This window comes from Pseudophryne corroboree, chromosome 2 (genome assembly GCF_028390025.1).
Source record: "Pseudophryne corroboree isolate aPseCor3 chromosome 2, aPseCor3.hap2, whole genome shotgun sequence".
NCBI lineage: Eukaryota > Metazoa > Chordata > Amphibia > Anura > Myobatrachidae > Pseudophryne > Pseudophryne corroboree.
Window position 1 is genome coordinate 363,185,491 of NC_086445.1, and position 72,089 is coordinate 363,257,579.

Below are 72,089 nucleotides of genomic sequence, written 5' to 3' on the forward strand. Positions count from 1 at the left end.
TGCTGTTGTTGCTGCTGGGAGTCGATCATCATCCCAGAGGGGAAGTCGGAAGACCACTTGTACTACTTCCAGTAAGCAATTGACTGTCCAACAGTCCTTTGTGAGGAAGATTAAATATGACAGCAGTCATCCTGTTGCAAAGCAGATAACTGAGGCCTTGACAGCTATGTTGGTGTTAGACGTGCGTCCGGTATCCGCCATTAGTTCAGTGGGACTTAGAGAATTGATGGAGGTAGTGTGTCCCCGGTACCAAATCCCATCTAGGTTCCACTTCACTAGGCAGGCGATACCGAGAATGTACAGAGACGTCAGAAAAAGTGTCCTCAGTATCCTAAAAATGCAGTTGTACCCAATGTCCACTTAACCATGGACATGTGGACAAGTGGAACAGGGCAGACTAGGGACTATATGACTGTGACAGCCCACTGGGTAGATGTAATGCCTCCCGCAGCAACAACAGCAGCGGCACCAGTAGCAGCATCTCGCATACACCAACTCATTCTTAGGCAGGCTACGCTATGTATCACCACTTTCCGTAAGAGGCACACCGCTGACCACCTCTTACTGAAACTGAGGGACATCATCGCACAGTGGCTTACCCCAATTAGACTCTCCTGGGGATTTGGGATATTGGACAATGTCACCAATATTGTTCGTGCATTACATCTGGGCAAATTCCAGCACATACAGATGGGTCCATGTTTATCTTGACCTTTAAAAGGATTAACTGAGACTGGGCAGTCGGACTTAATCCCCAGCTGTATTGTTCTCTTTATTGTATTGCAGCTGAGAACAATAGATGAAGGGTTTATGTTAATAAACGATGTTGTCCCTAGGCAGAGCCGGCCATAGGCATAGGCAAACTAGGCAATTGCCTAGGGCATTTGATATGCCTAGGGGCATCAGCAGCTCCTGTTGATTAAAATGATATGCGGTATGCCTATATTCTGTGTGTAGCATTTCATATGCAGATACAGCCGCAGTCTCACAGCATATAGGCATGCTGCATATCATTTTAATCAGCAGAAGCTGTTTGTGCATCTTAGCCACATAACAATGCAAATAAGATGCATTTTCATAAAAAAAGGTGCCTGACGTTAGCATTGAGGCAAGATTTATGAGGACACATCTGCATCCAAACAGAGACAGAGGTCACAGTGTTAGTGGCAGTGTGAGTGCTGCGGGCATGTGAGTGGGTTGGTTGTGCAGTAGTGTTCGGAATATGTGTAAGGAGCATTGTGTGTGTCATGTAAAAATGCATTAATAATGTGCAACATATGTGTAAGGGGCACTATGTGTGTCGTTATGTGTATAAGGGCATTAATAATGTGCGGCATATGTGTAACAGGGTACTACTGTATGTGTGTCGTGTATAGGGGCACTAAAAATGTGCAGCAAATGTGTAGGGGGCACTATGTGTGTCATTATGTGTATAAGGGCATTAATAATGTGCGGCATATGTGTAAGGGACATTATGTGTAAAAGGGCATTAATAAAGGTTGTTATAATACTGTGTGGAATTATGTGTATAAATGCATTACTAATGTGTGGCATTGTGTATAAGGTACTCTACTATGTGGTGTTGCGTATAGAAAGGGCACTACTGTGTCATCTAATGTGAATAAAGAGCAATAGGGTGTGGTATAATGTGAATAAGGAGCAATTCAGTGTGATGTAATGTGAATAAGGGGCTCTACTGTGAGGAGTAACGTTTATAAGGTAAAGTGATACTACTGTGGGATGTAATATGAATTATGGATACTATTGCATGATCAAATGTGAATAAAGCTGCAGTACTGTGTGGCGTAATTGGAATTGGGGTTACTATTGTGTGACCATGCCCCTTGCCAGCAAAAACACACCCCTTTTTGGGCTGTGCGCCAAGTGTGCGAACTGTTCCTATTTAAAATATAGGGGGTACAAACACCAAAATAAGGACTGCTATGGGTGAGGGGTGATGGTGCTGGGAGAGAGGTGCAAGGTCAGAGGTGGAACCAACGGTGGTGCTAGGGGGCACCAGCCAAAATCTTGCCTAGGGCATCATATTGGTTAGGGCCGGCTCTGTCCCTAGGCGCAGCAAACTAGCCAAGATAACTGTGGACCCATCTGTACAAGAAATTTGGTGGTGCAGATTTTTTAAAAAAATGACAGGGGTAGTATGCAGGAGATGCTGTCAGTGGCCCGAAAAATTGCGGGACACTTTCGACATTCAGCCACCGCGTGCCGAAGACTGGAACGCCAGCAAACACTCCTGAACCCGCCCTGCCATCACATGAAGCAAGAGGTGGTAACAAGGTGGAATTCAACACTATATGCTTCAGTGGATGGAGGAGCAGCAAAAGGCCATTCAAGCCTATACATCCACCTATGACATAGGCAAAGGAGGGAGAATGCACCTGACTCAGAAGCAGTGGAGAATGATTTCTGTCTTGTGCAAGGTTCTCCAACCCTTCGAACTTGCCACACGTGAAGTCATTTAAGACACTGCCAGCCTGAGTCAGGTCATTCCCCTCATCAGGATTTTGCAGAAGCAGTTGGAGAAATTGAAGGAGGAGGAGCTAAGATGGAGTGATACCGCTAAGTATGTGGGACTTGTGGATGGAGCCCTTCTTCGCTTTGCCAGGATTCAAGGGTGGTCAATCTGTTGAAATCAAACCACTACATTTTGGCCACATGTGCTTGATCCTAGGTTTAAAGCCTACGTTATATCTCTCTTTCTGGCAGACACAAGTCTGCAGAGGTGCAAAGACCTGCTGGTGAGAAAATTGTCAACTCAAGCGGAACGTGACCTGTCAACAGCTCTTCCTTCATTTTCTCCCGCAACCGGGGCTGCGAGGATAAGGATAAGATTTCTTAGCCCACCTGCTGGCGGTGATGCAAGGCAGTCAGGAGCGAGTGCTGACATCTGGTCCGAACTGTAGTACCTGCCAATGATTACTGACATGTCTACTGTCACTGCATAGGATTCTGTCACCATTGAAAGAACGGTGGAGGATTATATGAGTGACAGCATCCAAGTAGGCATGTCAAACAGTCTGTATGTTTACTGGCAGGAAAAAGAGGCAATTTTGATGCCCTTGCACAAACTGGCTTTATTTTACCTAAGTTGCCCCCCTCCAGTGTTTAGTGCAACCAGTAACCTTGTCAGCGATCGGCGTATGAGGTTACTTCCACAAAATGTGGAGAAGATGATGTTCATCAAAATGAGTTATAAATTCCTCCAGGAAGACCTTGACCAGCAATTGCCTCCAGAAAGTACACAGGGACCTGTGATGGTGGATTCCAGTGGGGACGAATTAATACTCAGTGAGGAGGAGGATGTACACAGTGAAAGCGGTGAGGATTAGGCGGATGAGGATGAGGTCGACATCTTGCCAGTTTGTGCAAGGAGAGATTGATTGCTTCTTTTTTGGTGGGGGCCCAAACAAACCAGTCATTTCAGCCACAGTCGTGTGGCAGACCCTGTCACTGAAATGATTGGTTTGTTAAAGTGTGCATGTCCTGTTTATACAACATAAGGGTGGGTGGGAGGACAATTCCATCTTGCACCTCTTTTTCTTCTTTGCATTATGTGCTGTTTGGGGACTAGTTTTTTAAAGTGCCATCCTGTCTGACACTGCCGTACAACTCCATGGGTACTGCCGTATAAGTCCAGGGGTACTGCTGTATAAGTCCAGTCCAGTGGTGCTGTCTTGTGCTGCATTATTCCAGTGGTGGTATCTTGTGCTGCCATAAGTTCGGTGGTGGTGTCCTGTGCTGTATATTATTTACTCCAAATAAAAGGGTTACATACATTACTTATATTATTATCCAAATAATTTTTACAGGTTTTGCCCTGTGTGGTGTAGGGGTACGCTCACCTGTGCTGCATATTATTGTAATAGTTCCAAATAAAAGGGTAATTATTATCCAAATTAATTTTACAGGCTTTGCTGTGTGTGTGTGTGTGTGTGTGTGTGTGTGTGTGTGTGTGTGTGTGTGTGTGTGTTTAGGGGTACGCTCTCCTGTGCCACCAATATTGTGCGTGTATTACATTTGGGCAAATTCCATAATGTCCCATGTTTTTTGTGCCGCTCACTTGTGTCGCTTAGCTTAGTCATACAGCTACCTCATTGCACCTCTTTTTCTTCTTTGCATGGTGTGCTCTTTGGGGCCTAATTTTTTAAAGTTCCATCCTGTCTGCAACTGCAGTGCCTCTCCTAGATGGGCCTGGTGTTTGTGCCGCTCACTTGTGTTGTTTAGTTTAGCCATCCAGCTACCTCATTGCACCTCTTTTTCTTCTTTGCATCATGTGCTGTTTGGGGCCTATTTTTAAAATCTGCCATCCTGTCTGACACTGCGGTGCTACTTCTAGATGGGCCAGGTGTTTGTGCCACTCACTTGTGTCGCTTGGCTTAGTCATACAGCCACCTCGGTGCAACCTTTTGGCCTAAAAACAATATTGTGAGGTGTTCAGAATAGACTGGAAATGAGTGGAAATGAATGTTATTGAGGTCAATAATACCGTAGGATCAAAATTACCCCCAAATTCTGTGATTTTAGCTGTTTTTGTGTTTTTAAAAAAAAAAATCATCCAGATCCAAAACCAAAACTCGAAAGGGTGTTTTTGGCAAAACCAATCCGGATCCAAAACATGAGCATGGAACCAGAATCAATACCAAAACACGAAAAGTGGCCGCCGCACATCTCTACTTTTCACTATTTGGTTAATTTTCTGTATTTCAATTGGGACATTGCCACATACCAATAATCCCCCACTGACTATTTGGCAAGTAAATTGAAGCATTATTTGCTGCTAGATGTTCCTATGACTACCGTCAAAGTCGAAAACCATTGCAATACACACATCACCTACAAACTACACACAGATGGCCTCCGTGCGTGTACTTGTTCTGCTGTGCGTGCGCATATTCGCAATTTGCGTATGGTCGCTCCCGCGGTCCTGCGCATTAGTGTGTGGTATGGGTATTTATGGTAGAGTTTGTGAACGCATGGAAAAGCCATCAAAACACATTACATATTTAATCCAAATAGTGCACAATGTACACATAGTCTCCCTGCATCACACCAGCAATTTACAACAGTTTAAATGGCATCAGAACAAAGGGATTCACCTTTACAGGATAGGAGGGGACAGAACAAGGTTATAAGGTGGTGTTTGGTATCCAGCTGTACGGTATTTTAAGGGTAATATTCCGGTGTTGGATTGCAGAAGATAGCACGCTCCTGCGAATAGTTATGCGCAGGAGCAGAATATAGATATAAACTGTATTTACTGTACATTTGGTATGCGGCAGGAACCCAGAGGAGACCACCCACAAGTGCATCTGGAACAGACATCGCCCACCTATTCAAACCAACCTATGACCTCTCCTGTACTGTAAATGACCATTCCTGTGTCCAATGGACAAAGAGATTACAGTATCCATTGTGTTAAGTTTTGGAAGATTGTATAAAAGAGCCAGCTGCATGCCTGGTCACACACAGACTCTAAAGGTCATGTACCCTGATGACTGAGGACCAGACTGGGAAGCGCAGGCGAAATCAAACAAGTATGTACCATTGACTGTAGCCATTATTCTATTGTATTGTATTGTTTATATTGTTACCCCCTGCAAGTAAAGAACCGTTGGTGGGTTAGACCCCAACCTAGTTTTGAATTACAATTGGTGTCGTGTTCCATTTCCTTGCTAAAGTTTAAAATGTATTTACAGCCACTCGGGCTGCTGCATTGTGCTAACAGCTTATAGGCCTGTGTACGCAAACTGTGTAGTCCATACGCCCATTCGGCGTACATACGCAGAGTGCATACACTGTGCGACCTTGTGTACGTAAGGTTTGTAAATAATATAAAGGTGAAAGGTTAATTACTAGGGCCGCAGCGGCTCAATAGTAAAATGTATCAAGTGTGTTTAAGGTATATGCTTTTTAGTCCTGTAAGTAAACCAGCATTTACACTACTAATGCAGGATTGTTTGCTACTACGTAGGTGTGCCTATGACTACTAATGCAGCATTGTTTGCTAAACTGGAATAGCAGCCTACACTGTTATTGAGCCAAATTTAAATCAATGTCTTCTGAAAGTTACAGAGAAATTCAACAGTTTCTACTCAGCAAATATGTTGTGTAAATTGCCTCTCTACTTGCTCTCCGAGTCCTACGTGCACCGACGCAAGCCTGGTAATGGAGGATTTGAAGTATTATTGCCTGAGGCAGCATTATTTATTTTGCACATGGGCCCTCATTCCGAGTTGATCGCTAAGAGTCATCGCATCGCAAATGTCCGAAATGTAAGTATCTGCGCATGCGCAAATGCGTGATTACGCATGCGCGAAGACATACGTACGACAACTGTGCAAAATTACTTTGGACAAAAAAAGCCGTAACTGCCAAACGAAAACAAGGAGTGGCGTGGGCGTGGCGGAGGCGAGACTTCGCAATGCTCCGACATGGGCGTGAAAGTGGGCGTACTGTGTGGGAGTATGCAACTTGCAATGGGCGTGTTTTTCGCACATAAACTTTGTCGCTGTTAAAACTAACATAGGAAACCGTAGCAACATTCACGCAGCAGCAGAGTAGGTCTGCAGTTACTCTACATTTGCGAAGTACTGGTACAAGTGTGTATGCAGTAATTAGCAGTTAATTGGAGAGCACATTCATCTGATGTTCAATTACTTGTTAATTACTGAGCCCATGAAAGTTACCAACCAGCAATTGACTGAACACACATTACATGTTTATTCTACTCACATATTAATCTCACACACTGTTAAATAAGGTTGTTATTTGTGTTTAACTTGGTGTGTAAGCATTGTGCAGAAATGTTTGAATGTGTGTTAGACTACTAAATACAAACAAGTTACATTTTTATTTAAAGTTAGATAATTCTGCAACATTCTGATCAATTAACCAGCACCCACATAATGCCGCATACACTGATTTATTTTTCAAAGTCACAATAATATAGGTTTTTAACATCTGTCAATGTTTTCAATGATGTCATGTTGTCCAAAGATATTTTATCAAGTTGTCGTGTCTGTTTTATTAATATGGACATTAAAGTGTGGTGCAAAACATACCTTTTTTTTTTTTTTTTTAAAAATTTGAAGGAGAATTAGCAGATTGGTCACCAAGTGTCTATATGTTGACATAATATTTTTGTAAGTAAGATTTTGCTAATGCATTACCTTCAAGAAATTGCACACATTTTGAAATTATATTTTTTATTTCAGAAATAATATGATCCAACATTTAAACATGGCTCCACATGAGTCTCACAGGCAGAGATAGACCAAGCACCAAGCAGATGGCACTGACAAAAATTATATTGCAGAACTCAGTACTCTGCAAATTTCTGCTTCTGACAAAAGTATCTTATAAATTCAACATATTTCACACCCTGCCACACAAAAATGTGACACAAACTGAGAAATAATTAGTATCCACCACACAAACACAACAATACACAGCACACTAGTGAGAGGAAGATGGCTCTGTTGTTTTTTAAAAGAAACTCACAGGCTACAATTCCTCCAAACAGAAAAAAAGACATTTCACTAAGAGGGAGTGATCCATTCTGGCCACACAAGCCAAGTCCAAAATAACATAGAGGCAACTACAAAAACATGGGTGCTGCCCATCTGGAGAGACATCACTTTCTTCTTTTTGGCCCCGCCTGAGGCTGATCTTCTTTGCTTGGTCTGCGGAGTGACCTTCGTTGGGCCTGCCCAGTGTCCTGTTCTTCCTGGGCAGGGGCAGGGGAGGGAGCCGATGTGGTTGGCTCTCTGCCACTGTGGGCAAGGGAGACAGCGATGGCCTGGAGCCCTTGCAAGATGTTAGTTGCAAGGCTTTGGTTTGAGGAGGCCAGTTGTTCTTGGGCCTGCCTGATCTCTGCCAGACTTTGGCAGAGTTGAGCAACACCTTGCTCAACACAGGTTCGGATCTCAGTGAGCCGGACAGTTATCTGGCTTACCTCCCGGATGACCCCGTCTTGAAATGTGTTTAGGCTCTCACCATACCTAGCAATTTCAAGCAGGATCTCCGGGATAGCAGAGGGTTGGGTGGGGGGGCCAGTAGGAACCTGCATAGGTGGGTTTTGTTGGCCCACACTGGCAGACCCACTAGGTCCCTCCACCTCAGCCTCAACCACATAACCGGCCTGTGACTCAAACTGTTCACCCCCCTGTGCTGTGTTTTGTGGCAAGCAAATAGAAGAATGTGTGGGGGAAAAGTTGGAGTCAAAATTAGTTTAAGATTATTAATACAGTTCAAATTTCAGACAAATACATGTGTAAACTTACCTTCCAAGTCATGTCCCGTCACAATCTCAGGCAGGTCCGTGTCCATATGAGACACCCCTTGGCCCTCCTCATAACTCACACAGGCCATCGCCATCTCCTCCAAGTCAGTATACTCCACAGCGACAGGTGGTCCCCCCCCTGTTGCCCTTGAGGCATTCCACTCCGCAGCCCTCTTTGCCTTCAGGCGGGATTTGAAGTCGGCCCACCTACATAAATATTGTGAAAGAGGGAAAAAGTTGAGTCTTCTTATTGTTCAAAGTAAATATCTAGCACACATGTTCTGCTTGTGTTTGCTAGACATAACATGACATGTAACTACATTTTTTAGGCAACTTAGCACAGAAAAAGGATTGTCAAGATGCACTTACCGTCGTCTCACTTCCTGTGATGTTCTGACGACAGAGCCAACTTCATTCACAGATTTTGTGATGTCTCTCCAGATGCGTTCTTTGGAAGCAGCCCCCATGTTTTTGGGGCCCCTATGTATTTTGGACATGGCCTGCGTGACCAAGACACGCAACTCCCTCTTAGTGAATGCAGGCTGTCTTTTTTTCCGTCTGGAGGTAGCCTGTGAGGTTTCTTCAGGTTGGTCATCTCCATCTTCCTCCTCACTAGCAGCTTCTGTCTGCTGTGTTTGTGTGGCTAAAGTCAATTCTCCCTCAGTTTGCTCACTATGTGTGTGTGGCAGGGTATCCACACTCAATTCTTGAGGTTCAGAAGCAGAAATTTGCAGAGTACTAGGTCCTGCATTAACCTCCGCAGAGGCGTATTCTAACAAGCGCCTTTGACACTCTATCCGTTGTTTCTGCAATGCCATCTGCTGCTCTGCAATGCGGTCTATCTCTGCTGCGATTTGCTCACGAGAAGCCATGTTTGTGATGACGTGTGTACGCCGAGGTGTGTGCGCTTATATACCTACGTGCGACTCGTTAATTCACACAGGTGTACACTGTTATTCTGTTGAATGATTGCACTGCTTATTTAAGGGCCTACTGTGCATGCTGTAAGTGTTGGTAGTTTGGCGTTTGAGTTGTTGGCTTGTGCGGGAAGGTGATAGTGGAATTGGCAGAGTGAGTAATTGTCAAGCATACCTTTGTCCTTTTCTTTGCGTTTTGAATATAGGCAGTCATTTTTTCTGTGTATTTTCGTTTGTGAGTATTCTGTTTTTTGTAAAAATTTTTTGTGTTTGCAAGTTTTTGTAATACATTTTAATGTTTTAATTTTTATAACACATATATATTTTGCAAGTCCATTTGTGAAAATATTCCCGTGCTTCTTTGTTTTGACTGTCATTAGTGTTCTCTTCTAGGAATCTACTTTTTGGTGAGAAAAACCAATTTTGTCTTTATTTTTGGGTGTGGTCCACAAAAACAAGACTTTATTTCTTTAGGAGCAGGTAAGTGTCGTTGGCCTGTGTTGGAGTTTGTTTGTTGGAAGTGTCTGTATGCTGTTTTTGACTGTCATTTGTGTTCTCTTGTAGGTTTTGTTTTTTTGGTGAGAAAAACCAATTTTGTCTTTATTTTTGGGTGTGGTCCACAAAAACAAGACTTTATTTCTTTAGGAGCAGGTAAGTGTCGTTGGCCTGTGTTGGAGTTTGTTTGTTGGAAGTGTCTGTATGCTGTTTTTGACTGTCATTTGTGTTCTCTTGTAGGTTTTGTTTTTTTGGTGAGAAAAACCAATTTTGACTTTATTTTTGGGTGTGGTCCACAAAAACAAGACTTTATTTCTTTAGGAGCAGGTAAGTGTCGTTGGCCTGTGTTGGAGTTTGTTTGTTGGAAGTGTCTGTATGCTGTTTTTGACTGTCATTTGTGTTCTCTTGTAGGTTTTGTTTTTTTGGTGAGAAAAACCAATTTTGTCTTTATTTTTGGGTGTGGTCCACAAAAACAAGACTTTATTTCTTTAGGAGCAGGTAAGTGTCGTTGGCCTGTGTTGGTGCTTGTTTTTTTTTTTTTTTTTTAATAATTTTTTGTGTAAAGTTTGCTAAACAAAGTGTTTGGGGTTTCCAGGATTGATCTGCAAAGTAGTTTTGGTCTTTCCTGGACTAGGTACTAAATTTCTTATTTTTTTTTTTATTTTTTTTTTCAAAAGATTTTTTGCATTAATATATGTTTTTTATATCCAAATATTAAATTTAGTTTTATTTGCTTTTTATTTTTGCATTTTTGACATGAATTCAACACAGAAAAAATGTACGCTCCTGCAGTAAGTTGACACCACAATTGTAAAAACAGTTATTGTGTAAAATTTTGGAAAACTTTGTTTTTTTTTTAATTGACATTTCTTAACATTCTCTCCAAAAAGTGTGTGATGTCAATACATATTGCGGCAGAAGCCCTACCTCCCCAACCCACGCCAGCACTCCCACCCCAACCGCCAGCCCCACAACCACAGCCGGCTCCTCATCAACCAAGGCAACGGAGGCGTGCTAGGCCACCAATTTTCAGAACCCGTGTCATACTTTTTGGGATGCCAGATGATGTGGTGGTGCGTAGATACCGGCTGCCACCACATCTAATCCTAGACACTCTCTCCATAATAGAGAGTGATCTGGAGTCTGAAATTCGGTATCCTACAGCAATACCACCATTGACACAATTCCTTGCAGTGTTACATTTTTTGGCCACAGGATCATTCCAGCATGTTGTTGGAGACCTGGTTGGCATGTCGCAGGGCCAGTTCAGTAAGGTCCTGCGACGTGTCTGCCAGGCTTTCATCAAGCGTGTTAAGCAATTTATTGCTATGCCTTTGGATGTTGGTGCCCTAGATGTGGTGAAGCGGCAATTTGCGGAAGGTGGTAGTCGCTTCCCACATGTTATTGGGGTTGTGGATGGCACACATGTTGCTATTCAGCCACCAAGACATAATGAAGAAATTTATAGAAACAGGAAACTGTTTCATTCTCTGAATGTAATGGTTGTTTGTGGGCCATCCCTCCAGATCCTTTCCCTGAACGCAAAGTTTACAGGAAGTTCCCATGATGCGTATGTCATTAGACAATCAGGGATATGGCAGAGATTAAGATCAAGTCAACGACCAGACATGTGGTTATTGGGTGAGTTGTTGCTCAAATTTTTTAGTTAAAAAGTAACAACAATATATGAAATTTGAGATCTAAAATGTGGCTCTTATTCCAACAGGAGACCGTGGATATCCTTGCACCCCCTGGCTCATGACTCCTTACCGTAATCCCAGGCCAGGACCACAGATGGCATTTAACTCCGCGCTTACTGCCACTAGGCAGCTGGTGGAGCGCACAATTGGTGTCCTGAAAGGGCGCTTTCGTGTGCTCCACCGCACGGGTGGCGACATCATGTATTCGCCGGAGATGGCAAGTAAAATAGTGGTCCTGTGCGCAATACTCCATAATATCGCGGTAAGGAGTAGTGTTGAGCTTCCTCAGGCAGAGGAATTGCCTGATGAGGAGCCAGGGGTTGTGCCACGCTTCGGTGGGGGGAGTGTGACACGGAGGGGGAGCCAAGTGAGGGCAAGAATCGTAGCAGAACATTTCAGGTATAGTGTTTTTCCCATTTATATTTGCACAAATAATACAACCCAGTATGCTTATGTATTTTTAAACATGATTGCATTTAGTATGTTCTTGTAAAGTGATTTGGGAATGCTGTTGTTGTGTTTGAATGGTTTTTTCTTTTTAAACATAAAAAACAAAAACACGTTAAGCTGACAATGTTTATGTAATAATTTAAATACTGTAATGTTAATAAATAGTGTCCTTATTTATTTTATATCCTCAAATCCTGATTATGTAAACAAACACACAAACAAATGATACTCAATGTTTGACACTTTGTGACTGTCCAGCTGAATGATCACACGACCTGTGGTGAGTACACAGATATGTTTAGTAATTTTCAGTAAAGTCTGTCTCTGTGTGTTTTATCTAATTGTTTCTAACAAACATTTTCGCTTCTGCTAATGCGAATTTCCGCTCGTGCAAAATAACACTCTGCTCTTCACAGCATTGCAAAGATCAATAAAGTTATTAGAAATGACATATTTTTGGCCAATCACATGCTACCAGACACTATAAATATATGCCCAAATAAGGAAAACGCCATTGCCATGATGCGTGCAGCACCGTTCTCCAGGCGGGAGCTCCGCGTGCTGGTGGCGGTGATGGACCGCCGCGTAGGCCGCGTTGGGCGCTTCATCCCCAATCGGGTGAAGCGCGAGGCCTACGCGGAGGTCCGCCGCCTGCTGCGGACTCGCGTCCGCAGCAGGCGGACAATCATCCAGCTGGAGAGGCGCTGGAGTGATCTCCGCAGGCGGACTCCAGATCTGTTGGCGGAGATCCGCCAGCAAATCCGTGCTCTCCATACACGAAGTAAGTTACATTACATACGATTTTTAGCTTAAAATGTGCTAATGTTTGCTTGTTTTTCTTTGTTTCCGACGCATTGTTGAAAACCATTGTGCAAAACCATGTGCACTGCAGGGGAAGCATATGTAACATGTGCAGAGTGTGTAAGATTGTGGTGGTGTGTGTTAAAGCATTTTTTAAATTTGCAGTGTTAAAATAAAACAGGCTGGATTTTCCATGGCCATAATTTCTAAACACACCCAAATCTAACTCTCTCTGCACATGTTATATATGCAACCCCTGCAGAGCACATGCTTTTGGCCAAATGCTAAATAAATTCCTGCTGTAATCCCCTTGGAATTACCAAGATTTTACAGTAAGTGGTAGGCTAATTGCATCCTTCAGTGTATTTTTTTGGAAATTAGGACAGTGTGTGTGGTTAGGGAAAACAGTACTGACTGTAGTAAAGTGACACGAAACAAGTGCATGTTTTCAAGAAATAAGAAGCAGCCTGGAAACTGGTCCAAAATACTGGATCAGTGCTGGCTATATAATAAGGTGCCTTGAATACTAATCTGGTGATGGTGCCTAGACCAATCACTATGACTCAATGGACTAGATTAAGGAATGAGCTTCAAAGTTCACGTTTGGAAACATTTTATTTGCCGTGGCCAACATGAAGAGGATCTTAACATGTTTGAGTTTCAAAATAAAATATATTAAAAAAAAAATATGTAACAGAACATTGATATGAACAAATGAATACTATGTAATTTTGCATAATTTAACAATGTTTACAATATTTACATTCTAGGACAACAACAACGGCACAACTCCCCACCCCCTTCCCCTTCCCACTCACCCTCCCCTTCTCACTCCCCCTCCCCTTCTCATTCCCCCTCCCCTTCTCACTCCCCCTCCCCTTCACAGTCCCCCTCCCCTTCTCACTCCCCCTCCCCTTCACAGTCCCCCTCAGCTTCCCAGTCCCCATCATCTTCCCAGTCCACCTCATCTTCCAAGGCCCCCTCATCTTCCCTGGCCCACTCCACTTTCCATTCCCCTTCTCACCACACCTCTCCATCTCTTTCTGGGACCCCTTCTCCTCCTTCCCATACCCCTTCTCCTTCATCTTCGTCATCCCCATCTGAACCCCCCTCACCCTCTATTGCCTTACATTTCTCTCCACCCCCCTCGCCCTCGCAATCAGACCCCCCCTCTGAAATTGTTGCTCCAATCCAGCCTCCTTCCCCAATCCCTCCTCCTTCCCCAATCCCTCCTCCTTCCCCAATCCATCCTCCTTCCCCAATCCCTCCTCCTTCCCCAATCCCTCCTCCTTTCACCATCCCTCAGCCGGCTTCACCGATCATGCCAAGCTCACCACCCAGTGAATGGGCACAGGAAGCCCCTGACGAACATTCCGGGAGTCAGGATGTTGCCGTGGAAAGTAAGTTTTGTTTTGGTGTCGAAATGATTACCCACTTACACTTACAATGCCAAAACATGCAGGGTTGTACTGTTTGAATTCTTGTCCCCAGGACAAAATTTGGATATTTTCATCATGGTGTACATGTTGCCTTTACATATTTGTGAGTGTCATTATATGTACAGTGTGTATGTGTGCAATATTTTGTGTGTCCACTCTAGGTTGACACTCATTAGGTAGCCAGGGTTGGCAGGACAACAGGGTTTATATGTGTTAGTTTTGAAGGCCAACAGTTAGACCTGAGTGGAGTTTAGTATGTTGTTGTCGATTTACACTTGGGCCTGTGTAGTCAGAAAATTTTAACTTACAAAACACATGCTTCACTTTGTTATGTAGACTAATGACACACTGATTTGTGGTGGGAAAGTTACATTCACAAAATGAAAAAACATTCAAATAAACCCTGTTTGCACTTATTTAGTAAGGGCAGCTTTCAGGGAGTGTGGGAATGCTATGATATGGTGGCCTTCGGAAGATATTGATATGCAGTGTGAGGAGGCAGGACCAAACCCCTTTTAAATAATGCCACAAATAAAGGATGTGAATGAATGGCAACATGGTGTAACAGTGTTGAAGATGGAACATAGGGGTTAAAATCCAAGATGTTTGCATGCCGGACAAATTTTAGCAGTTGGGCCAAACCATGTGCACTGCAGGGGAGGCAGATATAACATGTGCAGAGAGAGTTAGATGTGATTGGGTAATTTTGATTCTGTGCAGGGTAAATACTGGCTGCTTTATTTTTAATGTGCTAATTAGATAGAAGATTGAACACATCCCACCCAAATCTAACTCTCTCTGCACATGTTATATCTGCCTCCCCTGCAGTGCAAATGGTTTGGAGCAACTACTTAAATTTTTAAAGCTGCAATCAACTTGGAATTACCACCATAACTTTAACATGGGATGTTGCCCAGAACAAACAATACAATTAATCTTGACTATTGGGGAACAACTTCTACAAGTTATTAAATTTATTTAGCCTTGTTTGCTATGGCCAACGCTACATCTTACAATGAAATCACATAGGAGCAAATGTAGGCCATGCTCTTTACAATTGGAATAAGTCACACAAAAAAACTGAGCATGCTGGCTTTTTTTAAGGCTAATGATTGAACCCTAAAACAGTCATGATGTATCAACTTTGCCATTAAGCAGGCCTGTCCAAACTGCGCAACTGCAACTGTAGAAAAACTACACATCCCAGCATGCCCTTACACAGGTTTTTCATTCCCTGGCACCAAAACTGAGTCAACGACTGCTGGTATATGTAGTTTCACACAAGCAGGAGGAATGCAGTTTGGACCTGCATGCATTAAAGTGTGCTTTGTGCCTTGCTAGGCTAATAAGCAATGTGAGTAAGTTAGTAATGTTTGTTATCTCTTAATTACAGATGTTGCCGTTGGAGATCCAACATCCTTGCAGGATATAGTTTGCAGTATGAGGCGCCATCTCCAGGCCTTGGTGGGGCTTTTGGACGCCATGCAAAAATTTTGTTAATTTTATGATTATAATTAAAAATATTATAAAAAATGATAATATCAGTATTCCACTTTTAAAAAAAAATAAACTAATAAATTTAAAAACTTCAGCGGCTCTTTATTATTTAGTCATGCAATAAAGGAACAGCAGATTGCAGAACAAACATTTCTTACCTTAAACATTTCAAACATCTAACGTAAGTTATTTTAAATCAACAACTAAAACATGTTATTGGCTTTTTAAACATGCATACACCTTCATTCACATACAAAAACTCTACTTTAATAAATTCTACAAACACATTAGACCAAGCACATTGCAAACATCTATATTTATATTAAACATGTAAATAAAAGGAGGTTATTTTATGGCTACAAAGTGTTTTTCTGGGATTTCAACAAATACTTAATTGATCATGACCATTTCAATTAATTCACTAATTGGATTTGTTATTGAGGAGGGCTTGTGGACTTTGATTTGGAAGGTGTTAGTCCACTTAATAGTATAAAAACAAATTGTGGTGCGTTTTTCAGCAAAAGTGATCACTTTAACTGAAAAATGTGTAAATATACTACAACTTAGTATTTGTACGAAGAAGTATGTGTTTATGCGATGGGTTCGCATTGCTGCGAGGATTTCGCATTGTTGCGATGTCATTTGCCGTACGCCCACTTTGTGTAATAATGCGTGCGAATGTGCTAAAATACGTTGGGGGCGGATGTTCGCAAATTTACTACATTAACGCAACTTTACTAATAGGCTGTGCGAACGAAAAACTTAGCGAACAACTCGGAATGAGGGCCCTTGTTTTGTCTCTGTATTACAGAACTTATTCACCCGCCATTTTATTGTTTGCCATTTATTGTATTATCTATACTTACTGATATTTAAATTGTGTGTTTTCGTTGCCAAACTCTCTGGTAAGACAAATTGCTTTTATTCCTGCTCGAATCACAGGGCACAGCAATGAAAGCACTTCTTGTAAGTAACATGATATTCATTTGTATTGTTCATAGAACTGTGAAACATAGAGCTCATAATGAAACTGCTTATGAGATGACATTTGCACTGATAACAATTTATTCAATTTATTTAAGTCTGGTAGGGTTACTAATGGCAACAGCCATGTTAAAGTATTTTGATTGAGATATTGTATTGTTAGCCATATTTGGCTTGTTCAACTACTACTGTATTGCATTGTGTATGTTGCTATAAACTTTTACCTTATGCGGTCTATAGATCTGTCTAGTTAGATAGTCACTAGGTCGACACCGTAAGGTCGATATGTATTAGCTTGACATGGTCAAAAGGTCAACGTGGTCATTAGGTCGACCTATGAAAGGTCGACGGTGCTTATGGTTGACAAGTTCAAAAGGTCCACATGCCTATAGTCAAAACACATATGGTTGACATGAGTTTTCTTTTATCCTTTCACTTTTTAAAAAACTTTTTCCGACTTTGCTGTCCACGTGGACAACAATTGGAAATAGTAACCTCACTTGCCATGCAAGGGGATGCACTAATTGGGGGTCCACGTTGTTAGAGTGAAAATGACACACACAAAAAATGCAAAAATGTTGTGTCAAGCTTTTCTTGTGCTAACCATTTTCCCTGTTGGCCTTTTCTAGTGCAGACCCTTTTTACCTGTCGACCTTATTCAGTGCTGATCTAATGACCATGTAGACCTTTTCACTGTCGATCATATAGGGCTAGATGTAATAGGGTGCAATTTTTTGGTGCAATTTTTTAGGTGTCTAATAAAAATCGCACCAAATCGCACATTTTTCTAACTTGTGATTTTTTTACTAAAAATCGCAAATGTAATAGGGTGCAAATTTTAAGGTTAAAATGGAATTCACATATGATTATTGGTGATTTTTAGTAAAGGAAACATGCGATTTTTAGTAATAAAAACATGCGGTTTTTGGTCATGTTTTTATTACCAGGTCAGAAGCATGCACAGATCAGTGAGAACTGTATGGAACAGTAAACAAACTGTTTAAAATAAAATAAAAAAACGACGGGCAGGTCCCCCCCAAAAGCATAACCAGCCCCGGGCTCTTGGACTGGTCCTGGTTCCAAAAATACGGGGGACAAAAGAAGTAGGGATCCCCCATATTTTTGAAACCAGCACCGAGCTCCACTAGCCAGGGAGATGACGCTGCAGCCGGGGGACACTTTTATATAGGTCCCTGCGGACAAAGCATCACAAACCCCCCAACTAGTCATTCCTTGCCAGGGTTCCCTGGGGGAGTGGGGACCCCTTAAATCAAGGTCCCCCTTCCGGGCACCCAAGGGCCAGGGATGAAGCCCGGAGCTGTCCCCCCATCCCTGAGCAGTGGATGAGGGGCTGATAGCCTTGAAAGTGATAAAAATAATATTGTATTTTGCTGTAGAACTACAAGTCCCATCAAGCCTCCCCCGCATGCTAGTACTTGGAGAACCACAAGTACCAGCATGCGGGGAAATAATGGGCCCGCTGGTACCTGTAGTTCTACAACAAAATAAATACAGGTTGAGTATCCCTTATCCAAAATGCTTGGGACCAGAGGTATTTTGGATATCAGATTTTTCCGTATTTTGGAATAATTGCATGCCATAATGAGATATCATGATGATGGGACCTAAATCTAAGCACAGAATGCATTTATGTTCCATATACACCTTCTAGACATAGCCTGAAGGTAATTTTAGCCAATATTTTTTATAACTTTGTGCATTAAACAAAGTGTGTGTACATTCACACAATTCATTTATGTTTCATATACACCTTATACACACGGCCTGAAGGTCATTTAATACAATATTTTAACAAAGTTTTTGTACATTGAGCCATCGAAAAACAAATGTTTCATTATCTCACTCTCACTCAAAAAAGTCTGTATTTCGGAATATTCCGTATTTCAGAATATTTGGATATGGGATACTCAACCTGTATTACAATAAACACACAGACACCGTGACAGTAAAACTTTAATAAATCATACTTGCACACTCACACTCACATACATACACACACTTACACATACTTACCTACATCAAACGTAGCCATTCACGTCCACTTGTCCCGTAACATCCACGATCGCTGTAAAGAAAAATAAAATACTTACCTACCCCTTGTGTCTAGTCCTCTTCTTTCCAATAGGCATTCGAGGGGTTAACAAAAAAAATAAATGAGAAACCCGAACCCTCAAACTAAAGGGGGTCCATGTTTACACATGGATCCCCTTTTACGCGAATGCTGACCCCCCCCGCCCCCCCCGTGACTACTGTCACTTCAGGAGCCACAAGCCAATCAGGGAGCGCCACATCATAGCGCTCTCCTGATTGGCAGACGGGTCCTGGTTTGTCAGTCCAGCGGAGGCCATAGTGTATAATGAAGGAGCGCAACCTCCATTATACTCTATGGTGGGAATCCTGCGGTCTGCGGTAGACCGCAGGGTTAATTGAGGTCACTGAGTGTTCTGGTTTAATAAAACTGATGTCACTTCACCCATTAATCTTGTCATTGCATTGGGGAACAAGGGAAGTCTCCTATTTCTCTGCCATGGAAAGGAAGTCCTGAGTAAGGTATGACCTACACTGTCAAACGATGGCACCACTAATGGTCTCACATGAATGATAGATATTACATGGAAATGTTGAACACATTATAAGTGATACAGATGAAAGTCTGGTGCTGTACCTGTATTACAGTGCCAAAAAGATCATCTGTAAAAATGTACATTTGGAGAAGGCCCTAATTAACCTCTAGGTAGGTCAACCATTCTGGTGCTTTCAATTGTTCTACTCTTTGATGACTATGGGCCTGATTCTTATTTGGAAGTAAAAAAAAAAAAAAAAAAAAAAAAAAAAAGCAATTACTGTAACTGTACACCTGTGCAAAATGTTTAGTGGATCGTGCATGCATAGGTCAATACAAGAAACACACATACTTTCCAGTATACTTTTCATACTTTCCAAATTAGCTGCATACATGTTTGTGACTGAAAGATGACAAATTTGTCTTCTATAGCTCTGCAGAGCACATGACTGGGGTATCAGAGGCTCTACTACCAGGCTGAAGGAACTTAGGGGGTAATTCCAAGTTGATCGCAGCAGGAAATTTTTTAGCAGTTGGGCAAAACCATGTGCACTGCAGGAGAGGCAGATATAACATTTGCAGAGAGAGTTAGATTTGGGTGTGGTGAGTTCAATCTGCAATCTAAATTGCAGTGTAAAAATAAAGCAGCCAGTATTTACCCTGCACAGAAACAAAATAACCCACCCAAATCTAACTCTCTCTGCACATGTTATATCTGCCTCCCCTGCAGTGCACATGGTTTTGCCCAACTGCTAAAAAATTTCCTGCTGCGATCAACTCAGAATTACCCCCTTAGGGCCTAATTCTGAGTTGATCGCAGCAGCAAATTTGTTAGCAGTTGTGCAAAACCATGTGCACTGCAGGGGGGACAGATATAACATGTGCAGAGAGAGTTAGATTTGGGTGGGGTGTATTTAAACTGAAATCTAAAATACATGTAAAAATAAAGCAGCCAGTATTTACCCTGCACAGAAACGAAATAACCCACCCAAATCTAACTCTCTCTGCAAATGTTATATCTGCCCCCCCCCCCCTGCAGTGCACATGTTTTTGCCCAATTGCTAACAAACTAGCTGCTGCGATCAACTCAGAATTACCCCCTTAGGGCAAAAGAAACTGAACAGGCCCAGCAGGCAATGTTTTTTAATCGGGTGTTTGAACGTGAACTCATTTTCTGATGGTAAGGTCATGCAGATGTTTCCGCTCAACCGCACGAACATATTTCATCTGTCTGACCAAGTCAAACTAGACCAATACCCTGAAACATCACGCTCACACACTATCTCAGTCCTGCATAAGCTTCTGAGTGTGTTGCACTTTCTGGCTAATGGGAATTTTCAGTATTTTACTGGTAGAGTGCTAGTGATATCTCATTCCACTGCCACCCTTTACCTCAGCCAGGTTCTGACAGCATTTAAGCCTCTGATTGACACCTGTATCTGCTTCCCTAGCCATGAGTTACAGTGGCATACAGTCAGGGTAATTTTTTATAGTGTTGCAGGCATGCCTAATGTCATGGCTGCTATTGACTGCACATACATTGGGCAAATCCATCAAAGAGTCTAAGCTGAATATTCAGTGTCCCCTAAATATGCCACAGATTGTTGCCTTATGATAAAGCAGTGACATAAATGACAACTTAATAATGACTGGTGCAAAGTATACACATCTTGTTGTATCTGCGCTTAAATAACTTTCCATGTCTATGTATTTTACAGATTTTTAATCATGCTGCTGTATATGGCATTGGTACGTCCGCACCTGGAATATTGTGTTCAGTTTTGGGCACCATTGCATAAAAAAGACATCAGTGAACTCGAAAGTGTTCAAAGGCGAGCTACTAAACTGATTAAAGGCCTAGAAGGACTGGACTATAAGGAAAGACTTACTAGGCTGAATATGTATACACTAGAAAAGAGGCTCCTTAGAGGAGATATTATTAATATCTTCAAATATGTAAAGGGACATCACAAAGAGTTATCAGAGGAATTATTTATTAAAAGAACACAGTTTAGGACACGTGGGCACTCGCTGCGACTCTAGGAGAGAAAGTTCAGAACGCAATGGAGGAAAGGGTTCTTCACTGTTAGGGCAATCAGGATGTGGAATTCCCTGCCAGAGAAGGTGGTAATGGCGGACTCTGTAATTGGATTTAAAAAAGGAATGGATACATTTCTGAATGAAAAAGATATCCAAGGTTATAATACTTAAAATATCAACGTGGTTAATCCTGGGGTAAAATGAGTTATAGTAGCTAACTAGTCATAAAACATTATTTAGCAAGTATGTAGAATCATCACAACTTAAAACAGGTTGAACACGATGGGGAATTTGCCTCTATTCAACCTCAAATACTATGTTACTATGTTACTATGTAATATATTAAGGAATTTAAAGCCATTCACAATTCCCTACAGTAGATAGGTTGAACATAGATCTATCTATCGATCTGTCTGTCTGTCTGTCTACAAAACAGCAGAATTTCTTATACTGTTACATCTATAGAAGCTTGCAGCTATGGCAGATTGATCTTGTTAAACATACTGTACATAGTTACTCCTGGGAACCTAAGATGAATTTGATAATGAGGCTAGCCAGAATACGACTTGTATATTGTGGGTATATCAGTATGCGTTGAACCTGGGCAAAGAAAAAGAAATAATTACACCACATATTGGTCTAGCTAATGAAGGTGCCAAGCAGTGAGGACTGAGTCAATGACCTCCCTTGGGCCACTGAAGTGATTTGCTTCAGCCTTGTTCATGGATTTAGATGTATGTAGAGGTCCATAGAGAATGCAGCATGCACCTATTAATGCAATTACTATATAAGACAGAACAGTTTTTCCAGCTGTCTCAACTTGGCTCTTTGTTATGTTCCCTTTCCTTGTGTTTTCAGCCTCTAAGCTTAAAAAAATGTATATATTTTTTGCTTTATGTTGTCAAATGACAGTGCAGCACAATGTTTCCCTGTCAACATTAATATTTTCTTATGAGTAATTTATACTCCTAAATGAGCAATATTAATGTTTAGTTATTTGATTGGACCAAATATATATAATCATGCCTCTCAAAGTTTTTCAAATTACCCTCCACATCCAGAGTACTGTACTCTCAAAGTGCTGAAGAAGTTTTGAGTGATACTTTTATTGTAAATCAGATCATTGTTTTGTGACTTGTAATGACATTTTAGAGTAATGTACAGTATATTTATTTATGTGTATGTGTATGTTTGTATGTATGTACTGTATGTATGTACATGTGATAGTGAACATAGGGGTCTATGAGGGTAATTCAGAGTTGATCGCAGCAGCAAATTTGTTAGCATGTGCATTGCAAGTGTGGCAGATATAACATGTGCAGAGAGAGTTAGATTTGAGTGGGTTATATTGTTTCTGTGCAGGGTAAATACTGGCTGCTTTATTTTTACACTGCAATTTAGATTTCAGTTTGAACACACCCCACCCAAATCTAACTCTCTCTGGACATGTTATATCTACCCCCCCTCCTTCTGCAGTGCACATGGGGGGGGGGGCATTCCGAGTTGATCGGACGCCTATGGGGGAATGTATTTCTGCATAGCAGGGCTGCGAATGCTTGTGCAGCCCTGCTATGCAAAAAAAGTTTTGTGTAAAAGAAGACCAGGGTATGAGGTACTTACTCTGTGCGATCGATCCAGCGTTGCAAGTCCCGGAATTGACGTCAGACATCCGCCCTCCAAATGCCTGCGTTGGACTCACCACTCCCCGAAAACGGTGAGTTGACGCCCGGTTCCGCCTTCCTCTTGTCAATCTTCTTGCAGTCGCCACTGCGACCGCTTTTTTCATTTGCGGCGTCGCTGGCCGGCGACGGCCGTCGCCAGGCAACAACGCGCCTACGCAATGCGGCCGCAGTGCATGCGCAGTTATGACCTGATCGCATGGCTGCGAGGAAGTGCAGCGTGCGATCGGGTCAGAATGACCCCCATGGTTTTTCCCAACTGCTAACAAATTTGCTGCTGCGATCAACTCTGAATTAAGCCCTATGTACCCACTAATCAGCTCCTAACTGCCATCTTACAGGCTGTGTTTGACAAATGAGAAGGAGCTGATTGGCTCATACTTTATCTCAGTCAACTTTATCTCTCTTCAGGCGGTATATTCAATTAGTGTCGAAAGCTGCCATCTGTCGAAAGGACTGCAGTTTTCTACTTTTTAAGGTCGAATTGTGATTCGACCTATTCAGTCCCAAGCATTTTTATTTGACAAGTCGTTAAATTCGACTTGTCGAATAGTACGTGAATCGGCGGTATAGCTGCCAATTCACGTAGTTTTGATGGAAACGGGGCCAAATTCGAAAGGATTTGGCCCCGTTTCTGACCATCTCAGTCCGACATAAAAAAATGTTGGACTGAGATGTGGGACCCAGAGGAGGAGAGGGGGGGGGGGAGCCGCAGGGATACGGGGGATAGCCGCAGGGCATACAGGGGAGAGAAGCGCTTGCTGGAGCCGGGTGGACACTGCCGTGAGGTCGGGCGGCTGTGAGACAACCTCCTGCAGCGCTACTGTAGCGCTGATCTCCTCCGTCTGCCCGCGGCTCTCCCCGCTGGCCCCCCCCCCCTCTCTCCTCCTCTGGGTCCCTCATCTCAATTCGACTTTTTAAAAGTCGAATTGAGATGAGATTGAATAGGGGTTGTCGGATCCATTCCGACAAATGCATGTCGGAATCAATCCAACCCTAATTGAATATACCCCCAAGGCTTAGTACTGTATATAGGCCCTCATTCCGAGTCGTTCGCTCGGTATTTTTCTTCGCATCGCAATGAAAATCCGCTTAGTACGCATGCGCAATATTCGCACTGCGACTGCGCCAAGTAATTTAACAATGAAGATAGTATTTTTACTCACGGCTTTTTCATCGCTCCGGCGATCGTAATGTGATTGACAGGAAATGGGTGTTACTGGGCGGAAACACGGCGTTTTATGGGCGTGTGGCTGAAAACGCTACCGTTTCCGGAAAAAACGCAGGAGTGGCCGGAGAAACGGGGGAGTGGTTGGGCGAACGCTGGGTGTGTTTGTGACGTCAAACCAGGAACGACAAGCACTGAACTGATCGCACAGGCAGAGTAAGTGTGGAGCTACTCTAAAACTGCTAAGTAGTTTGTGATCGCAATATTGCGAATACATCGGTCGCAATTTTAAGATGCTAAGATACACTCCCAGTAGGCGGCGGCTTAGCGTGTGTAACTCTGCTAAATTCGCCTTGCGACCGATCAACTCGGAATGAGGGCCATAGACCCATAGATTGTAAGTTCCCACTGGGCCAGGAACTGATGTGTATGGCTGAAATATGCTCTGCAAAGTGCTGTGGAAGATGTGTGTGCTATTTAATAAAATAAGACTAGAAACTGACAATTAGTGTAATATTTGAAGCTGCACTGTGAGGAACAGTTGTTAAAAAAAATTTTATTAAAGAAAACTGTTTTACTACATTACTGCAACTTCAATGCACATGTGCTTATTTGTCAGCTACTAATAGGGAATTGTAAAATGCAACTTAAAATCCTTAAAAATGTGTTCCTCTCTGCAATGACAGTGACACCGTCACCAAATACACACACATGTGCTCATACACTTGCAAATATACAGAGAGCGAGTACTATGCCAATTCAAATAGCATATTTTGCATGATTTGTCTGTGCAAAAACAAAAAGGGCTAGAGTTTGCACAAGATACTGTACTTCTTCTAGACTAACGTCAGCTAAGATGGTCTGAGTAGAGTATAGGAGGTCTAAGTAAATAATTGTAGTTACCAACTGTAAAATTTATAGCCATTATGGAGAAGTAAGACGTTGGTGATGCTCCCACCAAGACTCAGATATAGAATATCTCAAAAGTAGAGAAGAGAAGACTTGTTGTTGGGGCACTCTTAATTGATATTTAATAACGGTTAAGTTTGAACTTATTTCAATATTACAAACATACAAAAAAGTTCCCCAGCAGAATCTTCTTTTCTCTACCCTTAAGATAGTTTGTACTGTGCTGGCTCAGAAAGTAAACACATACATATGTGTGATTGCAGATTCACATGGTATTTTGCATGTAACAAAAAATTGCTGCTGGAGAGGATGGAAATGTGTGTTGTCACGAATGTAAAGATCAATAAGATCAGTGCGCTAATGTAAATGTGGCTCATGCACACCAGCAATAATGCACATACTGTACTGTATACAGTATATGCCTGTTAAGAGGTGTTACATGATAATGACTTGTTGTAAACTACATGTACTGTAGGTTCATTGCCTGCTCTAATGAAAATTTAGATGCTTGAAGAAAAATAAAGGGGGTGTTAACCATATCATAGGGCATATTTGTTAAAGCTATTTTGCGGGACATTCCTTGAGAACAGATGTTTTCGGGGCATTCACGCAAAAGTGAAGTATTCCCTAAATGTAAAAAGGGGAGACTATAGCAGATACTGTATTTCTGATACAGTATCTGCCACAATTTGTTCATTACAGACTGCAAAAGTAGTACCCCCCTATGGATGCTGCAATGGAAGTAGGATTTACCAAGCTCCAGAATACCAAGCTTTGGCTCCATATCTCGCTTCCCCACTGACACGTGCACCAGCCGACAGCTGTGCAAGCCCAAAATGCATGGTAATCCCTGTGCTTTTAGGCATTCGCCGTGACAGAGGTTTTTCAGAAGCTCTGTCCTGGTAACCCAACCTTAGCAAATTTCAGCGGCCTCCACATATTTTGCCTAACTATACATGAAGGTGCATAAGAAAATTTTAGATGTCTGAGATACTGTAATTGGCTAATATGTGTGCAGCCGAGCATAATGGCCATTCACATAACAAGTACTGCCATACATTCCATAGGGAGCAGAGGAAACTTCTGATTCCAGGGTACCTTAAGTGGCTGATATGTGCGGAAAGCACGGTGGCATTTGCCCAGTAATAAAATTCCCTCCAGTATGCTCTCAAAAGCAAGTTACGTGTATTGCCTACAGTATCTAGGTTTATAATTTTTATTACAAATGTATATTTATTAAATTGTTTGCCTTACCCCACATTTGCTCTATACTGCATCTTTTGTTTGGGAAAACACATGTAATTTAATAGAATTCCCATATTTGCAATATACCAGATTTATGATTTCTACAAATTCCAATAGGATCATTGGATATAGTTTGAAAACAGAAGTGATTAAAGGTTATTAGTTACAATTCAGTATTTTTTATGAAAAAAAAATACAATGTTAATGAAACTGATATAATATATTTTTATTAGTAAGGAAATTAGCCTTGTAATTGCAATTAATTTTCTTTACTTTTTCACTATTATAAAGCCGTTTTGATATGGATAAACAATTTTCAGAATATGTCACCTCAGGGAAATTAAGTGAAATTCCTTTTTATGCACTTTAATACACTTGCAATTATTGGTTTGCTGAGGTTCTGTAATGATGCATTTTTCTTCTCAAAGATTATTTAACTTCAACATTTTATGGTTTTATTTCAACTATTTATTTATAAAATAATATTTTATGTTTTAGTTACCGGTAACTATTTTGTGCATCTTGTGTATTTAATATTAAAAATAAGTTTTGGCTGCAATCATTTTGAAAACAAATTTTAATTCACTGTGAAATTTAGCTAAAAACAATATAGCAACTTGTAATTAACAATTTGTAAGAACAAAATAGTGTTGTTACTGTGAAAGGGAAGGGGGCTGCTTTGGTCTTAAAATTGCCACACATATATGTATCCATGGCATCTACTGACAGCTAAAAGAAAAATGGAAAATTAAGCATTTTGGTGGTCAAGAAGAAATAAATCATCTGAACATTGTAAATTTGCAGCCGCAATGGAAAACATTTTTAAACAGTATTTTGAAATAAGTATTAGACAATCCAAATACCATATCTAATTAACTAAGAGTTAATGGAATAATATGTATTTTTTTGTTTACAAAAACAATCTTTACTGAAACAAATATTATGATATTGAAAAGATAAAAAAAATAAAGTTTTAGTATAAACCAGTGGATTCCAAACTTTTTTGTATTACGGCGCCCTAGAATATCAGAATTTTTTTCACAGATCCGCTAGGTTAAACGTTTTTTTATAGTGAAATTCGGAAATAAAATATTAAATTAAGTAAATTGTTTTTATATTTCATCCTTAGGTTCAGTTATGTGGTAAGGGACATGATTTGTTTCTGTTTGTCCACATATTTTATGATTCGAAGCCACATGCATTGGTGTTCCCTATTGTATTGACCATAAATATTTTTAATTGGTCCTGGGCCACCAACACAAGGCACCCCTGCAAGTGCCCAAGGCACCCCAGGATGCCACGGCACCCAGTTTGAGAACCACTGGTATAAACCACTAAGATTATATGAATGCATCAACAAAATAATTAATTACAATTACTGCAGAAATTCAAAAATATCTCAAAATAAATTGTGTTTTAAGTCATAAAAATTACCAAACCAATTACTGTATATCATTAAAGTTTTCAAGTGAGAGAAATTTTAAGACATCTAATATTTAAAAGATCAAAAACAATTGTATATAAATATTTCAAAAGTATAAAACATTAAGTATATTGTCATTATATTCTCATTATGTTGCAATGTCATCTCAACAGGAACTTTTTTCCTGTAGTGTCTGCTTCCAACTCATCCTTTCCCCTCGCATGTTGTTACGACAATTGTTTGTTATATACTGTATGTTGCCTATTATGTCTTATGTACAGTAATGTGTCTTGAATGTCCTATACTTTTTCTTTAGGTCCTCTTTATTTTGTAATATGCTTTACTTTTCCATTGAATTGTGCTGTAGATTTTGTAGTTCCTTATGCATAAAAACAACAAAATAATAATAATAATAATAATAATCATAATCATCATTATTTTTAATGTAGTATGTGCTATGCTTATTACTTTGTAGAAACCCCTCAAAAGTCTTTAAATGTACTACATACATTCTAATCTCTATTTTACAAGTACTGATTTTACACTTTCCTTAGATTCACCTTTTTTCACTTTTCACTCAATTCCTAATGAACTTTAGGGGGCTGCTTTTCTTCATTTTATATAACCATTCCTGCAATATTGCATTAATAGTTTTCCACATTTTAAATTTTGGATTACTGCATAATTAGTACATAATTACTGTAGGTATTTGAATGGAGAGCACAAGGAAAAGAGCACTAATAAATCAAGGGTTATTATATTTTCCCAGTGTTGATGGATCTATTGAATAAAAATTGGAATTGTGTCCCTTTTGGTTATCTGCTTGCTATAAAAACTCTAAGTTCAGCAGTTGGATTTGTTTGTACACTCCCTATGAGGTCCCAATTTTTATTTCATATATTTGTTCACTTTGTGCATCTCGTTTCATAACCAGCTACTGTACTTTTGGAGACATAGGGGTATATGCAATTGCGGTCGAATTCGCGGCAATTTTCGCCGTTTTTTAATTCAACTCAATTCGACAGGTGAATCCCAGAAGGTGGCTTCCGGAATTCACCATATTCAATGAAAAACGGATTCGCCAGAGTCGCGGGCGAAAATCGGCCGATTTGGCGGATTTTGCCGCGATTTTAAAAAACGGTAAAAAAACGTGAAAAACCCGAAAAAAAAATGGCGTGGGGTCCCCCCTCCAAAGCATAACCAGCCTCGGGCTCATCGAGCTGGTCCTGGTTCTAAAAATGCAGGGGAAAAATTGGCCAGGGATCCCCCGTATTTTTAAAACCAGCACCGGGCTCTGCGCCTGGTGCTGGTGCCAAAAATACGGGGGACAAAAAGAGTAGGGGTCCCCCGTATTTTTAACACCAGCATCGGGCTCCACTAGCTGGACAGATAATGCCACAGCCGGGGGTCACTTTTATGCCGTGCCCTGCGGCCGTGGCATTAAATATCCAACTAGTCACCCCTGGCCGGGGTACCCTGGGGGAGTGGGGACCCCTTCAATCAAGGGGTCCCCCCCCCAGCCACCCAAGGGCCAGGGGTGAAGCCCGAGGCTGTCCCCCCCCATCCAATGGGCTGCGGATGGGGGGGCTGATAGCCTTTTGTGATAATAAAAAGATATTGTTTTTTCCAGCAGTACTACAAGTCCCAGCAAGCCTCCCCCGCAAGCTGGTACTTGGAGAACCACAAGTACCAGCATGCGGGAGAAAAACGGGTCCGCTGGTACCTGTAGTACTACTGGGAAAAAAATACCCAAATAAAAACAGGACACACACACCTTGATAGTAAAACTTTATTACACACTACCGACACACACATACTTACCTATGTTGACACGCCGACTGCCACGGTCTCCGACGATCCGAGGGTACCTGTGAAAAAATTATACTCACCTTCCAGCGTCCAGAGATAAATCCACGTCCAGAGAGTAAAATCCACGTACTTGTTTAAAAAAAAAAACACGCAAAAACCCGCTCCATACCGGACTAGAAAGGGGTCCAATGCTTTCACATCAGACCCCTTTCTCCCGAATGCCGGGACATCACGTGACTCCTGTCACTGACGTCCCTTCAGCCAATCAGGAAGCGCTACTTCCGTGGCGCTCACCTGATTGGCTGTGCGCTGTCTGTACTGTGACAGCACATCGCAAAGCCGCTCCATTACTTTCAATGGTGGGAACTTTGCGGGTAGCGGTGGGGTCACCCGCCGGTCAGCCGCTGACCGGCGGGTGACCTTACCGCTAGCCGCTAAGTTCCCACCATTGAAAGTAATGGAGCGGCTTTGCGATGTGCTGTCACAGTACAGACAGCGCACAGCCAATCAGGTGAGCGCAACGAAGTTGCGCTTCCTGATTGGCTTAGAGACCTTTCTGTGACAGCTGTCACTGACAGGTCTCATTCGTGGAAAGGTGTCCCATGTGTCAGCATGGGACCCCTTTCAGTCCGGCATGGAGCAGGTGTTCGGTTTGTTTTTTTGCCAAGTACGTGGATTTATCTCTGGACCATGGCTGAGGTGAGTATATTGATCTTTTCTTTTCAGGTATCCGTGGATTCTACATGGAGAAGAGGACCGATGTCGGCGTGTGAACATAGGTAAGTATGTGTGTGTCGACGTATGAAATAAAGTTTTACTGTCGACGGTGTGTGTGTCCTGTTTTTATTTGGGTATTTTTTCCCCAGTAGTACTACAGGTACCAGCGGGCCCGTTTTTCTCCCGCATGCTGGTACTTGTGGTTCTCCAAGTACCAGCTTGCGGGGGAGGCTTGCTGGGACTTGTAGTACTACTGGAAAAAACAATATCTTTTTATTATCACAAAAGGCTATCAGCCCCCCCATCCGCAGCCCATTGGATGGGGGGGGACAGCCTCGGGCTTCACCCCTGGCCCTTGGGTGGCTGGGGGGAACCCCTTGATTGAAGGGGTCCCCACTCCCCCAGGGTACCCCGGCCAGGGGTGACTAGTTGGATATTTAATGCCACGGCCGCAGGGCACGGCATAAAAGTGACCCCTGGCTGTGGCATTATCTGTCCAGCTAGTGGAGCCCGATGCTGGTGTTAAAAATACGGGGGACCCCTACTCTTTTTGTCCCCCGTATTTTTGGCACCAGCACCAGGCGCAGAGCCCGGTGCTGGTTTTAAAAATACGGGGGATCCCCTGTCAATTTTTTCCCCGCATTTTTAGAACCAGGACCAGCTCGAAGAGCCCGAGGCTGGTTATGCTTTGGAGGGGGGACCCCACGCCATTTTTTTTATGATTTCACCGTTCCAGCATAAAAAAAAATAATAATAATAATATTTTAAAAAATATATAAATAATATTTGTGCCTCCAAAAAAAAAAAGAAAGTACCTAATCCCTTCTAATATAAATAGATCTGCTATTCCCCCCCAAAAAAACAAAAAAAAAAACATGTTTAAATTTTTTTTATTTGTTTTCACCCTCCAAAGTGTGGCGGATTGAAAATGACGAATTTGCTGTCTAAAAGCACTGCTGTCGAATTTCCAAACTTGAATTGAATATGCTTTGGTTGAATTGCAGCACTTGTATCATTGCAGAAAAGTCGAATTTGCAAAAAGTCGAATTTCAAAAAGTCGAATTTTGGAAGTCCGTTTTTTGGTCGGAAAGCACTGAATTGCATAGGCGATTATTTTTTTGGTCGAAAATGACCCCTGAAATTCGACAATTTCGGGAATTCGACCGCAATTGCATATACCCCATAGGGGTATATGCAATTCACGGCGAATCGCGGCAATTTTTCGCCGTTTTTTAATTCGACTAAATTCGCCAGGTGAATTCCGGAAGGTGGCTTCCGGAATTCACCATATTCAATGAAAAACGGATTCGCCAGAATCGCGGGCGAAAATCGGCCGATTTGGCGGATTTTGCCGCGATTTTAAAAAACGGGAAAAAACGGGAAAACCCGAAAAAAAAATGGCGTGGGGTCCCCCCTCCAAAGCATAACCAGCCTCGGGCTCTTCGAGCTGGTCCTGGTTCTAAAAATGCAGGGGAAAAATTGGGCAGGGATCCCCCGTATTTTTAAAACCAGCACCGGGCTCTGCGCCTGGTGCTGGTGCCAAAAATACGGGGGACAAAAAGAGTAGGGGTCCCCCGTATTTTTAACACCAGCATCGGGCTCCACTAGCTGGACAGATAATGCCACAGCCGGGGGTCACTTTTATGCCGTGCCCTGCGGCCGTGGCATTAACTACCCAACTAGTCACCCCTGGCCGGGGTACCCTGGGGGAGTGGGGACCCCTACAATCAAGGGGTCCCCCCCCAGCCACCCAAGGGCCAGGGGTGAAGCCCGAGGCTGTCCCCCCCCATCAAATGGGCTGCGGATGGGGGGGCTGATAGCCTTTTGTGATAATAAAAAGATATTGTTTTTTCCATTAGTACTACAAGTCCCAGCAAGCCTCCCCCGCAAGCTGGTACTTGGAGAACCACAAGTACCAGCATGCGGGAGAAAAACGGGCCCGCTGGTACCTGTAGTAGTACTACTGGAAAAAAAATACCCAAATAAAAACAGGACACACACACCGTGAAAGTAAAACTTTATTTCATACGCCGACACACACATACTTACCTATGTTGACACGCCGACTGCCACGGTCTCCGACGATCCGAGGTACCTGTGAAAAAAATTATACTCACCTTCCAGCGTCCAGAGGTACATCCAGGTCCAGAGATAATCCACGTACTTGGCAAAACAAAAAAACGAACAACGATCCATACCGGACTAGAAAGGGGTCCAATGCTTTCACATCAGACCCCTTTCTCCCGAATGCCGGGACATCACGTGACTCCTGTCACTGAAGTCCCTTCAGCCAATCAGGAAGCGCTACTTCCGTGGCGCTCATCTGATTGGCTGTGCGCTGTCTGTGATGTGACAGCGCATCGCAAAGCCGCTCCATTACTTTCAATGGTGGGAACTTAGCGGCTAGCGGGGGGGTCACCCGCCGGTCAGCCGCTGACCGGCGGGTGACCTCACCGCTAGCCGCTAAGTTCCCACCATTGAATATAATGGACTGGGCTGTGCGATGCGCTGTCTGCTCAGACGCACAGAGCCAATCAGATGAGCGCAACGAAGTTGCGCTTCCTGATTGGCTATAGAGACCTTTCTGTGACAGCTGTCACTGACAGGTCTCTCTGCATTCGGGGATAGGGGTCCCATGTGTCAGCATGGGACCCCTTTCAGTCCGGCATGGAGCGGGTGTTCGGTTTGTTTTTTTCTCCAAGTACGTGGATTTATCTCTGGAGCCAGGTTGAGGTGAGTATATTGATCTTTTATTTTCAGGTACCCCTGGATTCTACATGGAGAAGAGGACCGATGTCGGCGTGTGAACATAGGTAAGTATGTGTGTGTCGACGTATGAAATAAAGTTTTACTTTCACGGTGTGTGTGTCCTGTTTTTATTTGGGTATTTTTTTCCAGTAGTACTACAGGTACCAGCGGGCCCGTTTTTCTCCCGCATGCTGGTACTTGTGGTTCTTCAAGTACCAGCTTGCGGGGGAGGCTTGCTGGGACTTGTAGTACTGCTGGAAAAAACAATATTCTTTTCATGATCACAAAAGGCTATCAGCCCCCCCATCCGCAGCCCATTGGATGGGGGGGGCAGCCACGGGCTTCACCCCTGGCCCTTGGGTGGCTGGGGGGGGGACCCCTTGATTGAAGGGGTCCCCACTCCCCCAGGGTACCCCGGCCAGGGGTGACTAGTTGGATATTTAATGCCACGGCCGCAGGGCACGGCATAAAAGTGACCCCCGGCTGTGGCATTATCTGTCCAGCTAGTGGAGCCCGATGCTGGTGTTAAAAATACGGGGGACCCCTACGCTTTTTGTCCCCCGTATTTTTGGCACCAGCACCAGGCGCAGAGCCCGGTGCTGGTTTTAAAAATACGGGGGATCCCCTGTCAATTTTTTCCCCGCATTTTTAGAACCAGGACCAGCTCGAAGAGCCCGAGGCTGGTTATGCTTTGGAGGGGGGACCCCACGCCATTTTTTTTTAGGATTTTACCGTTCCAGCAATAAAAAAAATAAAAAAATAATAATAATATTTTAAAAAATATATAAATAATATTTGTGCCTCCAAAAAAAAAAAAAAAGTACCTAATCCCTTCTAATATAAATAGATCTGCTATTCCCAAAAAAAAAAACACAAAAAAAAACATGTTTAAATTTTTTTTATTTGTTTTCACCCTCCAAAGTGTGGCGGATTGAAAATGACGAATTTGCTGTCTAAAAGCACTGCTGTCGAATTTCCAAACTTGAATTGAATATGCTTTGGTCGAATTGCAGCACTTATATCATTGCAGAAAAGTCGAATTTGCAAAAATTCGAATTTCAAAAAGTCGAATTTTGAAAGTCCGTTTTTTGGTCGGAAAGCACTGAATTGCATAGGCGAATTTTTTTTTTGGTCGAAAATGACCCGAAATTCGACAATTTCGGGAATTCGACCGCAATTGCATATACCCCATAGCTTTTTTTCTGGGTTCTCTATTTAGTCTCATATCCACCACTTTGGCACCGCTCCATTATATTGTTCTCATGAACATATGAGGTGGCACAAATCATCTGGATATTTTTACTCTCTTTTCAGTGCAAGAGGATCTTCTGTTGTTCTGGATCTGGGGAGGGGACTTTTGGACTAATATCATTTGGTGACTTTAAAGGACCATTTGAAATAAGATGAGCTGAGAACTGTGGACTTCAGCAGGATTGGTAAATATTTTTCTGGAACTTTACTGAGTGCCACATAACTGTCATTTTATCATTTAGCTTGTCACAAATAGAATTTAGTGTTCCTTATTTTGAAGATGGCTGTGTAAGGGATTGTTTGTGCCTTGGGACTCATTCCATTTTATTTTATTGATATCCCAGTCTCAGGTCACGGCTATTAGTCGTTTATTGCAATGTCTATTTTCCTGGCTCTGGTGGTAGCCGTTCTATTTGTTCTGTCTGTGCCAGATAGATCTTGATATTAGAAAATACACAAGACTATGTTGTTTTTCTTAACATTATTGTTTATCTATAAGAACACATTGATATTATGACATAATAATTGATGTAAGTGGCTTAATAATGTTTTTTGTACTATAAATATATATATTTTTATACCTACTGTATATTAGAATCTAACTGGTTTATAAGATTATAACTGTACATCACCAATGCCATAGATTAGAGCATATCTTTACAATACAGTGGCTCCATACCCACACTCTTTTTCACACTCATTACCAACCCCTATATCTTAACCTTATTCTTCCTTTTATGTGCCAAAAAAGTATACATACATAATATAAATGGTTAAAGTAATAAAACAATATAATATCTGTTAAAAATATGAATAACAATAAGAAACATTAAATGCTGCTGTCACATAGAGTTGCCTCTTCTTGCACATTATATAACAACAAAGAACAAAGTCACAGCACTGGATAAGAATTCTTGTACAAAAAGAAAAAAAAGAAGATCACCATATATACAGTATGTAAATCAATTCAATTAAAAAAAAATGCACATGATAGTAGTACAATATGTTCAAAAACTGGTAACATCAAGCAATGCAAAGAGCAGTAAAAAAATGGGCAATGTAAATAGTAATTCAAGTGTTTCATCGATGAGAAATAAGTCACAACTGCACTTCTTGAAGTGAATATAATAGAAAAGTTTAATGGACTTGTATAATAAATGGAGTACAATATGCCAATTACTAATCTGATGCTGTATCAATACACAGTGTAACTTTTATCAAAATGTTGTTTAGCAGATAAATTTGCCACTATATATCTTATAATAATGTCCAGTATTTGGAATAGATGGGAGATTTCCCATGTATCAGTGGTTCCCAACTTTCATACATTACAGTGCACTAGAGTATCAGCATTTTCTTATTGAGACATTTCTTAAGGTGCATACACACTTTATCCAGTGTGCACGCTGAGTGATGATGTGAAAATCGCTGGATGGAAAATCGCACAGTACATACACACTGAGCGATTTTCATCTGGCCCAGCGATTTTCAAAGGGGTGAACCCCTTTCCACAGTAGCAGACTGTGGAAAGTGGTTTACTTAGCCGGTAAAACAGGCAGACGGATGGCAGTGGCCAGCAATGATGCGTGAGTGTGCATCAGGGCTCACCGCTTATCGCCCGGCCATACACACTAGCCGATTTTGAGCTCAATGTAGCTCAAAATGCCAAAAATTAGCTACTTTGAGCTCAGTGTGTATGCACCTTTATTGAGCTTCAGCAAAAATTATGAAATTAAGTAAGCTGTGTTTACTTGTCATACTTAGGGTCACTTATGTGGTCGTGGACAGGACTGTGCTTCTGTTTGTCCACATCCATCAACTGATCTGGCCCCCAGAGTGGAGTATTAGGTTCCAGATTATAATTGCCTGGGAAGTCTTATCTCTAACTGCTAATAAGCGGGAAAGACCAAAACTTGCCTGGTCAACCAACAAAACATGTAGATTCCGACTGTTACCATCCTGCACTAACCACCCCAGGTGGAACAATTGTGATGCTTAGTAGTAAAGGATAGATTTTAGTTCTGGCAACTAAGTTTTATAAAAGCTAGGTACTAATAAAGCTAATTGAAAAAAAATGTACTGTGCTTCTCTGGAGGTGGTTACAGTAGAAGGATGGCTGGACAGCTGGCTGGAGTCTGGTCTGTCTTCCTGCCACAGATGGCACAGTGAAGGAGGAGTGTGATCCTGGGATAGCTGGTCACTGCTTGAGTAGGAGCAGCTTGTTGATCAGATCCCACAAAGGAGGTTCATCATAACATGAAGCATTGTAATGTTTGCTGATAGAGATTTTGCAAGCTTGAGGCAGTGCATGTCAATTTCTCAACTGAGTCCTCTAATGAGCTCAGAGTCTGGCTACACCCGGCTGCTTTATTGTCTACATTAACACCCTCCTCAAGTGTTATTGCTATGGGGTACTACTCTCTTCTCCAATTTCTTCTTGGTATGGGAAGCTGTACTGTGTGGCATACTATGACTTTGAGGCTTACTGTGTAGCATACCATGAATTTGGGGATATACTGTGTGGCATACTATGAATTCTGGGCATACTGTGGTAAACTATGAATATGAGGCATACTATTAATTTGTGCTGCATACTATGAATATAAGGCATACTGTGTTGCATAATATGAATGTAAGTCATACTGAATAGCTTACTATGAATTTGGTGCATACTGTGTGGCATAATATGTATTTAGGGCATGCTGTGTGGCATACTATCCATTTATTGCATACGGTTGGGCATACTTTCAGTTGGGGCCTATGGTGTTGCTTAATTTTAATTTGGGACCTACGGTGTTGCATAATATACATTTGGGGCATGTGGTGTGGCATAATATTAATTGGGGACATACTGTGTGGCATGTGGTAGAATCTGATGAACATTGAAGGGCATGTGTGTGGACCTATACAAGTTTTCATATCTTTTGGTCATGGATGATGGTGTGGCTCCTAACGTTTTAAGCTGACTACTAGATTTTACAAAAATTTGTCAAGCCTTGGTATAGGCAGATGTGTGGTAGTGGAAGTCCCCCAGAGGATTCATCAACATTGACATTTTTCTCATTCTAATTTCCTTGCACTATATAATCAATGTGGTTTTATTCAGGAAATGTTACCACTAATTAATGCAAATGCTGTATGTCTAATAAATAAAAAAACAACTCAACATTGTTTTTTTAATTAATTACAAATAATAAAATAATTAGGCACTATTCAACACATTTACTTTTATACTTGAAAGAAGCATCTTACAGCTATGAGTCTGTTGATACTATATCTAGGACTTTCTCTTGAACACCTCAGAATATTGATTCTTTTTTTATATTTATGCTTTTGCTGTAAGCTTTGGGTCAATGTTGTCTATATATCATCTTGCAAATCCTGGGTCTTTGCAAATGGCAGTAGGTTTTCCTCCATTTTTTATCTTATCTTTGTCTAATCCGTTTTTCCCTTTCCTTTGATAGGTTTTACAGTCTCTCAAGCAGGAAATATCCCCATAGGATTTTGCTCTCCCCACCATGCTTTGTGGTGTAGATAATGTTCTTGGAATAATGTGCAATGTTAGTTCAAAAAGTTTCATTATGGTGTTATGAGATCATAGACCTTCCTTTGTTTGGTATGAAGGTCTACTTATTGATTTCTAGCAACCTCTAAGTGAGATTCCATCTGACCTTTGTTCAAAAGATCAGTAGATTTCTTGTTGCCAAACTTCCATGAAGAACAGATTATTATTATTTTTTAAACTCTATCAATTGTCCTACCAAAAACAATTTCTTCAAATACTTGCTGGTGTCTCTAACAATAACCTCTCTTGTATGGTTACTCCATTTTTGATTTTCATGCTAAAACTCATATGGAAATGCAGTAACCAAATGTAGGACCATTCAGAGACAGTTTTATTTATTTTCTAATCAATTCCACACAGCTGGATTCCAATCACTTAATTGTGTGACCTCTCAAAAAACAATAAACTGCACCACAATTTATTTAGGACTGAACACTTATGTAATCAGTTTTTGTCTGCATTCATTTGTAAGCAATTAAGAAAAAGCTTTACAGTCTTTTAGGTGACATTACATAGTATTTTGTATTGAACATTGGTTAAAATTTCCAATTAAATAATTTTGCTTTCCTGTTATTAAAAAAAATATATGTGATAAATGTCAGCTAGACAAAGTGAGCATTAAGCAGGTAAATAAAGACAGCCATGTGTGAGGGGTTTTGGAAGCGTGAAGCAGTCACTGGTCACTGCAGTTACAGTCACTTTTGTCATTGACACCCTTATATGCTATACAATGTTTTTTTCTTCAGTACTTGCTCTATGAGAGCATGTGTGTATATGTGTGTATGTATATGTATGTGTGTATATATATATATATATATATATATATAGATTGCAGAGGTGCGTGCCAGTTCATGCTCACAGGGGATTCATTTAGCCATCCCCATTCGGGGAAAGTATATAAAATCTTACATTACTTTACCTGCAACTCTACTTTTGTAGTGTACCAGCTCATTTGCCCCTGCGGGCTCTGTTATATTGGAAAGACCGTGACTAAGTTTAAGGAGCATATGGGCAACCATAGAGCAGCCAAACGGGCAGCATTAATGTCTTGCACAAGTGACCAACCGGTCGCACGCCACTTTGCAGAAGCCCGACACTCCTTATCAAGTCTCCGGTACAGAATGATTGATACTGTCCCGTTAAATAGACGAGGGGGTAACCGTTCATTACAGCTATTAAGGTGTGAAGCAAGATGGATACACCGTTCAAATATTATTCATCCCAAAGGGTTAAACGATAATATTTCTTATGCAGCCTTGCGGTAATGCATTTCAGTACAGTTCGAATTTTATAGCCCTTGGAATTCCTCAACTGGTCCTATTGCAACATTAGTATTGTTTTAGTAGTGTTTTAGCAATGCTTATTAAGGCTTGTTACTATTAATCCAGTATGATCTATGTATCCTGTCCCTGTGACGTCTGTTTAGTCATATTAACTTTGTTTCTAATATGTTGCACACTGTCAGTGTTGCATATTTCTAACCCCCGTAGCTGTAATGTTAAATTTTGGATGGTGAATGGTTAAGTTTTTTGCTCAGGTGTACGGTCCAATGTGGATGACGTCATCAATCAGCGCGGCGACGGGGTGGGTGCGCAGTCCCGGCCCTGACGCCAGCACTTCACTGGGGGTGGACATGCTTAAAAGGTATGTTGTGTTTCTTATTTGGTATCCTGATGACAATATGTAAATATTGAAACGTTGATGCAAACTTGACCACAGTTTTAAGTGTCCGTTATTTGGTATGAGTGCCGCACCTCTGCAATCTACATCCCATCTTTGTGAGGGCACCGCCGCAGCTACAGCTTGAAGCATGGAGTGCCTACAAATCCTATATCTATCTATCTATCTATCTATCTATCTATCTATCTATCTATCTATCTATCTATCTAATCTATCTATCTATCTATCTATCTATCTATCTATCTATCTATCTATCTATCTATCTATCTAATCTAATCTAATCTAATCTAATCTAATCTTATCTATCTATCTATCTATCATGCCGACAAGATAATCATGTCATCACATTGGTGGTTTCAGTTAGTATGAATGTCCCATAATTAATGTTTACATACCACTTCAGGATGAAAACAATAAAAAGAAAAAAAGTGAGGACATTCCAAAAAGTACAATAATGAAGATAAAAAGAAAAAAGGTAATGCTAAAGACATTTAATACAATCAAGTGCTGATAAACATTATGCCATCAGATTGGTGCATGGCCAGACTAAAAAGGCCCATACACACTGGGCGATTTTGAGCTGAAAGCAGCTCACTTTTGGTGTGTTGAGCTGCTTTCAGCTCAAAGCCGCCCAGTGTGTATGGCCAAATGATGAGCGGTGAGCGCTGATGCACGCTCCCGCTTCATCGCTGGCAGGCGCCGTTCATCTACTGGTATTACCAATAGATGAACGGCTGGGTGAGCGTCCTGCTATGGAAAGCCGCTCACCCCTGCTGACATCGCTGGGCAGGGGGTAAAAGCGCTCAGTGTGTATGCACTGGGTGCTTTTCAGCCCAGCGATGTCAGCGGTCATCGCTGTTCATACACGCTGGGCAAAAACGCCCAGTGTGTATGGACCTTAACATGCTTGTCTTATTAAACAAAAACTTCCACACACTCTCAACACTACCCCCGCTCCTGCCTAAACAAATATAAAATAATTATAACCGCTCCCCATGGACTTTGAAAACACAATCCAGACACACGCGCATGGGCCAACACAGTGAAGTACACAGGGTACTACAAAGCCTTTGTCTGGTTTGTGCAACTGCAACTGGAAGAACTGAAGAAAGGCTCTTAGAGGAGAAAAAGACATACAGTAGGTGATGGGTAAGAGGAAGATGGAGTAAAAGGGGGACGGGGGCCACTCTGAAGAGGAGGAAAGAGAAAAAAACACAGGCAGTGCAGGGGACAACAGCTAGTTAATATCTATCGATCTATCTATCTATCTATCTATCTATCTATCTATCTATCTATCTATCTATCTATCTGTCTGTCTGTCTGTCTAAAGGGTCTTATTCAAATCCAGTAAATGCAGGCGACCAGCACCATATTGCAGGTTAATGTTTCAGTTTATTTACAAAACTTTCGTCAGAGAGTCTGCTGTGCCACAGCGTGTCCATGGGGGAATGGGCACACAGTTACTGAGGGGATCCTGGGATGGAAAATTTTACTCAGTTCTTTATTTCAAAGATGATGTAACTAGTGAAGGAATAGTAGGGTCTCTTGACAATGGCACTTACAGATGGATCCTCCCTTATCTTTGCGGTTTCTCTGCCTAAACGGAGGTTTAGTCTCACCTAGGCAATAGGTTAGGTTGCTAAGTTTACGCACAGATAGGCGCATTGAGGCATGACTACATACTCAGCATGCAATACATATCTCCACTACTGGGTGGGTAATGCTCCACTAATCCAGTTAATTAAGTTAGTCTGACATGACCTATTTTTTACAAAGCCATGCTGGTTCTTACACATTATGTTTTAGCAGCCCAGATACTCCTGAATGCTTAATATATCTCCCAATATTTTCCCTAATACAGAAGTCAGGTTTACTGGTCTATAATTTCCAGGATTAGATTTCATTCCTTTTTAAATAGTGGTACAACATCTGCAATACCCCAGTCCCTGGGAACTATGTCAGTTGCTATTGAAGCATTAAAGACTAAGTATAATGGCCTAGCTTGGGTGCAGTCCATCCGGTCCGGGAGATTTATTAATCTTAATATTTTATAATCGCTTTTTGATTTCTGCTTCACTTAAACACGTTAAATAATCTTGGTAATTATACTTTGCACTAACTTGTTCAATTTCCTCCATGTTTACTTCTCTAGTTAAAACTGACGGGAAGGTTGTGTTCAATATCTCAGCCTTTTCATTGTCACTAGTTAACAATACTCCTAGGTCATTTTTAAGTGGTCCTATGGTGTCTTTTTTATCCTTTTACCATTAATATACTTGGAAAAAAAATTGGGTTAGTTTTACTTTCCTTCGCAATTAGTTCTTCATTTTCTATTTTAGTTGCTCTAATTTCCTTTTTGCACAATTTATAACATTCTTTGTAGCAATGGAAGCTCACCCTACTCCCAACAGATTTAAAAGCTTTAAATGCTCGCCTTTTTCTGTCCATTAATAATGTAAACTTTGTTATTTAGCCACATCGGTTTAAAATTGCTCCTCTTGCTTTTGCTGGCCAAGGGAATGTACTCATGCATAAGCTTGTGCAACAATATGTTAAATGAATTCCACATTTCTGCAGTGTTCTTACTGTTAAAGATTTGATCCCAATCTATACCCATGATAGATTTCCAGAGCATAATAAAATTTGCTTTCATAAAATTAAAGATTTTAGTATAACTCATATAACACTGTTTATATTAGAGATGTGCACCGGAAATTTTTCAGGTTTTGTGTTTTGGTTTTGGATTCGGTTCCGCGGCCGTGTTTTGGATTCGGACGCGTTTTGGCAAAACCTCCCTGAAAATTTTTTGTCGGATTCGGGTGTGTTTTGGATTCGGGTGTTTTTTTTTACAAAAAACCCTCAAAAATAGCTTTAATCATAGAATTTGGGGGTAATTTTGATCCCATAGTATTATTAACCTCAATAACCACAATTTACACTCATTTCCAGTCTATTCTGAACACCTCACACCTTACAATATTTTTTTATTCCTAAAATTTGAACCAAGGTCGCTGGATGACTAAGCTAAGCGACTTAAGTGGCCGGCACAAACACCTGGCCCATCTAGGAGTGGCACTGCAGTGTCAGACAGGATGGCACTTTAAAAAATTATCCCCAAACATCACATGATGCAAAGATAAATAAAAAAAGAGGTGGAAGATGGAATTCTCCTTGGGCCCTCCCACCCACCCTTATGTTGTATAAACAGGACATGCACACTTTAACAAAACCATAATTTCAGCGACAGGGTCTGCCACACAACTGTGGCTGAAATGACTGGTTGGTTTGGGCCCCCACCAAAAAAGAAGCAATCAATCTCTCCTTGCACAAACTGGCTCTACAGAGGCAAGATGTCCACCTCCTCCTCATCCTCCGATTCATCACCCTTTTCACTGTGTACATCCCCCTCCTCATAGAGTTTTAACTCGTCCCCACTGGAATCCACCATCTCAGGTCCCTGTGTACTTTCTGGAGGCAATTGCTGGTGAATGTCTCCACGGAGGAATTGATTATAATTCATTTTGATGAACATCATCTTCTCCACATTTTCTGGAAGTAACCTCATACGCCGATCGCTGACAAGGTGACAGGCTGCACTAAACACTGTTTCAGAATACACACCGGAGGGGGGGCAACTTAGGTAAAATAAAGCCAGTTTGTGCAAGGGCCTCCAAATTGCCTCTTTTTCCTGCCAGTATACGTACGGACTGTCTGACGTGCCCACTTGGATGCGGTCACTCATATAATCCTCCACCATTCTTTCAATGGTGACAGCATCATATGCAGTGACAGTAGACGACATGTCAGTAATCGTTGGCAGGTCCTTCAGTCCAGACCAGATGTCAGCACTCGCTCCAGACTGCCCTGCATCACCGCCAGCGGGTGGGCTTGGAATTCTTAGCCTTTTCCACGCAGCCCCAGTTGCGGGAGAATGTGAAGGAGGAGCTGTTGGCGGGTCACGTTCCGCTTGACTTGACAAGTGTCTCACCATCAGGTCTTTGAACAACTGCAGACTTGTGTCTAGAGAGATACAACATAGGCTTTAAACCTAGGATCGAGCACGGTGGCCAAAATGTAGTGCTCTTATTTCAACAGATTGATCACCCATGTATCCTGGTTAAGCGAATTAAGGGCTCCATCCACAAGTCCCACATGCCTAGATGAATCGCTCCGTGTTAGCTCCTCCTTCAATCTCTCCAGCTTCTTCTGCAAAAGCCTGATGAGGGGAATGACCTGACTCAGTCTGGCAGTGTCTGAACTGACTTCACGTGTGGCAAGTTCAAAGGGTTGCAGAACCTTGCACAACGTTGAACTCATTCTCCATGAGGCCTTTGTTCCTTTTTTTGTGATACCATACAGAAACCCCTGATGAAGTCGTTCTGACGAAACGCGTTGGGTCGAATCAGTTACGGTCTCTTATCTAGTTCATCAGTACACCCTACAGAATATACACCTATAATGGTGAGGGTGTTCTTTAAAGGCTTGAACAGAAAACTTATTGACTGTATCTGTATGTATTTCTTTTAAGAATGTTTATATGAATGTATGGAACCTTTTATTTGTAAAAAAATGTTCATATGAATTTATGGAATTCTATATGTTTTTTTTTTATAAAAACAAATTGGTATCATAACTGATTTAGGCCATTCTGGCCGTCTTTTTGTTCGGGTGTGTTCTCTGGTGTGAGGGTATACTTGCAGGTGATACCAGTTATAAGAATCCACACCGTGGAAGAACAGCTACTGGAAATACTAAAATCTGAGTGTTTTAAAGTTATACCAAGCGCTATTGGTTATTGTTTTGTTTATGTTATTCTTTGAAAGTTCACTAACAGGGACTTTCTCCATATTGCTGCTGGTGGGTTGAGCACGGGGTGGAAGACATTTTTTGTATATATATATATATATATATATATATATATATATATATATACTGGTGGTCAGCAAAATTCTGCACTGTCCTCCTACTATATACTGCGCACAACTACAATGCAGCACACATATGGATAGTATACTTGATGACACAGAGGTAGAGCAATGGACTACTGTACCGTACTGCTATATATATATATATATATATATATATATATATATATACTGGTGGTCAGCAAAATTCTGCACTGTCCTCCTACTATATACTGCGCACAACTACAATGCAGCACAGATATGGATAGTATACGTGACGACACAGAGGTAGAGCAATGGACTACTGTATCGTACTGCTATATATATATATATATATATATATATACTGGTGGTCAGCAAAACTGCACTGTCCTCCTACTATATACTGCGCACAACTACAATGCAGCACAGATATGGATAGTATACTTGATGACACAGAGGTAGAGCAATGGACTTCCGTACCATACTGCTATATATACTAGTGGTCAGCAAAATTCTGCACTGTCCTACTATATACTGCGCACAACTACAATGCAGCACAGATATGGATAGTATACTTGACGACACAGAGGTAGAGCAATGGACTACTGTACCGTACTGCTATATATATATATATATATATATATATATATACTGGTGGTCAGCAAAATTCTGCACTGTCCTCCTACTATATACTGCGCACAACTACAATGTAGCACAGATATGGATAGTATACTTGACGACACAGAGGTAGAGCAATGGACTATTGTACCGTACTGCTATATATATATATACTGGTGGTCAGCAAAATTCTGCACTGTCCTCCTACTATATACTACGCACAAATACAATGCAGCACAGATATGGATAGTATACTTGACAACACAGAGGTAGAGCAATGGACTACTGTACCGTACTGCTATATATATATACTGGTGGTCAGCAAAATTCTGCACTGTCCTCCTACTATATACTGTGCACAACTACAATGCAGCACAGATATGGATAGTATACTTGATGACACAGAGGTAGAGCAATGGACTACTGTACCGTACTGCTATATATATATATATATATATATATATATACTGGTGGTCAGCAAAATTCTGCACTGTCCTCCTACTATATACTGCGCACAACTACAATGCAGCACAGATATGGATAGTATACTTGACGACACAGAGGTAGAGCAATGGACTACAGAACCGTACTGCTATATATATATATATATATATATATATATATATATATACTGGTGGTCAGCAAAATTCTGCACTGTCCTCCTACTATATACTGCGCGCAACTACAATTCAGCACAGATATGGATAGTATACTTGACGACACAGAGGTAGAGCAATGGACTACTGTACCGTACTGCTATATATATATATATATATATATATATATATATATATACACTGGTGGTCAGCAAAATTCTGCACTGTCCTCCTACTATATACTGCGCACAACTACAATGCAGCACAGATATGGATAGTATACTTGACGACACAGAGGTAGAGCAATAGACTACTGTACCGTACTGCTATATATATATATACTGGTGGTCAGCAAAATTCTGCACTGTCCTCCTACTATATACTGTGCACAACTACAATGCAGCACAGATATGGATAGTATACTTGACGACACAGAGGTAGAGCAATAGACTACTGTACCGTACTGCTATATATATATACTGGTGGTCAGCAAAATTCTGCACTGTCCTCCTACTATATACTGTGCACAACTACAATGCAGCACAGATATGGATAGTATACTTGACGACACAGAGGTAGAGCAATGGACTACTGTACCATACTGCTATATATGTACTGGTGGTCAGCAAAATTCTGCACTGTCATCCTACTATATACTGCTCACAACTACAATGCAGCACAGATATGGATAGTATACTTGATGACACAAAGGTAGAGCAATGGACTACTGTACCGTACTGCTATATATATATATATATATATATATATATATAGGTAGTGGAAAACGGCGGCACTCAAGCAGGCTTAATCGTTATAAAGATAAAATTTCCTTTAATCACCTACATGTTTCGGGGAAAGTCACCCCGTCCTCAGGGCTCAGACAACCGTTGTCTGAGCCCTGAGGACGGGGTGATTTTCCCCGAAACATGTAGGTGATTAAAGGAAATTTTATCTTTATAACGATTAAGCCTGCTTGAGTGCCGCCGTTTTCCACTACCTATGTTTGTCACATTGCTGACTTGGAGGGCACCGCAGCAAAGGAACTCGTGTTTACCTCTGGGAGTGCCGGTATGACTTTTTGAATATATATATATATATATATATATACTGGTGGTCAGCAAAATTCTGCACTGTCCTCCTACTATATACTGCGTACAACTACAATGCAGCACAGATATGGATAGTATACTCGACGACATAGAGGTAGAGCAATGGACTACTATACCGTACTGCTATATATATATATATATATATATATATACTGGTGGTCAGCAAAATCCTGCACTGTCCTCCTACTATATACTGCACACAACTACAATGCAGCACAGATATGTATAGTATACTTGACGATACAGAGGTAGAGCAATGGACTACTGTACCGTACTGCTATATAAATATATATATATATATATATATATACTGGTGGTCAGCAAAATTCTGCACTGTCCTCCTACTATATACTGCGCACAACTACAATGCAGCACAGATATGGATAGTATACTTGACGACACAGAGGTAGAGCAATGGACTACTGTACCGTACTGCTATATATATATATATATATATATATACTGGTGGTCAGCAAAATTCTGCACTGTCCTCCTACTATATACTGCGCACAACTACAATGCAGCACAGATATGAATAGTATACTTGATGACACAGAGGTAGAGCAATGGACTACTGTACCGTACTGCTATATATATATATATATATATATATACTGGTGGTCAGCAAACTTCTGCACTGTCCTCCTACGATATACTGCGCACAACTACAATGCAGCACAGATATGGATAGTATACTTGACGACACAGAGGTAGAGCAATGGACTACTGTACTGTACTGCTATATATATATACTGGTGGTCAGCAAAATTCTGCACTGTCCTCCTACTATATACTGCGCACAACTACAATGCAGCACAGATATGGAGCGTTTTCAGGAAGAGAACGTAGACATTTGCAGCACACTGAGCACAGATATTTGCAGCACACTGAACACAGAAACTGAGAGAACGCAGCCACGTCCTCTCGCTATCATCTCCAATGCACGAGTGAAAATGGTGGCGATGTGTGGCTTTTTATATGCAATACGAATCTGGCGAGAATATGACAGCGGGATGATGACGTTCGGGCGCGTTTGTGTTAACCGAGCAAGGCGGGAAGATCCGAGGCTGGCTCGGACCCGTGTAAACCACGTGAAGTTCGGGGGGGGGGGGGGGGGGGGTTCGGATCTCGAGGAACCGAACGCGCTCATCTCTAGATTATATTATGATCGCTATTAGCCAATGGCTCCCTTACTTTATTGTTAGATATTGCCTCCACATTATTTGTTATCACAAGGTCCAGTGTGTTGTTACTCCTAGTAGGTTCCTTAATCATTTGGGACAAATATTTATCCTTTAGTATGTTTAAAAACCTATTACCCCTAGCTGTACCACATGACTCCAATGACCAATTTATGTTAGGATAATGTGTGTCACAATGTCTATAAAGGTACAGAAGTGTTCTGACTAATACCCTGGACCTAATGTAATCAGTGTACTACTGTTCTGTAGAGATACTGTAAGCAGGGCCGTTTCTAGACAATTTGGCTCCCAGTGCGAGATTTCAAAATGCGCCCCCCCCCCCCCATTGCTATAAAAATTGCGTGCCCCCCCATATGGCTATAAAAAGAAAAAGCATGCGCGCGCCGAAGGCGCGCGTGCTCCCAACAAGGGTGTGTGGCCTGATTAAAATGGGGGTGATCTCATTAAAGTGGGCGTGGCCTCATCCGATATCATCACGCCCACCACAGGGGAAAAAAAATAAAAATAAAAAAATTCCCCATTTTACACATTACAGCAGGCAAGTGTCCCCATTTTACACAGCGCGGCAGGCAGGTGTCCCCATTTTACACAGCACGGCAGGCAGGTGTCCCCATTTTACAAAGTGCGGCAGGCAGGTATCCCCATTTTACACAGTGCGGCAGGCAGGTATCCCCATTTTACACAGTACGCAGGCAGGTGCCCCCATTTTACACAGTACGGCAGGCAGGTGTCCCCATTTTACACAGTGCGGCAGGCAGATATCCCCATTTTACACAGTACGCAGGCAGGTGTCCCCATTTTACACAGTGCGGCAGGCAGATATCTCCATTTTACACAGTGCAGCAGGCAGGTATCCCCATTTTACACAATACGGCAGGCAGATATCCCATTTTACACAGTACGCAGGCAGGTGCCCCCATTTTGCACAGTGCGGCAGGCAGACATCCCCATTTTACACAGTGCGGCAGGCAGGTACCCCCATTTTACACAGTGCGGCAGGCAGGTGTCAAGTGGGGGGGGGGAAGGAAGGGGGAGAGAGAGAGATAGAGATAATGCTTACATCTTCCCGCTCTTCGGGTCCGGCCGCCTCACGTCCCTCGCGCCGGCTGCCTCCTCCTTCCAGGCTTATCTCCTCTCCTCCCTCTTCCCGAGCGCTCCTGCTCGGGGGGCGGGGCTTCGCGGAATGACGCGTTTGCGTCGTGACATCACGACGCAAACGCGTCATTCCGCAAAACTCCGCCCCCTGAGCAGGATCGCTCGGGAAGAGGGAGAAGAGAAGATAAGGACACACAAAGTGCCGCGGCGGGTGCCCCGTGCGGTTGCACGGCTCTCCCCCACCGCTAGAAACGGCACTGACTGTAAGTGTCCTGTATAGTGTAATGTCACATTAAAAAATTTGCCCCTTAAGTTTTTAAGACCGTAAAGTACACTATGCCCTCCTGAGTGATTAGGTGCAGGGTACTAGAATGAACAATTCCATTGATGTGTATACTGTATATATTTTATTACAGGGGTGGACCAACAGCGCCGTACAAGGTGGGAGAGGTGGTGCTGCCAAGCATGTAAGTATTGTTAAGTACAGTACAGTACCGTACAATTGTGATATATACAGTATTTTCGATGTGTCCCATCCCCTCTGCACTGATCAGCTCAGATAACTCACCGCAATCTGGGGGGAGGGAGGGTGGGACACTTCTTGTGAGATCCAGCGCCTGGGAGGTGCAGGGTGAGGTCCGGCGGGTGGGCGCGTGGCTGGCTGCAGAGCGTCACCTATGACTTCACATCACGCTGCGCAGTGCGCCAAGCCGAAGCCAGGGGAAGGTGAACAGGGGGAGCTGGGCATCATCTCAACCTCCTGAGTACACTCAATGCTGGCCAGCATATAAAAAACGAGGTTGCTGGCCAATCCCAGGATTGAATCCCGGACAATTTTAGATCATGATCCCGCCGATCCCGATGCCAGTATTGGACACCCTAGTTGGACCATTATGTTTATTAGAAACAGTACAGTATGTTATTACTGTATGAGTCTATTTCAAAGTGGTCAGGTCCAACAACAGGAGTGTGTGCTCACTCTTCCGGGTCCAGCTCTGTTACAGACAGTTACGGGACATGGCAGCAACTGCGCTGGGCAGGATTCTTGTGGCCTACGCTGGCCTCTTCTGCTGTGCCATGTTCAGGTCTGGATACTGGGGAGTGCAAGTAGGGTCAAAATGGCCCACCCGGGTACAGGGGAAACCCCCAGTGGGCCCTACTGCCTGGTGGGGCCCCACCTCCTCTAGGGAAGAGGTTCCAGACTGTGCCCTTGAATTATACATTATGCATACAGTATGTTCCATTCAGTGCCAGATTAAGGTCCAAATGGGCCTGGAGCTGAAATTTCCAAAGGGCCTATTATGCGCTGCTGCTGGGGGTGTGACTAATGATGTGGGGGCATGACCAGTGGTGTGGGCGAGTGGTCTGCATCAATGGGCTGTGGCAAGTGTCTTCCTTCAATCACCTTAATTGCCCTCTGTGCATCCATTAACTCATCTCTCCCCAATTCATTATGAATCCCTTCTCACAGTAGCCATTAGCACATTCACCCACCCCATCAGTTCCTATAAAGCTCCCCACACACAGCAGCATCCATTACTACACACACTGCAGAAGCCCTTACTACACACACACAGCACCCGTTACCACACTCACATAGCAGCATCCCTTACTACATACACCGCAGAACCCCTTACTACCCTCACATGCAGCAGCTTACTACACACACACAGCACCCATTACTACACTCACACAGCAGCATCCCTTACAACACACACCGCAGCACCCGTTACTACACTCACAGCAGGACCTGTTACTACACACACAGCAGCACCCATTACTACACTCACAGCAGGACATGTTACTACACACAGCAGCACCCGTTACTACACTCACACAGCAGCATCCCTTACTATACACACCGCAGCACCCGTTACTACACTCACAGCAGGACCTGTTACTACACACACAGCAGCACCCGTTACTACACTCACAGCAGCACCCATTACTACATTCACAGCAGGACCTATTAGTACACACACAGCAGCACCCATTACTACACTCACAGCAGGACCTGTTACTACACACACACACACGCACACACACACACACACACAGCAGCACCCGTTAACTACCCCCACCTAGAACTTATTACCCATTCATTAATAAATTTCAACATCCCAGTACCTAACACATTCACCTCCCCACACAACCACCTACACACACACACACACACACACACACACACACACACACACACACACACACACACACACACACACAGTAGATACTACACACACATAACGTACACATGCACACAACTACCACCACACATTTACACACACAAACAACCACCACCACATATATATAGTATGCAGACCGAATATGCAGAGAAGGGAATATCAGCTGCACTCACAGGACTTCCACGTTACAGTATTATAAACAGGCGTCAAACACCATACACCATACAGTGGTCAACGTTTCGGTTTTATTCGTTCAAAACCTTCGCCAGGACAACAGTGAAATAACTCTTACCTTACATATATAGAATATCACACCGTGTCACGGTATCCATCAACCACGCTGAAAGCAGGGGAGGAGTGACATCACAAGCGACACGTGACCCTCTGCGCTGCTCTCCGCCCGAACATTGCCTGGCTACAGAAATAAACAAGTGCCTTCACCAACAAAATAAAACAAACAATCCTATTACAGTATAGTAACTTTCAAACCGTACAGATGTAAAGATAAAAATAATCCTGAGGCTTTAAACCATTAAGGGTAAATAGTGTGCGGTTTAACCAGCGATTAAGTTATGAGAAAACTAATATTATGTATTACATAATGTCGCTAAATGTAAACCCATCTACACATGTATATTAAAATCATGATAGAACTATCTAATGGTAAAGGCCATAAGATATATGTAAATTACATAAGGTCATAGAATAAATAACAACATAGAAGCGGCTGCAACATATAGCATGTGTAACAATACTAAACAAATTGATACACCGCAACCTCCAAACTATATAGACCTGCATGTAAATGTATCCAGTAAGTATCACCCCCACACATATACACACAGTACACACTACACACGCATATAGTATACACACATACAGTACACACACATACTGTATAAATACACAGTACACACACATACAGTACACACACACACATACAGTACACACACATATAGTATACACACACAGTACACACACCACACATGCATACAGTATACACACCACATATACAGTACACACACACACACCGTACACAGACATACAGTACCCACACACATGCAGTACACACACACCACACATACAGTATACACACACACACACCGCACGCACACATACAGTATACACACTCTTCACGTACAGTACACACACAGTACATACACATACTGTATACATACACAGTACACACACCACACATACAGTACACATACAGTACAAACATATACGGTATACATACACAGTACACACACACGGTATACACACATAGTACACACACATACAGTATACACACAGTATACACACCACACACACAGTACACACACTTACAGTACCCACACGCATGCAGTACACACACACACACACACACACACACACACACACACACACATTACACATGCAGTACCCACACACATGCAGTACACACACACACACCACACATACAGTATACACACACACACCGCACACACTCCGCACATACACATACAGTACACACACTCCGCACATACAGTACACACACATACTGTATACATACACAGTACACACACATACAGTATACACACGCCGCACATACAGTACACACACAGTACATATACATACAGTCAGAGGAGGATTTACCACAAGGCTACCAAGGCACCTGCTTAGGGCCCTGCGGGTCTCAGAGGGCCTTATGAGTCCCAGGGTGGCCCGTCGATAAGGCTGTATGGACCACAACCTCCATAGAAAATGTCAGAGAGCTGAGCTGACTAAATAGTCCCAGCAGGCTGTCAGTAATTAGACAGGTGTTGGATGCTTGTTCCACCACATGTCTGTGTCTCCAGTCCTGCAGTGTTGTGAGTCTCGATCACTCATATATAATGTGGTCAGTGAGTGAGGGTGTAATAATGGGGTTACAGGTACCGGCTACATTCAGTGAGGGGAGCACTGATCTACAATGCAGTAACTGAGTGGTGTAGTAATGGAAATTAGAGGTGAGTAGACATAGTGCAATCATTGAAAGGGGGAAGTAATATACTGTAATAGAATATATGGCAGAAAAACAACAAATGTAAGAGGCATAAATCAGGAATGAAAATATAATGCTATTGATTGTTTGAGGGAGGGTGGGCCCTAAATCGGTATCTTGCTCAGGGCCCCATGAAGTCTAAATCCCCCTCTGCATACAGTACACACACAGTACATACACATACAGTACACACACCACACATACAGTACACACACATACTGTATACATACACAGTACACACACATACAGTACACACACAGTACATACACCATACTTAGTTACCTACATTTTATTTCTCCTCTCCGGGAGAAGCCCGGAGAGGAGACGCTGCAGTGTCTTCGGGGGCGGGGCCGGGTTGTGACATCACTAGCCCCGCCCCCCACATCGCGATTTGCGCCATTTTAACCCCTTCTCCACCCGACGGACCCGCGAATGCAGGAGGTTATGTCTCCATCCTGCTCGCATCATTAGGGTGCGAGCAGGATGCGGGAGACCTGCCCACTCTTCCGGGGGTGCGGGGGGCTACCCCAAAAAACGGGAGCCTCCAGCAGCTTCCGGGAGAGTAGGTAAGTATGACATACACATACAGTACACATACTGTATACATACACAGTACACACACATACAGTACACACACCACACCACACCACACATACAGTACCCACAGACATACAGTACACACACATACAGTATACACAATTGATTCCACTAAACAAGAAGCCATTAAACTTACCAGGCTTCCTGCATCAGCAGCAGCTCCCCGTACAGCCTGGGGGGTGGAGCTTGAGACTGTGAGTGACAGGCTCAGGTCCCTGAGTGAAGGAGAGACTGGAGGGGAGGGGAGGCCACCACACTGCCTGCACGGATCTTAGGTAAGACAGAGTGCTGGAGCAAGAGGAGGAGATGCACAGGAGAGAGGATGGCTGCTGGCAGTCTGTGACAGGAAAGAGATTTTTCCTGTCACTGCTGTCACTCCTGTGGGCCTGTTTTTCAGTGGGGGGCCTGAAGCTGCAGCTCCATCCGCCCCATTGTTAATCCGGCCATGGTTCCATTATAATGCACAGGACTATGGTGTATTTTCTATCATGCATTGCTGTTATTCTGCTACATTATCATGCATGCACTGGCAATATTGACTGTATAGAGTATATATCAAGGGCCTCAGCCCATGCAGTCTCTAATGGTTAGGTAAACCAATATGGTGGCTGGCCACTCCCCTATGTATGGGCCCCAACCACTGCATTCTCCCGGTAGGCCCTTCATGCCCAGTCCAACACTGAGTGCAAGGGGAGGTGAGTTTCTCCCCGGGGTAAGAGTGGATTTGTGAGGGGGATACAGGGCTTTGGGATTGTGTGGGAGGGCAGGCAATGCATGAAGCAGCCTGTGGACTGCGTGTGGTAGGAAGGAGATATACTGTACATACAGTACTGTGCTGTATTTACTGTATACTGTACTGTATGTACAGTATATACTGTAGAAAAAATAAAAGATATAATACAGTACTGTATATACTGTACTGTATATTGTATATAATTTTTTTTAACTGTTTCTTACTGTATATACTGTAGCACAACAAATTCCGTAGTGCAAATATATACTGTACTATACTGTACATACTGTATATTTTAGACAGTATAATTTATACACTATAGCGTCACTTATGGTACTGTTATTTTTTTTCACAGTACCGCCGCCACCTGCTCACCCACAAACACCCCATGCCAAGGAGGAGGAAGAGGAGGAGGTGCCAGGCTCCAGCTGAGCCGGTAAGCACTCTACTTTCTGATTTCTGCCTGGCTTCCCAGTGGAGTTGTGTAACGAGATTTCTGGTGCGACTGTCATCATTACACTACTGTACATGTATCCTGGATACTGTACAATACATGTTACAAATTGACAGCTTCACCTATGGTACTGTTATTTTTTTTTACAGTACCACTACCACCAGCCCACCCGCAGCCACCCCAGGCTCAGGAAGTGGAGGAGGGGGCTCCAGGCCCCAGCTCAGCTGATAAGCACACTACTCTCTGATTTCTGCCTCGCTTCCCAGTTGTATTGTTTAACGAGAATTCCGGTGCAACTTTCATGACTTGGGATCCCGGCAGTCGAGATCCCAGTGCCAGAATCCACACACCCCTGAAAATGGCTCCAATTGGGTGGGAGACAAGCACCGTGATCCCGACAAACAGGATCCTGATAAGTAGGATGCCAGATGAAGTGAGTATGCAGCCAGGGAAGGGAGAGATACAGTAGGTTTAGGTGCCACTAGGGGGCACTTAGGGTTAAGTTCAAAGGTGGAGGTTAATGTTTAGGCTGCAGGAGGGGAGCTTTTGGGTTAGCGGGGAGGAGAGTACTATCAGTGGTGCAAATAGAATTTTTTTCTTAGTAGTACTGATAGTTAAAATGGGTGTGGTCATGTGTCATGAGCAGGCATGATCACACAAAACTAGAGGAGTTGCTACTTGACAATAGGGGCATGGCCTTATTATACCACACACCATAATGACCCTTACACATTATGCCACACACTGTAATGCCCATTACACATTATGCCACACAATGTAATGCCTTCCATATTATACCACATACTGTATTATGCCACACACAGTTATACCACTGACACCAATTTATGTCCCACACACAAAAATGCCCCTTATAAATTACTGTATGCCCCAGTGGAGGGCTGATGGTACTGTGTACCACCACCAAATTTATTAATGGTACTCCATACCACCCTGAATCACCCTACTTTCAGCACTGGGCACTATATAGTACTTAACGAACCCTTGTCGGGATCCCGATAGACAGGATTCTAAGGATGCCGGATGAAGTGAGTACTGTATACAGCCAGGGAAGGGAAAGTTCGGTTTAGGCACCAACAGGGGGCACTTAGGGTTAAGCACCAAGGAGGAGGTTTAGGTTTAGGCTGCAGGAGGGGATCTTTTGGGTTAGAGGGGAGGGGGGTACACTATACAGTACTTAACGAACCCCTGTCGGGATTTTCGCATTTTGTATTTTTGCATTAGGGATGCCGTCGTTAGGGTACTGAGCGCTGGCATCCCGAATCATGATATTTTACGCTACAGTGTTATTTTTCCACAGTACCTCGTGCCCCATCCCCCCAGGAGCATGCAGGCCAGGAGGAAGGGAGCTCCGGCAGTGGTAATCATTATTATTGTTACAAACACATTATTTTCCTATTTTCCTACAGTATTACAGTATTTCCTACTGTCATTTTTTTTATTTTACAATACTTATCTTTTACACACAGACCGCCTGGTTATGGATACAGAGGCGGAGGAGGAGGAACCTTCAGCCCCCCTCAGTAAGTACTGTAATCTACAGTACTGTACTGTACGTTGTGTTCTACCAATGGGTTGGGTTTGTGTGACTGACAGTGGCATTAAATGCCGAGATCTCGACAGCCGGTATTTTAAATATGGGTACAGTACTGTACATTATGTCCCCTACCAATGGACAGTCATTCTGCTCCTATTCTGAATGTCTCTCTGCCTCCTGTACTCTACTTTCTGTAGCACTGTACTACTGTAAAGTACTGTATAATACTGTAGTACAGAAGTACTGTAAATAACAATGTCAAATTTGACTTTGTTTTTGGTTTATAATATTTTTTTTTTTTATATTTAACAAAGATATCATTTACATGGAGCCGGAGGAGGAGGAGGAGCCCAGTGTAGTAAGTACAGTAGGAATTTATCTAGCCCATTCTTAAGAATATTGACTGAGTCCACCTTTACTACTCTCTCAGGCAGGGAATTCAAAACATGTATTGTCCTTACTATGAAGAACCCTTTTCGCCTCTGTGTGCAAAATCTCCTCTTCTCCAAACTGAGCGGATGTCCACGTTTCCTCTGTGTCGATCTTATAAAAACCAGATCCTCCGCAAGCTCCGTGTATTGTCCCCTTATATATTTGTAAATGTTAATCATGTCCTCTCTTAATCTCCTCTTTGCCAATGTAAACATGCCTAGCCTAGCAAGCCTTTCCTCGTATTCCAGCATCTCCATCCCCTTGATCAGTTTGGTTGCCCGCCTCTGAACCTTTTCTAGTTCCAGGATATCCTTTTTGTAGTATGGTGCCCAAAATTGTGCACAGTATTCAAGATGGGACCTCACTAGGGCTTTATATAATGGAAGTATAACACTCTCATCCCTTGCATCAATTCCAGGCTTAATGCATGCTAATACCTTATTTGCCTTCTTAGCTGCAATCCTACTTTGGGTACTGCTGCTAAGTTTGTTATCTACATTATGTGAACGCCTAAGTCTTTTTCAATACAGAATCCCCTAATGTTACCCCATTTAGTGTGTACTGTAGGTGGTATTTTTATTCTTGCTACCAGAGTACATTACCTTACTATTGTCTATATTGAGCCCCATTCTCCATTTTGCTGCCCATGCTTCCATTTTACATAAGTCATTCTAAAAAGAGACTCAGCATCTCCCTCTGAATTTATAACCTTACACAGTTTGGTATTGTCTGCAAAAATTGACACCATGGGGTAAATTTACTAAGGTCCCGATTTTGACTGAGATGCCGTTTTTTCATCAAAGTGTCATCTCGGTAATTTACTAAGCAATAATCACGGCAGTGATGAGGGCATTTGTAATTTTTTGGAAGTCCAACAAAAAAATTACGAATGAATACACCATCGGTCAAAACGCGGCTGTTTAACTATGAATCTCGGTAATTTACTAAGAAGTGCAAAGCAAAAAAAAACCAAACACTGCCGTGAAAAATTACAACTCGTAAAAAAGTGCTTAAAAAAAACAGACCTGCTTTTTTTTACCGTGATTGTATAGGCATGCAGGGATCCATGAGATCCGTGCATGTATATCAGTGAGAAGGGGTGGGAAAGTGGTTATTTTCTTTAAAAAAATTGCGTGGGGTCCCCCCTCCTAAGCATAACCAGCCTCGGGCTCTTTGAGCCGATCCTGGTTGCAGAAATATGGGGAAAAAATTGACAGGGGTTCCCCCATATTTAAGCAACCAGCATCGGGCTCTGCGCCTGGTCCTGGTTCCAAAAATACGGGGGACAAAAAGAGTAGGGGTCCCCCGTATTTTTAAAACCAGCACCGGGCTCCACTAGCTGGACAGATAATGCCACAGCCGGGGGTCACTTTTATATAGTGCCCTGCGGCCGTGGCATCAAAAATCCAACTAGTCACCCCTGGCCGGGGTACCCTGGGGGAGTGGGGACCCCTTCAATCAAGGGGTCCCCCCCCCAGCCACCCAAGGGCCAGGGGTGAAGCCCGAGGCTGTCCCCCCCCATCCAATGGGCTGCGGATGGGGGGGCTGATAGCCTTTTGTGATAATGAAAAGATATTGTTTTTAGTAGCAGTACTACAAGGCCCAGCAAGCCTCCCCCGCATGCTGGTACTTGGAGAACCACAAGTACCAGCATGCGACGGAAAAACGGGCCCGCTGGTACCTGTAGTACTACTACTAAAAAAATACCCAAAAAAAGACAAGACACACACACCTTGAAAGTAAAGATTTATTACATACATGCACACAAACATACAAACATACTTACCTTATGTTCACACGCAGGTCGGTCCTCTTCTCCAGTAGAATCCAAGGGGTACCTGTTGAATAAATTACACTCACCAGATCCAGGGTCCCAGGCTCCTCGGGGCAACCATTTGTAATCCAGGTACTTGAATAAAATAACAAAACGGATACCCGAGCCACGAACTGAAAGGGGCCCCATGTTTTCACATGGGACTCCTTTCCCCGAATGCCAGAAACCCACTCTGACTTCTGTCTAAGTGGGTTTCTTCAGCCAATCAGGGAGCGCCACGTTGTAGCACTCTCCTGATCGGCTGTGTGCTCCTGTCCTGACTGACAGGCGGCACACGGCAGTGTTACAATGTAGCGCCTATGCGCTCCATTGTAACCAATTGTGGGAACTTTCTGCCCTGCGGTTGACCTAAAGTGACGTCACCGCTGAGCAGAAAGTTCCCACCATTGGTTGCAATGGAGCGCATAGGCGCTACATTGTAACACTGCCGTGTGCCGCCTGTCACTCAGTACAGGAGCACACAGCCGATCAGGAGAGTGCTACAACGTGGCGCTCCCTGATTGGCTGAAGAAACCCACTTAGACAGAAGTCAGAGTGGGTTTCTGGCATTCGGGGAAAGGAGTCCCATGTGAAAACATGGGGCCCCTTTCAGTTCGTGGCTCGGGTCTGCGGTTTGTTATTTTATTCAAGTACGTGGATTACACATGGATGCGACGAGGAGCCTGGGACCCTGGATCTGGTGAGTGTAATTTATTCAACAGGTACCCCTTGGATTCTACTGGAGAAGAGGACCGACCTGCGTGTGAACATAAGGTAAGTATGTTTGTATGTTTGTGTGGATGTATGTAATAAATCTTTACTTTCAAGGTGTGTGTGTATTGTCTTTTTTTGGGTATTTTTTTAGTAGTAGTACTACAGGTACCAGCGGGCCCGTTTTTCCGCCGCATGCTGGTACTTGTGGTTCTCCAAGTACCAGCATGCGGGGGAGGCTTGCTGGGCCTTGTAGTACTGCTACTAAAAACAATATCTTTTCATTATCACAAAAGGCTATCAGCCCCCCCATCCGCAGCCCATTGGATGGGGGGGGACAGCCTCGGGCTTCACCCCTGGCCCTTGGGTGGCTGGGGGGGGGACCCCTTGATTGAAGGGGTCCCCACTCCCCCAGGGTACCCCGGCCAGGGGTGACTAGTTGGATTTTTGATGCCACGGCCGCAGGGCACTATATAAAAGTGACCCCCGGCTGTGGCATTATCTGTCCAGCTAGTGGAGCCCGGTGCTGGTTTTAAAAATACGGGGGACCCCTACTCTTTTTGTCCCCCGTATTTTTGGAACCAGGACCAGGCGCAGAGCCCGATGCTGGTTGCTTAAATATGGGGAACCCCTGTAATTTTCCCCCCCATATTTTTGCAACCAGGATCGGCTCAAAGAGCCCGAGGCTGGTTATGCTTAGGAGAGGGGACCCCACGCAATTTTTTTTGGGGATTTTACAGTGTTTAATTAAAAAAAAAAAAAAAAAATGAACCCCAGCACGGATCACACAGATCCGGCCGAGATTCATTGTAAAAAAGTCGGCAGTGTTTTGCTAATCACTGCCGTAAAAATTTAAAAAAAAAACACGAATGACATCGACATCGGAACAAAAGAAAAACCCGAATACGACAGCTTAGTAAATTAGTCGTAATAAATTCAAAAAGTTGCAGTTTTACACTTTCGATGTCATTCGTGATTGAACTTTGACCTGAAACGGGAAAATACGAATGTTAGTAAATTTACCCCCATGCTCTCTAGACCAACTGCTATATCATTTATGAAAATGTTGAACTATAGTGGTCCAAGTACAGACCCTTCTGGCACTCCACTTAGTACTTCAGTCCAATTTGAAAAAGTTCAATTTACCACAACTCGGTGCCCCCTATTATCTAACCAATTTGTAACCCAAGTGCATATTGTGCTCCCTAGCCCCAGTTCTTGTAATTTATAGATACAGTAAGTCTCATGTGTGGTACTGTATCGAAAGCAAAGTCTAAAAAGATTACATCCACCATCTTACCCTGGTCTAGGTTCACGTTAACTGTTTTGTAAAAAAGCCTAACAAGTTTGTTTGACATGATCTATCCTTCACAAATCCATGTTGATCCCTAATAATAACCTTATTGGCTTCAAGGAAATTTTGTATACTATCCCTTAAAATACCTTCCAGTACTTTCCCCACTATGGATGTAAGACTAACTGGTCTATAGTTACCCAGTTCAGATTTACTTCCCTTTGTGAATATACAGTACTTCCACTATATGCCAGTCTTTGGGAACCATGCCTGATGTACTATACTGTACTTTAAGTGAGTCATTGAAGATCAAAAATAATGGCCTTGCTAGTTCGGAGTGTACAGTACAGGTAGTTCCATGAAAACCCTAGGGTTAATTCCATTGGGAACAGGTGACTTATTAATCTTAATTTTTTTTATCGGTCACAGACTACTTCCTCTCTTAAATACAGTAAACACTTACCGTAGCAGTGTGACATTTTTGTTGCTGAGGTTATGTGTTAATCCCGTCATCTGGTCATCTCTTGCAAATACAGAAGAGAAAAACTCATTTTCATTTTTTCACTACTATATGTCATTATTGTCTTTGATTAAGATGCCCAACTTGTGTCTTAAAGGGCTTACAGTATACTCTCCTTATTTCATCGTTGCTGTTAATGTATTTGTAGTAACTGTACTGTACAGTATTTGGTTTGTAATATATTTTTATTTTCCACTGAGTAATTATCAGTGACACTGAGGAGGAAGAGGAAGGGGAAGAGGAGGAGAAGCCTTCTCCCCAACTTGGTCAGTAATCTACAGTACTGTACTGTACATTGTGTTCTACCAATGGGTTGGGTTTGCGTGACCAGCGGTCAGGATTCCAGCAGTCAGGGGACCGACACCGGAATCCTGATTGCAGAAATCCCAACAGGGCGAGGTACGGTATCCTAACTTTTCTCCACTACCCCCTGATTCCGGCCTCGACAATTCTGAATTGCCGGGATCCCGACAGGCGGGATTTTAAATACAGGTACAGTACTGTATGTACCAAAATCCATATAGTATTTATGTCTAAACTAATGAAAGATTGGGGTACTACTATTGTGTGGCATTTTTAGAATTTTTAAAAAGCCACCCTGGAGTCATCTCTTGCTTACATTAAAAAAATAAATAAAAAGCCATATGCCTTATTTTTTTCTCTCACAGCTATCATCATAGTTGAGGAGGAGGAGCAGATGCCTGCGTCTGGCGGCACCCCGCTCCTACACAGTAAGTACTGTACTGTACAATTTGGAAATAGAAATACTCTACACAGTATAAACAATGTGCAATGTACTGTACTGTATTAAAGAATTCTCAGTGAATGATGTTATTTTGCGCCAAAGACAACTGCAGCTGAGGTCTCCTCTCAAGGGTACCAACACTTGAATCAATTTAGAACAACAGAAAAAAGGGAGTGGACCACCAGCGCTGTTACTGTCGAGTAAATATGCGAATGTCTCTCAACCGATGTTACTCCTCAGTCAACCATCAGAGAATATTTTCAATAAAATGTTCCTTGTTTGATGTACCTCACTCACCGCCGTACAATGAAATTTCCTCCTATAAAGGTATCTTTTCCTTGTACGATTGGAGTCAGCAAAACATGAATTCTTATACCTTATAAATAATTTAGGGAAGATAACTGATAATTGGATATACCTTACTCACCGACGTACGGTGAGGTTTCCTCATATAAAGGTATCTTTTCCTATAGTATTAAAACCAGCATCAAAAGGGCATATGGTAATAAACTCACCATTTGTCTAGGCCCTATGTTCATCCAAAGGTTTCTTTATAACTGCAGCATAGGTCACTTCAAAAAACCGGATGGTTTTTCCTTAAAATACGGATAGGAATACTGGATTCTTCGTAGAAGATATTTTAATTCATAAAACAAAAATTGTCCATACATAAAATACTTTTAAAAATCAGGGATTATATCACTTCACTCCACAAGGACCTCAAACATAGACCAGTCTGCCATTCAAGTCCCCAAAAACAGCACAAAACGGAGGGAAAAAGGTTTATCTTGAGGATAAAAGATCTTACTCCTTATATGGATGGGGATGTTTACTCCCTGTAGCTCATATCACCAACGCGTTTCGGAAATGTTTCCTTCCTCAGGGTGTAGCGACCTACATCCTTAAGATAAACCTTTTTCCCCCCGTTTTGTGCTGTTTTTGGGGACTTGATTGGCAGACTGGTCTAAGGTATAAGAATTCATGTTTTGCTGACTCCAATCGTACAAGGAAAAGATACCTTTATAGGAGGAAATTTCATTGTACGACGGTGAGTGAGGTACATCAAACAAGGAACATTTTATTGAAAATATTCTCTGATGGTTGACTGAGGAGTAACATCGGTTGAGAGACATTCGCATATTTACTCGACAGTAACAGCGCTGGTGGTCCACTCCCTTTTTTCTGTTGTACTGTACTGTATGTACAGTATATTTAATCTTTTTGGAGGCTATTGAGAGTTTTTAATTTTTAGTCCGTTGTTTTTTTTAGTAATAATTATTATTATTATAATAATATATTATATAATATATTATATAATATATTATAATAATAATAATAATAATAATTATTATTATTATTTTATTAAATGTACTGTACTTTACAGTATGCACTGTAGTGCCACAAATTTTGTTGTGCTTTTCAAATACTGTACGACATCAGTGTCAAAAATGTACAGTATGCTAAAACAGCAATATGGGCCAGGGGGTCAAGATAAAGTGAAAGTGAACAAGGCAAAAACATGGGGATGCAATTGAAAGTTTCATGTACTGTACTGTATTGTGTCGAAAAGAGTAATTCAGTGAATTAACTTTTTTTGTAATTCATCTTTGTTTTCACAGGCCTTGAACTGCCAAGGATCAAGACTCCTCTGCCCCCCCCCCCCCCCCCCCAACACTGCTCCCAACCAGTAAGTACTGTACTGTATAATTTGGAAATAGAAACAGTTTGCTACAGTATGTACTGTGCAGTATGTACTGTATACTGTATTTTATCTTATGGGGTTCTATTGTGTGTGTTTCATTTTTAGCTCCGTTTTTTTTTTAATGACAGTATGTACCGTACACTATTAAGGTTTTTTTTTACTGTACTTTATGCACTGTAGTGCAACAAATTTTGTTGTGCTTTTAAATTACAACATCAATGTTAACAAATGGGTAAATAACAGTCATGGAGGTGGGAGGCCCTGCTCGCAAGTTTACAGTCTATAGTAATAAAGCCATATACTAACAAAATATATCCCAGGAGTTTATAATGCTGCACCTGTGAATAATGACCAGATGTACCCTTTGACTCATATATTGTGTGTAAATCTGGCTCAGGTGCTAACCAGTGCCTCCTGAGCCATTTAGCTCACTGCACGTCTCTGGTAGGTACTGTACATTGAAACATAGATTTTGACACAGTAAGAATCACTTGGAATATCTAGTCTTCAGTTAAACAGACAAAAGATTTTGGATGAGGTTACTCTGAATTGCATTTGTAATTTAATGCATACAGTAGAGATCTGTCCACACTTTACTGTACTGTACATACAGTATTTCCTTTATTCTGCCATGTACAGTATGGCATGGCTTGAAATCTCATAGACTATAAGATTTACAGTACAGTAGCCATGCTTTGTGATTTTTCTTGCTTCTTTAATATGGTACTTTATACATATTTTACTGTATTATGGCAAACAAAATTGTTGGGTGTACAGTAAGCTGGTCTGTAAATATACTGTACAGTAAGTCAGTTTCCAAATAAACACTGTTCAATACTGTACATCAGGGATGGGGAACCCTCGTTCCTCCAGCTGTTGTTGAACTACACATCCCAGAATGTCCTGCAACAGTTTTAGCATGGCCAAATAGCAAAACTGTAGCAAGGCAAGCTGGTATGTGTAGTTCAACAACAGCTGGAGGACCGAAGGCCCCCCATCCCTGCTGTACATTGTGAAGTAAATGTTTTTTTAAATAAATAGATCAGTAAAAAAAAAAATGCTCCATGTACAGGACTGTACAGGTACTGTACTTGTACATGTCATTTTTACATTATTTTCACAGGAAATGTGCATTAGAGGTATACTGTATACAGTAAATGTACAGTAAATTTATTTTTTTAAATTACAAACACACAAATGCATCCCAGGCGCAAATCTGCTGTACTGTACAGTACAGCAGACAGTTTATGGTGACAGGACACACTAATCCCCAGCCATAGTCGCTGTGTATTTTAGATAGCGTAATGAGACGCTCCTGCCGCATTTCCCTGATTCATGTAAAACCTGTGTGCATACAGTATTTCTATTGAATGTAAAGGTACACTACAATCTCAGGAAATAATAAGGCATGCACACACCTCATGACAGATACACGAGCTCATATCTAAATGTAAGCAGTGATCCCTTGCCATTGGTTTTAGATTATGCCCTAATGGGTACGGGACTTGGCCGCTCACATACTGTACTGTATCCCTAACTTCAATGGACCATATTGTAGCTTAAACTCATTGCTTTGCATCTGTATACACTATATTTATTAATTGTTCATTCTACGGGACCTCATTGCCACTGTATATTTTAGCTAGGGTATTGAGACACTCCTTCAGCATTGCCCTGATTCTTGCGAAACCTATGCCATTGCTCGCTCCATAGCTGAGGGCTTCCACTAGTCAAGGAGTCACGGGCAGCAGCCATTTTGTCAACTTACTATGCAATCGAGTCTGGTGTATCGTAATCTACATAGAGCACGCTTGCTTATCCCTATTATCCCTGTGTATTTTAGCTAGGGTATTGAGACGCTCCTTCAGCATTGCCCTGATTTTTGCAAAACCGATGTCATCGCTCGCTCCATAGCTGAGATCTTCCAAGAGGTGCAGGGTCACGGGTGGTAGCCATGTCAATCGAGTCTGGCCTGCTACAGTATTGTATGTGTGCCGTATGGTGCATAGAGCTCGCTAATCCTCATAGCAGCTGTGTATTTTAGATATGCTCCTGCAGCTTTGCCCTGCTTTATGTAAAACTTGTGTGCACACTTCTATTAAATATGAAGGTATACAATAAAAATTGTAGATACAAAAATGAAAATTAATACAGCGTCAGGAAAAAATTAACATGCATTTGCAGTTTGGGAATCGAACCCGGGACTCTAAGCATGGGAAGCGGCACACTTCACCACTCGGGCACATCGCCACATGACAGATACATAAGCCCATTGGTTTTTATTATGCCATAACGGCTATGGGATTTGGACTCTCACATATCCCTAATATCAGTAGACCATACCTGTAACACGTTTGCCTCTGTATACACCACTATTTTTATTTGTTGATTTGTCTGCGGGACTTGGACACTCGCATCTCCCTAACGTCAATGGACTATACTGTGGCTTTATCACATTTGTTTGCATCTGTATATACTGTACTATTTGCATCTTTATATACTGTACTAAATACAGTACTATATACTGTATTTGACATACTGTAACGTAATGAGACGCAACAGTAAAGTCGTTCTTATGCTGTAGTTCAGTATTGTATTTTAATGGAGACCACATGCATACGCAATGGTGATTTTAAAAAGTGACATCTGGTGGATGATCGCAGGTATTACACTCAAAGGTAATGCCAAATGCTCTGTGCACCTCACTACGACTGGGCAAGCCTCCTTGTGCCTGATCGCTACTAACGCCTCAGCCAGCAAAGATAACAGAGGCTCCATCTGTATTTCACAAGGTATATAAGGTGATTTTCTGTAGAACAAACTCAGTCTCTTTCAGTTGTAGGGCTTGATCAATATTTGCATAATTAGCTCAGTCCTTCCAGTAATAACTATCTGTCTGCATTCACACAAAACATACAATTCTCTTGAATTTGTAATTGAACTTGTAATAAACTCAATCCTTGTTTAGCTCTCTTTCTAAGATTCTTAACTGACAAAATATGGCATTGCTGGCTGTGTCCTTTTGAAACACCATTTGGTCTGTAACACAGGTGATGGAGTCTGAAGGCACACTTGACTGTGGCAGGCTGTCCGTTTCAAACAGTACTCACTCAGACCCAGGGAATGGAGTTTCAAGCTGGCTGTTCCCACTGTAATGGTTTCCCACTCTCTTTCAAGATGGCCACGGTGTCCTTGCCTCTCAGAGGCCTGGCAGTGTCCAGTCCTCTGGCTGTGGCATCTCAACACCTGCTCTCTGGCAACACTCCGCTGCTCTTCCTTAGCAGTGCTGCTCTCTCACTGACCAGAGTCCTGCGGCCATCTCCAACATATAGAGCATGCTCTGCTCCGAGTTCCTGTCTGCCAGCACACACCATGCTCTCCGCCTTCTTCTTCCCAGCAGCCTCTGCTTCTCAGCAGCAGCCTCTGTCCAATCCACTCTCTTATTTACCACCCCCCTTGGCATGCCCTCCAAATTCCTTGACAACTTTGCTTCCTGGCTTCCTCACTTGCTCTCTTCTGACATTCCCTCCATTATCCTAGGTGATTTCAACATCCCTATTGATAACCCCACAAATCACCTGTCTCTAAACTCCTTAACCTCACCTCTTCTCTTGGTCTCTCACAGTGGACCTCCTTCCCTTCCCATGTTAGTGGGAGCTCACTGGATCTGGTCTTCACTTACCACTGTGATTTTTCTGATTTCTCCAACTCCCTGTTCCCCCTCTCTGACCATCACCTGCTCACTTTTAACCTATCTCTTTCTGCTTCTCCATCTCTACCACCTAAGACTTCCATCACAAAGCGTACATTGATGCTATTGACACCACTTCCCTATCCTCCCTGTTTGACTCACTCCTCTCTCCTATTCTCTCTCTTTCCTGCCCTGAACAAGCTACTTTCCAATACAATGCATACCTTACCTCTGCTCTTGACTCTGTCGCCCCACCAACCACTATTCGCCCTCACAGATCGACCCCTCAACCTTGGCACACCAAATCCACCAGATATCTGCAAAAGTGCTCATGTACCACTGAGCGACAGTGGAGGAAATCACGCTCTAAGGCCGACTTCCTCCACTACAAATTTATGCTCTCATCCTACTTTGCTGCCCTTACCCTCTCTAAACAATCTCACTTCAAAAACCTCATCTCCTACCAATCCTCAATCCCCTGGCACCTCCTTGCCACTGTCAACTCGCTCCTCTTCCCACCCCCTCCTCAACTCCCCTCTGCACTTTCTGCTCTTTGCCTCCTACAGTACTTCACATCTAAAATTGACTCCATTGGTCAGTTCATAACACCCCACCAGAACCTGAGCAACCCCCCTCCTCCATTTCCTGACCCCCCCCTCTCTTTTCCTCCTACCAACTCTGATCTCTTTCTTCCCTGTATCTAGAGAGGAAGTCATGGTCCTCACCAACTCCACCTCCCCACTTGACCCTATTCCCTCCCTCCTTCTCCGTTTCTTCTCTACTTCTGCCTGTTCCCTTCTTGCCCAATTACTCAATCTCTCACTTTCATCAGGCACTATCCCTTCTGCCTTCAAGCATGCACTTGTCTCCCCTATTCTTAAAAAACCTACCCTTGATCCAACCAATTTCTCCAACTACCGACCCATCTCTCTCCTGCCTTTTGCCTCCAAACTCCTGCTCATTTGATTATGTACTGTGTAATGGGTGCTGCGGATCCCTTGTGGCGCCATATAAATAAAGGATAATAATAACAATGATAACTTACCTAAATTACCTACATTTTATTGTATTAATTCATTATACACTATATATTTCTATTTCCGGGTTTTCCAGCACCAGAAATGTATTAATGTTCTGTGTACTATTTAAAACAAGCATACAGTGTTGGACTGGGGTATGAAGGGCCCACCAGGGAATGCAGTTATACTGGCCAATGTTTAGGGGTGTGGCCAGTCTCCAGAGGGGGTGTGGTCAGCTACCACAGAGGTTTGGCTAACCATTAGAGAGTAAATAGTACAGTAAAGCCTAGTGCATGCGTGATAATGTACCAGATTAATAATAGCAATGCACTGTAGAAAATACAATATAGTCCTGTGCAGTAAAGTGTAACATATGTATAATGTATAATTCAGTCTGGAACCTGATCCCTAGAATAGGAGGTGGGGGTGCACAGCCCCCCAAACCAGGCACTGGGGCCCACTGGGGGTTTCCACTGTACCCCTGTGGGCCTGTCCAACCCTGCAAGCATAGGAACTTCTTTTCTTTGTCCTGCCTGCAAACATGATAACCTTTAGTTTCAATGAATAAAAAAATGTAAAAACACCTAACTACATACTACAGGGTTTTTCAAGGGAAATGGAAAACAGAAATAGGCTGAGGTTATTTGTGTAAACTTTGACATTGTTTAAAGATTCACTTTAGTCAAACCATATAGTGTTTGTAAAATGTGAATTGACTACACTTGACAAAATTGCTGTCTATTCTGCTTCTGATACCAAGCCATGGTTTAAGAGTTGAAAGTGAACATAAAATAGCATTTTCCCCAGTGACATATCAAAGCTTAGTGCTATGTAATTTACAGTAAGCACAGCAAGGCAAGGTCATGTTCTTTCATCTCAAACGTCTGTATGTGCTTTATTTCTTGAACATCGGTAGGGGATCCCTGTGCCTAATGCCAACAGTGATTTCAGCATCTTGAAATACAGTATATGAATGACAGTAATATTTTTGCATTTTTCTGCTACAATACCTACCACAGAGCTATGTGTTTCCCGCAGTATAACACAAATTATGCAAAAAAAATGATATACTCCTGTAAACAATATTTACATAAATAGTATGTTTTGATGTCATCACTTAAGCATACATTAGGAAAACCTGTCACTATACTGTAGCATAGGGAGTGTTACAAATTTGTAAATGCCTTTGTATGTGACTCCTCTGTGAATTATAATATCTTTATAATATACAAGAGGGAATTCTTAGTGAATTGTGATGGCAGAACTCAGTGATTACAGTGTGGATAATATGCCCCTACTATGAATCATTAGGGTATTGAAAGGCACAATGTAGGTCCATGTCCATATAAAAGTAATATATATAATTACTAGTCAAATGATCTGAATGCTTATTGCAAGTTTGATGTAACCTATGGGTATAAGACTGTAAAACAATGTTTGCTTCTACCCTTGTTTTCCTTTTTTTATTCCTTAATTTTTTTTAAATGTAAAGTATTCTAAAAAAAAGTTCTATCTATCTATCCATCTTTCTATCTATCTATCTATCTATCTATCTATCTATCTATCTATCTCTATACACACACACACACACACACACACACACACACACACACACACACTCACTCACTCACACACACACACATATACGCATACATATATGTAAAAAACAGCATAGAGGACACTAAGGGGAAAGCAGATAATAGTGTATTAGAAGAAAATACAACATTAATGGGGCCCATTTACTTTTTATTGAGGTTTGGACTTGATAAATATAATTTCTTATTGCTGTTATTCAGGTAAGAAGAAATGAATCTCCACCGTGGTGTATTAAAAATCACTTCCAGGGACAGGTGTTCTGATTGGAGCCCATCCCAGCAATGTGTAAACTAAAGTGATTGCATCAGGGCTCATATTACTTTATAAAGTGATTATTAGACAGCGCATGCGTCAGTGGCTGTTATTGGGCAGGCATCCGGGCAATCCTTCTCCCAGTAAACTATGCAATATGTAGCCCATAGACTACAATGCCAAATGCCATCACTATTGCGATGGGAAATGGAAAGTACAGCAGATACAAATATATCTGGAACCCCTTTAATACCTTCATTTTAAAAGTATCCTGATTTTTGGGGTGATTTCCCACAAAATAAGTATAATAAATATGCCCAAAAAATATAACTGTAACATATGATTGACTTTATGATGAAGACGAAGAGACTGAATCCATTCATCACTCACACCCTAGCATAGGCTGTGCATGGAAGGTAATGGGGCTTTACCGGTTACATTTTCAGCTGAACCAGGTTGGAAACGGGGGTCAGTCAGGGAGTGCCACGAGGGAAGGGGGTGGGTAGGACAAAGGGGAGCTGAGGGGGGGGGGGGGGGGGGAGGAACATATGAAGTAGGAGGTGAGAAGGGTACAGGGATGGCCCCAATGAAGAGGCAAGCCCACAGTAATTAGCCACCCACTGTAGTGGTTGGAGCTGGGTGCAAGGCAGTGGAGGGCCCTGGAGGCAGATGGAGAAGGACTATGGGGAGGGAGGAGGTGGAGCAGCTGGAAAGATGATTATTTCTTCCCTGACACTGCCCATATTAACTGTTGATGGCGGCCGTGCTGTGCCCCGTGACCAAGTACTTTTGATTAGCACCCCCTTGCACCCCCTGTTCCAGTGTCAATATAGCCACCATAAAAATGATTGAAATAGCTTATTCTCCAAATATATTATGTAACACAATACCTTGATTTATCATTTTTGAAAATTACAATGTTAAAAATATTAGAGCATATACACCAGAACCGGAAAGATAACTAATTTCCTTCCTTAATACAAATTGTTAGCAATTATTAAATGAATTATCTAGGTTTTACTACACTTGAAGTGGAGTAGCTGAATGTGGTATCTTTCCACAAGCCAAGAAGTATTACTGTCACATGAAAGACTAATTCCCTCACACTTTTTAAACCCCCTTTTCATGAAATACTATGTTTCTGTTACTATTCTAAACTAATGGGGTCGATTCAATTGAATGCAAAGTCAACAGCGCTGCTTTGTCTGAGAATGCTCATTCTTGCGCCTTAAACAGGGTGTTTCGGCACAAGAACGGTCATTATCCAACATAAATGCCCCGCTGCAATGCTGTTTGCAGCACGTTAGTGCACAAAACAGCATCCTGGCACTAGTTTTGTCAAAGGGGTGCGAGCAGAAATACACTGGTCGGACTAAACAGTGCACTAAATTGAATAGCGCTGGGACATCCTTCCCAGTGCCATTCAATTCGTATTCAGTATAATCGAGCCCAATGTTTGGTTTAACCAAACTGACACAACATGATATTAGAGCACAGTGACCAGTGCAGGTATAGGCAGAGTAGACACTGGCCTATGGGCCCCACTTCTTTTATGGGCCCTGTGACAACGGATCAAAATAATATTGATTTGATCTTGAAAGAAAATTACAATCAAGCTGTCTTAAATTGTTTACAAAAGATGAAAATCAACTGAATCGACTCAAAGAAACTAAAACTTTGAATTAAAGATTCTATAGAGAAAATAAAGTAATGTACCCATTAACAACTTAAAGTACATAAACATTAGATTCACGTTACAGTTTACAGATCAAAGACTGTCTGTTGGTAAAATTAAAATCATATTAGGAGATAATTTGCAAGGAAGCCCCCTGAGATTTCGAATGCCTAGGGGTCTTTAATCGGGTCGCTGACTGTGCCTCAGCA

At 42.2% G+C, this 72,089-nt stretch overlaps 1 protein-coding gene across 1 annotated transcript; it reads left to right on the forward strand.

Moving 5' to 3' along the window:
• The first annotated feature begins 11,339 nt into the window (after positions 1-11,339).
• On the forward strand, positions 11,340-15,678 carry LOC134992005 (uncharacterized). Its single transcript, XM_063950758.1, has 5 exons — positions 11,340-11,352; positions 11,722-11,810; positions 12,120-12,141; positions 13,433-14,062; positions 15,495-15,678. Exons 1-5 carry the CDS (start codon positions 11,340-11,342, stop codon positions 15,599-15,601), a joined length of 861 nt encoding a protein of 286 aa, XP_063806828.1. The 3' UTR covers positions 15,602-15,678.
• The last annotated feature ends 56,411 nt before the right edge of the window (positions 15,679-72,089 follow it).

What these genes read in the sequence shown, in the direction of transcription:
- LOC134992005 (XM_063950758.1), top strand. An exon ending in ATCGTAGCAGAACATTTCAG is followed by an intron (nt 11,811 to 12,119) that starts GTATAGTGTTTT and finishes GTGACTGTCCAG; the next exon opens with CTGAATGATCACACGACCTG. An exon ending in GAATGATCACACGACCTGTG is followed by an intron (nt 12,142 to 13,432) that starts GTGAGTACACAG and finishes TTTACATTCTAG; the next exon opens with GACAACAACAACGGCACAAC.